At 44.9% G+C, this 72,089-nt stretch overlaps 1 protein-coding gene and 2 long non-coding RNA genes across 3 annotated transcripts; all 3 read left to right on the top strand.

Annotated features, from left to right (window-relative positions):
• Window positions 1-45: 45 nt before the first annotated feature.
• Window positions 46-1,168, top strand: LOC135374656 (uncharacterized). The gene is made up of 3 exons (XR_010417054.1): window positions 46-121; window positions 368-584; window positions 885-1,168. It is a non-coding gene; the product is annotated as an uncharacterized LOC135374656 (long non-coding RNA).
• A 24,175-nt stretch (window positions 1,169-25,343) lies between these two features.
• On the top strand, window positions 25,344-26,852 carry LOC135374657 (uncharacterized). The gene has a single exon (XM_064607601.1). It carries the CDS (start codon window positions 25,344-25,346, stop codon window positions 26,850-26,852), a length of 1,509 nt encoding a protein of 502 aa, XP_064463671.1.
• A 19,050-nt stretch (window positions 26,853-45,902) lies between these two features.
• Window positions 45,903-71,590, top strand: LOC135374667 (uncharacterized). Its single transcript, XR_010417059.1, has 3 exons — window positions 45,903-46,073; window positions 47,474-47,699; window positions 71,570-71,590. It is a non-coding gene; the product is annotated as an uncharacterized LOC135374667 (long non-coding RNA).
• The last annotated feature ends 499 nt before the right edge of the window (window positions 71,591-72,089 follow it).

Raw genomic sequence — 72,089 nt, 5'->3', positions numbered from 1 at the left:
TGCCTTACTTCCTTTATCTTTTGTCTCAGACACGAGAGAGGAACTGCAGGGATGGATGGAGAATGGGAAGAGGAAACCTCTGTCAACATTGGGATCAAGTAGTCAAAGTAGACCGCACAAGGTGAGTCTTGCGCCAGTGAATGTGCATGATATTAAGCTTCGATTACGTAGTAAGTCAGCTAGTGCAAATATAAGCTTGGAAATGGTACAAGCGCAGCAGCTGGCATGGCGAAGGCTTCGCTAGCATGACAGTGGCTGACTCTTGGGTGCGTGTCAATTACTTGTTTTAGATTTTTTGCTTCATTTTCCGTACGGTGTCCTTTGTGCAGTATCGATTCCATGTTGATGGCGTTCCACCTATTTTCAGAAGGCTCACGCCACAACGAAAAAGAAGAGGCGCACTGTTCAAGCAGCTGAAGAGTCCGCACTGGTGCATGAAATCCAACATCAGTCGTCACAGTCGCTCGCTGCAGAGCTAAAGGCATTGCGAAAAAAGTACAACCGTGTTGTACAAGAGAGGGACACGTTGAAGGAGCGAAACTTTTACCTTCAAACTGCCCTCTGCTCACGCATTTTTGAAACAGGTTGGTGCTGTATATCATGACTTGTGGTAATGATATGCACATGATTACTGCTATCCCGGAGTGGTTTGTGTACTTACAGTGAACTCCCTTTAAGTCAAAATCGGACAAGTTGAAATGTATGCTTAAAATGCAGATCATGTAAAATGCATTCAGTAAGTCATATTACTGCTTAGCTCAAACAAACGGTTGTGGATATAGGGGGGGGGGGGTTGAGCTATTGAGGGTTTACTGTGTTTGGCCCATCTGCGTAGCGACCAGCGACAGAAAACTGTTTTACGCTTGGCATTGTTGTCTTTTCAGAGAAAGAAATGCAAAACAACCACCGTGCAAGAGCCGGCAACACAGTGCAAGAAGCCCAGCCATTAGTGCCACCACCGCCACCAGCCTTTGATGTGATGCGCGAGGCTGAGACACATATGGCTACGTCGACAGCTGCTGCACACTTAGATACTCAAAGCCTAGATTCAGTACATGATGCAGAAGGTAGGCCAACTCCCCAACTTTGTCATAAAGCTCAGAGCTGGGTGATTCCACGTGAGATCATGCAGGTTGAACCGGTCGACTTCTTCGATTTTTTTTTTTTTTTTACATATATGAAGGACCGAACTTGGGAAGCATTTTGGGGGTAAAATGAGTGGAAAATTATTTCTGGTCATCTTGTGAAAAAATATTTCCCGATCACAGCGTGTCTGTGCGGTGTGGCTTGCCGCAGCTTTGTCACCTTGTGTCTTCACAGCCATGAGTCACAAGTCATTGATATTCATTGGCAGTAGGGCATGGCGAGAGCGGTTATGATGGTGGAGGAACGATCCTGAGTTAGCGGATAGATGTAAGCCAGTGAAGATGTGTGTTCAGCTCACCTTGTTCAATGCTTGTCCACCTACCTTATGCCCTGATCTCACAACACCACAGATGTGTGGCCTTTGAGACACCTATGGGTTCCTCGGTTATTGTATGACGTCAAAATTTGTTTTCCTCCCCAGATCCCTGCTCTCAGGATTGGTCTCCAACGCAGCTTCAGGCCCGGACTCAAGTTCAGGCTTCATCACGGCTGCAGGCTCAACAGCAGCCACTTCAGGCTCCGTCGCAGCCTGAGGCTCTACAGCAAGTGCAGGTCATGCCGCAACCACGGGCTAAAGCTGAACTGTTGGCAGACGACAGCTCTCCACTTGGTTTCACTCGACCAGATGGGGAGGCAAGTATTACAATAAAAGCTTGTTTGTTGAGCCCCAGTTAATTTGGATAATTTGCCTCCTCTAGTAGGTCCCATCACATGCACATGTTCCATATTTACTCGTGGAATGCTCACACTTTTTTCGAAATTCCGAGGTGGTGTGGCCTTTGCGATCGGCATGCTTGTTGCTGCATGCCAGGAACACGGACTCTGCTTCGACTGCTACTGGGAGCAAAGCAGCAACTGATAGATAGCGCTTGCCTTTTTCGGGTCATATTCTTTGCCAAATTCGGGGGTAAATATCGGGGGATATTTTCAGTTCGAAATTCGGATGTATTTCGGGATATAATTCTTTAATTTAGCACCGTGTGAGTGAAAATCGGGTAATTTCAGGCATATTTGCATTGTATTCATCGAGCTATTGGAGTACAATGGTATATTGCATGTCCGACGAAAATCTCCGCAGCCCATTGTACGAATAGATCAATAAACGGAAAACTGAGGCGATCATTGTGGTACTTGAGTTAGAAACAGGTTCTGCTCGTGGTGTAGAACCTGTTTCTAACTCAGATACTGCTAACAGCGCCTCAGTTTTCCGTTTATCGATCTATTCATACAATGGGCTGCGGAGATTTTCGTCGGACACGTGGTATACAAATCTGCCGGCAAACTTGGGATTTTTAGCTGTTGTTACCTTATCCATCACAATGAACCTCAAGTTTTTACAGCAAGTGGTTTTCAGTGGCACTATGTCCCACTCACGGAGTAAGAATAAGACAGGAGGTGAATCTCGCCCCTTTCCCATGCCCCGATAAAAATAGCCGAGCACGCGCTGGGTGACCGGCGATAACGCCATCTGTCGTACTGAGTTAGAGGTGCATCGGACCACGTGGTTAGAGCAGTTCGCCTTGCACGTGCCGCTCGACGTTGTCTGCTGTTGTGGGTCCATCATGGACAGTGTGAAATGTGATTTGTTACTAAGCCAGTTGTTACCATCCGTTTGGGTTAGAGGCATATATTACGGCAGAGCACGAAGAAAGACGGGACGACACGCTGAACGCTGTGGTTGTGTCGTTCCCTGTCTCTCTTCGTATCTTGCCGAAATGTGAGTACCTAGCTCTCCTGACCATTTCCTCTGGAAAATGCCCCACTTATACAATTTGCAGGCAACATTGAGTCAAGTCAAATGATATCAGCACCATAACTGTGAAAGATTAACTTCACGTTCAGTGTAGTAGTAGGTTGACTTGTGTCCACCTTTCCATGCAGTTCCTTTCTCTATTTTTTACCAACGAATCCACCGAAAACCATACGAACGTTCATCACACTTGAACAGAAAGTCATGCTTAATACAAACGTAGTTTGTCTCCACTATTCCGCAGTGTTTTGGATTGTTACTGATTTGACAAATTCTTATCACTCAAGGTCCATGCTGGCCGTGGTGTTTGGCTGCCAAAATCTACGTGGGACGTAATCTTCAGAGAAGGCAATGAGAGCATGTTTGTAAAGAAGATGGCGGTAGCGATTTGGGGGAGAGATGCTCTCAGTGCTAGGAGTGTGCACGGTATTCTCCCCAATCGTGCAAAGGCTGAAGGCAAAGTCTCGGCGCAGCTCCCTATGACACCCCAGAAGGTTGCTGCAATCCACGGTAAGCTCTACGGCAACTGTGCCCACCTCAGATTGGGTATAATTGAAGCGTTATCGACAATAGTGGTTGGAGTCAAAAAGCGGTTACTGTTATTATTTGTGAGATATTTATTTTCACAAGTCGACAGTTCTGCAGTTTTCAAAAATATTTGCAGGGGCATAACTTTGAGATTCGGGAACGGCTTGCATGGCAAAGGATGGTGTACAGTACAGTTTCTTATCTAGTCTACACTTATGCCATCTTGTCACTGTTATACGCTCACAGTATTCAACATCGCTGTTACCCCACATCTTGAAGGCGTTGAAAACATTTCTTGTACTTGACCTTGTTACTCTTATGTTTGAAAAGTAACCGTAGGTTAATATTGACATATTTCAAGTGACTTTAGTATTAAGGAGGTTTCACTGCACCACTATTGCCGGTAAGGCTTAATTTGTTTTCTTCCATGAGAGACAAATGTCACCAATCACCTGATTCAAGTATTGCCTATACATGCACTGGCAAGCCTATGGCATCAGAGAGGCAACAGGATGTGTCCGTCGATCTCAATCCTTGCATCTCTGATGAAAGTCTGTCTGGAGTGTGAGTTCCCCAGCGAACCTAAGTGCTTCACTTTCGAGATCCCAGAGGGGTGTGTGCCGAACGGTGTTGCGGATTTGTCCACTCAAATCGGATTTAAATCAAATCCAAATCAAGTCAATCTTTACTCGTCAGATCAAATCGGTTTTTAATCGTGATTTGAATTTCCACGCTAAATCAAATCCGCACTTAGATCCGAACTTGCCAAATCCGTTATAAAATCCTGGAGTGCCGTCGTGTTGCCCAGTGGAGGCTCAGCACATCGAGGTCCCTGCGTGCTATGCTTTCAGGTGGAGGGAAGCAGACTGCGACAATCTTGTGTGGGTGTGATTCGCCCCAAGTCCATATACGCCCTGAAACAGTTACTCAAATCCAAATCCAAATTCAAGTCCCCCGAAGAAACTTCGATTTCAACCGTATCCCTGGAAAAAATGTGGATGCAATCCAAATTCTGCTGAGAACGTTGGTCCAAATCAAGTCCATCCATCCATCCAGTTTCTGGGGAGCCTAAATCCAGATTTAAATCACACCTGTGGTTCCAAATCTGCAACACTGGTGCCGAACTAGCTTCCTGCCACTTATCGTATTTACACGATTACATGACGACCACGATTGCAAGGTGGTCCCTGAACTTTAGCCGTAAGAATGAGGGGGAAAAGTTTACTCATGTGCCAGCTGAAATTAGCAGCATTACCAGCCAAATTGACAAGCAACAGTCAGTGGCACGAAGGGTTTGACTTTTATGCAGTAATTGAACCTATGAAGCGCACATTGCTGTGACGTTACGATACGTGGTGCATCACTGTGTATCTGAGTAACACAAATTATCTTGCTTGCCAGACGTTTGAATGTAAGAGCTCATTGTTATTTTCTTTTCTTCAGACTCCTTCACTCACTACAAGAGAATGAGAGGAGAGGAGCAGGGAGAGCTGCCAAAGGACGAAGAAAAAAAAACAAACAGATTTGTCATAAAATGCCTGAACGAAAAGGCCAGCCAGTTGCGTAGAAAAAATTAAAACTTTTTCTTGAACAAACAGGTGTTCCTTGCATAAATTGCCACTTAGCACACCCAGCCAATCAGGGAGGCTGTCATAACGACATCAGGTAGACGTCATGTCATCATCAGCATCAGAACGCCTTTGATGTCGGCATCAGCATCAAGGCACCTCTGATGTCGACATCAGCATCAAGGCACCTCTGATGTCGACATCAGCATCGAGGCACCTCTGGTGTCGACATCAGCTAGTTTTGATGTTAACATCAGCATCAGGAATGCGTCCCATATAACATCAGGCCTGATGTCGCTTTTTTCAATAGGGTGTTTCTTTGGGTATCCTTGCAGAAACAATTTCTTTTGCCTTATACAAGTCTCAGAATTATTATAGCCCAAAAATTTCAATGAAACACTGTATTTATACTTCGAAAGCTATTCCATTGTATCAAGTGACGCTTTTGTGTGAGAAGTTACTTCTTCTTACTTCTTACTATTTTTTGCCACCCTGGCCCACAAGTTGACCACAGCTTTTCTACAGAAAGGTTTGTACCAATTTCCTATAGAAAGGACACAGGGAGTGATAGAAAGTCTGCGCATAGGCTACACATAGGCTGCTCTGCAGGGGAACAGGAGGTGCATAGGTTTTCTGTAGAATGACTACTTTTTTTTTTCTTTTTGTAAGGGCAATCACTCGATGTGAACCAGAAAACCTTCCCAACGGAAGCAGCAGAAGTGTAGCATATTGGTAGCCAGTGAACCAAAGAGCGGTGACAATGCTTAATTCAGTTGCAAGAGCTGAGTTCCAAACCTAACGCTCTGTTGGATTCCCTAACTAATCCCACGGGGCTTAACACATGCAAAAAGGTTGGAGAGGGGTGCAAGCGAACACACTGTCGGCAGTTGAGAAATGCTGCTTACTACGTAAAAAACACCGTGCAAGACGTGCTTGCAGAATATGGACTTGACATAGGGGCGTTACACGTCCGCGACATCAAGGAAGTCCTCCATAAAATTTCGTGTCTCGGATATAACGTGTTCGTGAATCATAACGCGAGCACGCTGAAGGACGGTAACGGAACACTTGCCGGCCTTGTACCGCGTGATAGGGAACTGGTTAATGACCTAATGGTGACATTATATTCGAATGGAGTGAGTGATGTCGTTTGGCAACAGCTTCGTCAGATGTTGACGGAACTGCCTTCTGACAGGCAGATTAACGAGTGCCCGAACTCGATTGATTGTACAACTGCGATAACTAGAACGCCGGGCGTCAACACGGGAGCTCAAGTTTTCTTTTACAGAGAACTGTGCACAGTAATACAAAATTTGTGTAGGGCACAAGATAGTGACGTAAGTGCTTTGAGTGGAGGACCTCCGCTCGTCATAAAAATCGAAGGCGATGGATGTCGCGTCTGCAGAAGGGCTAGTTAGATCACCCTTTCGTTTGTTTTACTAAACAACACATCTAAAGTCCAAAGTCCGAAACTGCACCGCTTGCTTGTAGCGGTAAAGTCTAGCGAAGACTATTTTGTACTGTAGACCGCTTTTTCTAGGCTTTTGCGTGAGATAAATGACGTGACCAGGAAAAACGGTGTAACTGTAGGCACTGGCGTCACTCGGGGGGCGCGGGGGTGCGGGCCGCACCGGGTGCAGCGCGGAGAGGGGTGCAGTCCCTGCGCTGAAGGCGAACCGACGACGAGCATTCGCGCTCCAGCCTTCAGGTTACCGCCGACAATGCCGCATTTACCACTGGCGCTCACGGATGCTGTCCGCAAGCGGAAAGCCGCTCGGGCCATCGAAAGCGGTGTAGAAGGTACGAGGTAATCGTAACTGGCAAAGACTCGATAAAAGGGTGAAGACTGGGAAGGCGCGACGTCCGTATCAAGGAGTAGAGCGTCAAGTAGGAAAAAGTCCTACATGTTAAAGAGGCTCAGGAGAAAACGACATCGGGCACCGCGGAGCGAACAAGACGGGCACGCAGAAACAAGCGTTTACGCACATAAGCAAGAGCGCGCCTTGAGAGCACCAGCATTTTTGCCTGGTGCACAACTTCCCCGCTAGTCAGCCAATTGCAGGTTGGTCGAAACTGCTTGGCGTCTGCGTTCTCCTTTCCTCCCCCCCCCCCTCCTCCCAGGCAACACACGCTGAACGCTTCCAGTCTGAATGAAGCAGTCCCACACGGACTTGCGGTCGTGTGATGTCAGATATACGTAGACTGTGTGATGTCCGTGGCGGAGGGACGGAGGGTCCTGGTGAAGAGGGGGATGAATCTGCCACGTCATCTACCTTTGCCACTGCTACCACAAGGCGCCAGCCCAACAAGCGTCAGGGTAAGGCATAATGAGAAGACTGAATTGCGGCGCGCGAACCGTGGAGGGTCAAAGAAAAATATAATACGTTTATATACAGGGTGGACAAAATTAAGCGTTCACGAGCGTTTGACAATGAGAGCGATAAAATAAAATCAAAGGCTATCTTTGTGATACAGGTTGGGACGAAAGTTTACGGAACACGTTAGCGGCGTACTTTATCTTCGGTGCGACACCCTAGCGGCCGCCGGAAGCGCGTGAGGTCACCATTTCGGAGGGGTGGAAGGGAGCGCTGTTAGCGACACGCAGCGGTAGCTTCCCTCCCAGGCACACCCAAGCGACACCGGAACTACCACTGTGCGTCGCTAACATCCTTCCACCCCCCCCCCCCCCCCCCCCCCGAAACAGTGAACTCACCCGCTTCCGGCAGCCGCTAGGATGTCGCACCGAAGAAACAGTACGTCGCTCGCGTGTTCCGTAAACTTTTGTCCCAACCTGTACTTGTGTTAGAAACAGGTTCTAGTTTTAATGTAACAGCCTCTTACAGCCGCCTCAACATACTCAAGAAATGGGTGCAGGCCCTGCTGAGTGCACACAAATTTTCATTACCACAGCACCTCCAAAAAGTAAAAGCATATGTGTCACATGAGATTTTTCAAGGTATATTCATAGTGTGAGGCAGAATCATCGCCATGGTCATCACTGCACCTTAGCGCGAGTTGCAACCACCCGCATTCATTCTTCCTGCCCTCATTAAACGGCTCTTGTCGCCTTTTCGCTATCCCACATTTGGTGGAGGTGCGACTTGGAGATCCCGCCTCTCCTGACTACGCATTCCCCAATTCCCGTTGCCTTTTTCTACCTGTACGCTGGAGCTGCGCTCCGGACGTTCCCTTTTGTCTATGGCTTCCCCCAATGTGGCAACCGGCGACGCCGAAACGGCCCCTGCGAGACTGCCTCAACCTCCAGCAGCACGCCAACGAGACCCGCCCATATTTTCCGGCACCGGTACGTCCGATATTGACGACTGGTTGGCTGGCTACGAAAGGGTAAGCAAATTTAAAGGGACCGAAAAGTGAATATAAACCTATCGAAACTTTATGTTCAGCGAAAAGCTTGAACCTTCAAAAGTTCAAATATCAAAATACTCCTCTCAAATCGCTGTAGTTTTTCTGTAATCAAATTTTCCATATTTGCATGTCCAGGTCCATAGTAGGAAATCGGGCAGTCTGTCAACAATTGCATGACCCTGCGCCATCTGTCGAGGACGCATGTAATACGCGCACTTCCGGGCGCTAATCCGGCGAAAACGAAAATGGCAGTGGGCATTTTTGACCAATTTCTCGAGAATGTCTATCCTCTTGAACATCAGTGCGCTGGAATTCCACATTCGAGAACTGTCGCCCACACACAACTGTGGTTCGTGCGTTAGCGTGGTGGAAAGTGTGTTCTTCGCAGAAGCTTCCTCGTCCAGAGATTAATCGGAGCCACATTCGTCCTCAGCAGTAGCTCACCGTGCCGTGAACATGGACTGCTCTGTGAAATTTCTATGTATCAGGGAGAAGCACTTGTGTAAGCCGAAACAAGCATTGTTTTTTCGTCGTGCAGGTGTTCATGTGTGAAATGCAAACCGAGGGGTACTACGGATGGATACTACGGTTTTTGCTGCCGAGAGGTAGAGAATGCGTGTGGAAAGCAGACAGACAAGTGCATCAGAGCTAACGAATATTTCGAAATACTGTGCCTTGACACCGAAGTACTGCAAGTGTCTCTTACATACATCCGAGAAACCGAAGAGCATGGCAACATACACGGCAGCGCCTTGTGGTCTTTACCCGCTACTTGAACGACAAACTGGACGGAAAACCCTTATTTCTGCAGGAACTTCCGTTATACCACCTGTCGGCCATTCACAAGATGGATATGGGGTGCTCCTAGGAAAATACAATAGAAAGTACTCCACTGGATCTCGATCTGCGTCATGCATGCTATTAGGGATGCTTTCAAATCAGTGCGCTGACAGAAATGTTGATGTCAGCATACTTTCATTTCTTGTTTGCTGCAAGTTTTTCTCATTGCTTTTTCTTTGCTGTCACAGCATATTATAATTACTAGTTTGTTCCTGGAGGGTTAAGTAACCTGTGGGCATAGATGTATTTGTAGGTTATACTCGTGTCTCAATTGTATATGTGAGGAGTAGGAAAGATAATTTTCATCAGTGTCGTTCAGCTGAACTGTGTTCATAACCTTTTAGCATACTTAGTGACTAGGTTTCCAAATGTCAATTAATATTTGAACGAAGATTGGGATTTAACACTTAATTAACTCTGTTTTGCTAAACGGAGTACTTGTAAATGATTCATTATCATGTCGCCAACTAACATTTGTAAAGGAGGACTTGAGGGCTGACTTCAAGTATTATTAACCCTTGATCTCGGTTCAAAGTTAACCATGCACCATTGGTGTGCATAGTACTCCAAAATGGCTAAATAATTTATAGCATAAGTTATCCGTTACTGTAATTGAGATGTACTTTTGTAAAGTACTTTGGACAGCCCTGCAAATTGAAACTGGCTTCAGCGTACACTACAAATGCATCGTAACATTTAATTGAAATATAATATAAGAGCAGAAGCAACATTTTGTCACAACTCAAACTATATCTCTCTTTTTTATTGTCCAGGGATTTAGGAAACAGAGTAGGACTTCCTGCCCTCTGATGTTTTGACGTACTTGATAGAGTTGTAAAACCTGCAACAAAATAAACAGGATAAGTATAAACAGTTTCGTCTTTCCCTTTTGAATTTAACAAGCTAGTTATATTTTACCATTTGTGCACTTTTGTATTCTCTGTTGGTTAAAAGATTACAGGGACAATAATGCTGCAGATCCAACAGTGACCTGTCATCTTGATGAAGATAAAAACTTTTCTTCATGCATGCTAAGTGAGACAAAAGAAAAGTACAATGAAGGTTGTACAAAAACAGCCAATCTCTGTCGACTAAAATTATATATATGTGTTACCACATCGTGTAGTTTCCATCCAAAAGTAGGACTAGGCAACGTTGTTTGGTTGTTGTTGGTAGGTTATTGGCATGTTGATGTGCTATACCGTTATGGCACATCAAGATAGATAGAGGCAAACACAGTAGACAGCGTGATGGCTGCAAACTCTCAAGTGAAGATTTATTCAACAGAACAAGAACCTGAAAGCATGAGTAGAAAAGGCATTGCCCGTGCAATGCATTTAGAACCACATTAATCTCTGAGTAGATAGGATCGGGAGAGCAATAAAGAAAAATGATGGTTGCGTCTGAGATAGGGGAACTCTACAAATTTAGGACCAATGTGATGTGGTAACCTTCCACCATGGCTCACTGCAGCAGTGACACACACTGAACAATTCCAGTAGTCGGGCTTAAAAGACAATGCACTTTCACTGTTTCAATGGTCATTCAAGTGTAGAGGATGCATCTCTAGAAAATTAATTAGCGTTCCTTAGTCATAACTACACCTCTTCACATAGGAAGTATTCTTCTACCATTCAAACAAGGTAGCAGTTCTCATCGGTTTCTTCTCCTACTGTTGACGTCGTACTAATGTTCTGCACCTGTCCAAAGACTCCATAAATGTCACAAAGTCTGCAACACCTAACAAATCTACTGCTTCCATATCTGGACTTTGCGTGCCTGGATCACACAACACGTAGTAGTCGTCACTAGTAGTAGTAGGCGTCACTAGTAGTAGGCGTCACTTCAACACTAGAAGGCTCCTAAAATTAAATTTGTTGATGTTGACAATATTGAGTGCGGGACAAGTAGGATAACAGAAGTTAAATGGAATACGTCATCGTTATATTATAATTTATACATGTGTGGTGCCTGTACATACCTAAGAGATGTGTTGAACTCGTCACCTCGGTGAAGCAAAATCACTGGTTATTGAACGGCAGTTTGCTTCGGACGCCTTCGCAATTCGCCGTCTACAGCATCTTCTTCGTAGTCATCGGCAACAAAATAAGCTCAGCACACACGCCACGACTGCTGCATCTAATAGCCGAGTGTTTCGAACCACATTCGTTCTCGCGCTCTCTCCTCTTGTGGCAGAAAACGAAGATGAACGAACATGATTTTTGCATCCCCGAACACCAAAATTACACCAGGCATATGTAGGTATCCTGAACACGTGACACAGCAGGCACGAACATCCACTTCCACTTACTATTTCGCGCGACCAACATGACCGCCCACGACGTAAACAATAAACGCGATAACACAGACGGCCTTGCAGATGGCGCGGTGGATCGTAGCCTGTAGCGGCGAAGTAGCTGAATGCTTTATTAACGTAGAAACTATGGAAGTGAGCGTCATTTTTAAAATGTCGTTTAGCTGTAAGATCCTGTGCGTCAACTTTGTTCTCTATAAAATTAGCTCTCACGTGGTAAGGATTGACCAATCCCTGGGAGCCCTGGACCGGAAACCGCCGAAACCCAAGTTTATCTTTTTCGCCGTTTGCTGGCAGCACCGTCCATGATCCGGCAATGTTCAAAATATTTATACGTAAAAAATATGCCGAATTGAGAAGTAATGCTTTCTTTGTCTTATCAAACAATTGTGTTGTGCACGACAGTGGGCAAAAATATGGGGGTTATTTTTCACTTTTCGGTCCCTTTAATGCCTGGGACGACAGCTGCAAGCTCAACAATGTGGCGTTTTACCTGACGGACCTTGCGAAAACTTGGTTTATCAATCATGAAACGGAAATCAACTCCTGGTCAGTATTTCGCTCGCGTGCTGTTGATTTGTTTGGACGACCTGCACTCCGGAAAGCCGACGCCGAGCACAGGCTGACCCAGAGAACACAATTGGCCGACGAGACCTTTACTTTTTACATTGAAGACATCCTGTCCCAGTGCAACCGTGCAGATCCGACGATGTCAGAAGAGGCCAAGATCAAGCACATCCTGAAAGGGATCGCGCCGAATGCATTTCATCTGCTTGTACTAAGGTCACCCTCAAGTGTTCAGGATGTTGTTGCTGCATGCCAGCAACTTCACGATGCAAAAAATTTGAGAATTCCTTCCCAGTCGCTGCCGATTGCTTCAGCCATTACTTTAGACACATCGGATAGTGAAGCTGTACGGGCACTTGTTAGACAGATTGTAAGGGAAGAACTAGCCCGGCTGAGCTCAACGTGCCAAGTGTCTTCACCGTCTCCTGATAGTCTGCATGCGCTTGTGCAACAGGAAGTGTCCGCCGCGCTCTGCGCGGTCTCAGTAACGCCCAGGCAGGACTTTGTAACAGCGCCAACCAGTCCGGACGTGACTCACACACGCCCGTTGCACCCCGTCCAGCCGATGCATCGCACCTATGCCGACGTGGTTCGCACAGTTCCTGCATATAACGTTCCAGCGCCTCCAGCATCGGACTACGAAGCCGTCGCCCCTGTAACTGCTCTGTATCCTCAGAGGAGCCCTTACGTACTTCATCAAGAGCAGCCGTACTTGCCCCCGCGCAGAGAATCACGTACGTGTTTTTACTGCGGCATCCGAGGTCATATTGCCCGTGACTGTCGCCGCCGACGCAGGGACTTCGAGTATGATTCAAGGGGATCCAGTTCATACAGCGCCTCAGGACCCCGGACCCGCCCTACGTTTTACGACCGGCCTGAAGTGTCCCTTCGCACTGGCTACGGAGACCGTCCAATGTCACACAACGGTCGTCGATCACGATCCCCGTCACCACGGTTTCGAGACCCATGGCCGCCGCCTCGCAACCGCAGTCGGTCACCGATGCAAGAGGGAAACCAATAGCCGCGGTCCGAGGAGGGCGAACTGCGAAACGGGTCATGACTCAAAATCCTCCCCGAAACCTCATCCTCATTGTCATTGATGGCCTCAGGCTCCATGCTCTCGTCGACACTGGTGCCACCACATCTGTAATAAGTAATGCGATTTGTAAGAAACTGCGCAAAGTGACAACTCCATATGATGGACCTGCACTTCGGAGTGCTGCAGCCACAACTCTCTCGCCTACCGGCATATGCACCGCACGTGTCGTCATCGAAGGAGCCTGGTATCCAGTTCAGTTCGTCGTTCTTCCTTGCTGCCCGCATGATGTCATATTTGGTTGGGACTTTCTCGGAGACCATGGGGCACTGATCGACTGTTCTGCCGAATAATTATCTCTTTCTGGTATGCCCTGCTATGACGATCAGCACGTCAGCGTCCTGCCCCACAAACTACACGCCCTTTATGACATATGCATCCCGTCCCGCTCCACCGTCTTCGTTTCCCTCAACGCCGGCCCCGACGCGCCCGGCTCGACAGATATCATTGTTCATCCGCAAAATGGCTTACTCACTGCCAAAGGCCTGATTGTTCCTTCATGTGTGTGCACCATAACAAACAAGGAAGTGGTTATCCCGATCACCAATATCTCGGAGGGTCCCGTTTTGCTCCCCACAGGATCTTTCATTGCAACATGTGACTTCCGCGACGCTCCTCATCTTATTGCTGTCCTGAATTCGACCGACAACTCCTCAACCCCTTCGACGATCCCGGCTTTTCAGCAATACGATGCTATCTTTCATTCAATGATGTCGCCACATTTACAGCCATCTGAAAGGCAACAGCTTCTTGCGGTGGTAAGACGCTACTCCTACCTTTTTGACATTGGCACATCACCACTCGGGGTCGCACGACATACCACTCATCGCATTGACACTGGAGATGCTGCCCCTTTGAGGCAGAGGCCGTACCGAGTTTCTGCTTCCGAAAGGGCAGTGATTGAAAAAGAAGTGGATCAAATGCTCTCGAAGCAAATCATTCGACCCTCGTCAAGTCCGTGGGCATCTCCAGTCGTGTTAGTCACGAAGAAAGACGGGAGTATCCGCTTTTGCATCGACTATCGCCGCATCAACCGCATTACCAGAAAAGACGTCTATCCCATGCCACGGATCGATGATGCACTCGATACCCTTCGTGGTGCGAGCCACTTCTCGTCTCTAGACTTGCGGTCCGGCTACTGGCAGATCCCCATGGCCGAGGCCGACAAGGAAAAGACTGCCTTCACTACTCCGGACGGCCTGTTCGAATTCAACGTCATGCCGTTTGGACTGTGCAATGCCCCAGCCACTTTTGAACACATGATGGACTCTGTGCTCCGCGGCCTTCGCAGGAAAATTTGCCTCTGCTACCTTGACGACATTGTCGTCTTTGCGTCCACTTTTTCCGAACACATCAAGCGACTCGGTGACATCTTTCAATGCCTCGCAAAGGCTGGCCTACAACTTAACAGCAAAAAATGCAAGCTTGGGTACGACCAAATTAAGGTGCTGGGCCACGTCGTCTCTCGGGCAGGCATCGCACCGGATCCAGAAAAAATCAGGGCTGTGTCATCATTCCCTCAGCCAACCACACTCTAGGATTTGCGCAGCTTCATAGGTCTCTGCTCTAACTTTCGTCGTTTCGTCAGAGGTTTCGCGGATATTGCCGCTCCGCTCACGTGCCTCTCAAGCAGAATTGCAAGTTCTCCTGGTCTCCTGAGCACACGGCTGCCTTTTCCCGTTTTAAAACAGCTTTGACGTCGACGCCCATCCTTTCTCACTTCGACCCAGCTGCGCTCACTGAACTACATACAGATACAAGTGGCGTGGGCATCGGGGCTGTTCTTGCTCAACGCGCACCCGATGCTCCTATGGAATCCGCTGCCGCCTTCGCCAGTCGGACACTTTCACAGCCAGAGAGAAACTATTCGACAACGGAGAAGGAGTGCCTTGCCGTCGTATAGGCTGTCAAGAAATTTCGCCCCTACCTTTATGGACGTCCTTTCCTCATCCTTACGGACCACCACGCATAATGTTGGTTGACTACACTCAAGGACCCGTCGGGACGCTTAGGCCGCTGGGTGCTGAGTGTCCAACAGTTCGACTATACTGTGAGGTATAAATCCGGGCGTAAGCACCGTGATGCTGACGCACTATCTCGCTGCCCTTTGCCAGCCTTGACTCCTTCCGCAAAAGAAAGTGAGGCAACAATCAATGCTCTCTCTCTCTGCAACCTGTCGACCTTCCCCTCCTCCGGGAATACCAACTTCACGATCCCGACTTCACAGAGATCATTCGCCACCTCGACGGCACAGTCCCTTCCTCCGACCGCAAATTGCAGCGTAAATGTAAGAACTTCACGCTGCTGGATGCCACTTTGTACAAGCATAACTACGATCCTGAAGGCCAACGACTCTTACTAGCTGTGCCATGGCAGCTCCGTCAGCAAATCCTGAACAGCTTGCACGACGACCTTACCGCTGGTCACTTGGGATTCTATAAAACCTACGACCGTGTACGAAAGCGCTATTTCTGGCCCAGAATGTACTCCAGCGTCTACAAATACGTTTCTTCCTGTCTTCCCTGCCAACGCCGGAAGCCACCTGCATCCCCCTCAGCCGGTCTCCTGCAGCCTCTCCAATCCCCCCCCCCCCCCATGCGCCCTTCGATCGCGTCGGCATCGACTTGTTCGGCCCTCTTCCTACCACGCCATCTGGCTACAAGTGGGCTGTCGTAGCCATCGACCACCTCACACGCTACGTCGAGACCGCTCCGCTTCGAACAGGTTCCTCCGACGAGATTGCCAACTTCTTCATACACTGCCTCCTGCTCCACCACGGCGCTCCCAGAGTCCTCCTCAGTGATCGTGGGCGTCCATTTCTTGCTCACCTCCTTCAAGATATGCTCAAGGCATGTTCCGTCGTCCATCATCTAACCTCCGCATACCATCCGCAAACCAACGGTCTTACTGAACAGTTCAACCATACACTCGGTGACATGCTGTCCCTTTATGTGTCGTCCGACCAAACAAATTGGGACACCCTGCTGCCCTACCTCACGTTCGCCTATAATAGCGCCATCCAGTCCACAACTCAGTTCTCCCCTTCTCGTCTGGTCTACGGTCGAGATCCTATCTGCAACGTGGACACCATCTTCCCGTATCATCCTTCCACCGACCACAATCTCACCTTGGCCGATGCGACATCCCGAACCGAGGAATGCCGCCAACTTGCCCGGTGTCGCACATTCGGGCAGCAGGCCACGGCAAAGCACCGTTATGACGAACACCACAAGCAAGTACATTACGAAGTGGGCGACCTCATTTGGCTGTGGGTCCCAATTCGCAAACCTGGCCTCTGCGAAAAGCTGATTTGCCGATACGTCGGGCCCTACTGTGTCCTAGCTGGGAACTCCGGCCCAGGACGCACATTTCCCCAGGGCGTCAGTCGTGACGTTGCCCACATACGTGAGGCCAACAACGGCAAGCCCTTTCACCACCACCACCACCACCTAGCTGGGAACTCTGCCGCCAACTATGCCATCGAGCCTCTTCAACCACCTTCCGACCGCCGCTGTCGTTCCCGCGAGAACGCACACGTTTGCCGCCTAAAACCCTACAAGGAACGTCATCGTTTTCGTAGCTCACAGGGTATAGCTTCTTTTCATTAGATAGTTTAAGGATAACGTACGCCATCGCCTTTGCGTACCGAATAATAACATATTTACACATAATCGTGTCCCAGCGTAAATTGCAGAGGCTGATCATAAAATGCTATATTTGGAATTATCACCCGAAATAGGTTTAACCGTTTTTTTACGGTTCTTCTTTCCCCTGCATGTGAACATCATCGGGCAGGAACAGAAAGAGAAACAGAAAGCTCACCGAGTCACCATGGGTGGCGGTGGTGGTGGTGGTGATGGTGATGGTGACGGTGAAAGGGCTCGCCGTTTTCGGCCTCACATAGGCGGGCAACATCACGACTGACGCCCTGGGGAAATGTGCTTCCTCTCTCACGTATATCATACAAATCGAACGACTCTTCGCTGCGCTATGCGGCGTGAAAAGTGTGCGGGAACTCTCATGCGGGCATGATGAGTGTTGCGCCTCATTAGCGCACGCTTTTTATCTGTCAATTTCTTTGTATAAGCATAGCCTCCTATATACTATCACTGCAAACTGAAAAACACCCTTATGGGTGTAAATGGCTTGTCCTATAACTCACACCACTTTTTACACCGTATAGTCTGGAACACCCTTTTTAAAGGGTGTATTCTGTGTAAAACACACTTTGAAAGGGTGCTTTTCCTTGAAAATGTCTTTTTTTTTACCCTTTAAACACCCCTTTAGAAGGGTGTTTAACAATCTTACACCCTTTCCAAAGGGTGTAATAAAATGCCAGGAAGCATTCCCGCACCCAGCAATCCCTGGGTTGTTTGCCAGCTGCCAGCTCTGTAAACGGGAAACGAGCCTAGCTACTGTTCTCACAGCACTTTCACCACAACAAGATGTCACTTTGAGGCTTCAGACTGACAAAGGAACATGACAAGCTACAACAAGACATTTATTTTATACAGTGCAGGGCTAACTACTCTTTTATGGTTGCGCTTTTCTGACCCTTGCATTGCAAGTCTAAACACGGCATTACTCCGTGGAAGCCAGCTCGTTTTTGTATTGGTTAAAAAACTTGATCACTGGAAGTCTTGCACGCGGGTCTGAGAGCTTGAGGCGAAGCCTCTCCAAGGTGCATAACAAGTTGTACGTCTTTGTACTGTAAATGATCTGGAATAACCAGTACGCGCAGAGTATTGCTGTCAGCCCCTCCTCGAAGTCGATGATGCCAAAGAGCGGAATTTTGTCAACATGGAGAACCATATCCTGCGCATCTTCAATCGTGTTTCCAGCGAATACAACACACGGACGCACCTGAAGAGGCTGGTCCTAGGGAAAGGATATTTAAACAAGACGTCAGTGACGATGGCAGGGAATGGGTTGTAAAATTAAACTGACGCGAAATTGAGTTTCACAGCTGACTGTCTTAGTGAACCACACTTTACTTACCTCTCTGACAAACATGTGCTCCAGTGAGTCTGGCTCCTTCACGCACGTGCTCAGAATCTGTATGGTCCGAAAGGATCTGAAAGGACAATCTGAAGGACATCTGAAAGTACAAAAGTAGTCGGTGCAAGACCTACTAGCAGTGTTACCTAGAGAAATACTAAGCAGAAAATTGTGCGACACATGGAACCCAAGTGGGGTTTTCACAGCACACATGCAGTGTGCTTTTTTAGGCGACACAGAGAGCGTCACAAAGGGAGCGATAAAAAAAAAACGAGCTCTACTTTTTGCCATTTTAGGACAAACAGGTTATATTTATGCTGTAGCACCTGTTTGTGTCACCCCAGTCCCCCACTCCTTCCTGCTGTCCTCTCTTCATCTGTCCACGTCTATACGCCGCTCATAGCCACAGTTGCTTCGCGGCGCTAACACGGAATTAAAAAAAACTGTTTGTGTCTCAAGTTGGAAAAAAGCAACGCTCATTTTTTCTTTTATCGCTTTCTTTGTGACCTGCTCTGTGGCGTCTAAACAAAAGACACCCTGTATAGTACTTGGCAGCAAGACATTGTTTATTCTCGGCCAATGTCAATGGTATGTTGCAGTAACAAAGCTTACCAAATATAAAAATAACCTATGTTTACGACGTCTTTCGTACATGCCCTCCTCTTCCCTGGCAAGCAGGTGGTCCAGAAGCCCTCGTTTGCATTTTATCCTGTGTCTCATCAGAAGTGCCCGGATCTTCTGTAAAGCTGCAGCAGTCCCTTGGAGCGGATGCAGGCCATAACGCCGTTCAAATTCCTTGAAGAACTGGATACAAAAGAAAAGGTCACAAATGTGATGGCGACCATGTTTACCACAGCAGACATACCCTGTTTGCAACCATTAGGTATGGGTATGTGCACTTGGTCTCTGATACAGGAAGCCTAACGATGGCAGCAGTTCTCTGCTTCATAGTCACACTCATCCTGATGTCAATTAGCTCCTCGTTCGGGAAGTCGCTCTTGCTTTCCTTAATGAGCCAGCTCTCGTGATGCTGGGTACTGGTACTATCTTCTCCTTCGAGCACAAGGGCACCCTTTTCCTGCAGGTGATCATAATACATTTGGTAGCCTCACACTCTATCGACAATGTAACCAATCTTGTTGAAGACAATACCCCCATTGAAGTTTCACTGCCCAAGCACACAAGGCACAAAGGCTCACAAAGCTCCAAAAATGTTCTGGGTTACTTTCTGGTAGGGCGAAGAAATTTACATAATTAATACCAGGGCAATTCAAAATGTCCAGAGGAGCTGCTCCCAAAAAATACCAACTGACAACAAACTCCATAGTTTGTGCTCAGAAACACCTTCCTTTGTGTCAGCAGTGTTCGTTTTTCGCCGTCTGCACCCAACATACAAGCACGCATGCCGCTTGTGATGCCTCCGAAACCTCCTGCAGGGTAGCCTGCTCTCATGATCACATAGTAGTTACTCTGACACGATGGAAGGTTCTGAGGCTGGGGGACGCATAGCGGGAGAACCACAAACATAGCCGAGAGGTTGCAAGATCGCGCCCCACTCCTGAGAACTCTTTCCAACCACCGCCATCTCTGTTACTTCCAGGAATAAAAATAGTCAAAGTAAGCATTTTTGTTGAAATTTCACATATTCAAGCCCAAAATTGACCATGAGGAAGTTAGCTGGAACAATAAGCCCAGCAGCAAATCGCCGAGGAGATCCTCCCCTAGATCGTATTAAAAAATCTTGAAGGTGTTTTTGATAAAATTTGATAAAAACATCCCTCGCGGAAGACGGCGTGTGTAAGCAACTTGTACCCTGCAACCAAGTTGCTGGCGTCCTCGGCCAGGTTCGAACCCACGATCTCGAGATCAGGAGACGAACACGCTACCGACTGAGCCACCGAGGCTGGTTATGGGTTCTCAGATGACATCATAATGTGGCATTCTGCACAGTCATTGCATTCATCAAGGCCCTCAACGAAATGATGAGACACTGAAGCGTCTGTGGTAGCTGTCCCAATTTTTGTGCATGTGTGTGTGTGTGCCAGTGTCCGCATATTTTCTTTTTTTTCCCAACCCCAGGCCATGTGTTCTCGATTTGTGAATTGTAACTATTTTGAATCTTACCAAGAAGGATTACAGCCAGCGTGCAAATATGTGGACGTCACAGAAGGCAATAAGGTCACTAGTTCTTCCCTTTTTCCTTTGTTCCCTTGGACTAGGTTAAAGCCCTACAGCTGATTCACTCGCTCATGTTATGTGTGTAAAAACATCATTGCAAGCTTCATAACACAACCACAGCAATCGGGATCACAAAGATTGGGGAACCCCATACACTGTAGTTTAAAATGAATACTGTGGTGCCATTAGTGTACAGACCATTTCAGAACTCACTACAAATACAAATAAATTAAGGCAGGAAATATGGTTCTGAAGTTCTAAAGAAACCACAGTGGCAAGGTTGACTGACCATCCTCCGGGGAAAACAACAAAAAACGTCTCAATTGCATCAAAAAGCACTTTCAAGAACTATTAATGTGATTTAGAGTAGGAACTGCCCTACGCTTTGGTATGGTGTTTATTGTTCCAGCCAACTTCCCTGTGGCGAATTTTGGGCTTCAACATGTGAAATCTCCACATAAATGCGTACTTTGCCTATTTCTATTCCAGTACATAGCAGAGATCCGGGATTCTGGATTCTTCCATTTCAAGTAGTTTACTGGTACCCTGCACAGACAAATATTAAACAAATTCCACTTTTGTGGAACATTACAGTTGCCACATACAAAGAGTGAAAATACGGCAGATAAGGAGGCTTGAAGATGTGGGAAGACACAGGTGACAATGCCTTCAGATACTGCTCACCAGATGGCAGCCACAAAAAAAAAAAGGACAAAACCTTTCTCTGCTACTCGACTGTCTTCCATAGCAAAGAACCCTGGAACATTTTTCTCTGCCTGTGCTACTGCTGCATGACAAAATATATAAGAACAAACAGAGACCAATAGAGAACTGACATGTAGGCAGATAGTTCAACAAGACATTTCCAAACACAGCAGAAATGTACCGCATGTTGCATGTGCGTGCTATTCATTGGCCATACCCCCGTAATGTGACCCTCTGACTATAGCCAATAGCAATATTTGTGTAAGTGTACTTACATGCCCAGCTCCTACCACATCAGCTAAAAATTTGTATCTCTCCAGGAACGCGGACACTACTTTCAAATAGAATCCCCTACTTGGTGTTCTAGAACAAAACGCATTCACCACGTTTCACCATAAGAAAAGTCAACCAAGAAAACATGCAAACACTGCCAGTTCTAAACAGCATGCTGTGCTTCACAAAAAGTGCAAGGAAGTGAAAAGTAAAGAGAAAGAAACACACTGGCTGTTCCTGTGCAAAGGGGTTTCAACATTGTTACATTGCTAGGCAGTAACAGGGAAGACAGCACAGTGTTTGTATCTGACAGCAATAAAAAGGGTGCCGTAGATTTCCCGTAGCTTAGCATAAGTTAACTTCAATGGGGCAACACAAGTAAGTGAAATAAATCACAGGTCACTATTTGCGCACTCGTACCCTTTGGTGCAAAGTGTCACCCAAGGGTGGCTTCTGGCAAGGTCAAACCTTAATTTTCTCCTCAAAATTCGCCTGCTGATAGCGGTTGGAGATATTGCCCTGCAACAACTGCCTGAGCAAACAAGGAGAACCCCTCCCATCAGAAGATCACTGTGTGACAGACGAGGCTATGGACAGGAATCCATGAAGAAAGGAAAAGGTGTTGTGCTTGCTTAACTCACACGCTGCACTTCATCATGGATTGGTATAGCACGTTGATTATTTTTTTGTGTAATGAGCAAGATGGTATGATTCTAGGTCAGAGATACAGCACACTAGAAAGGAGGCTGGGGAAGAGCAGAAGCAAAATATTTTAAACATTCAGCTGCAGTGTACAATCTGTCATAATTCTCAAATGCCAATGGCAATCTGTTAAAGGTATAAAGTAAAAGAAGGCCTCAGTGGGGAGCTGCTGCTATTTCGAACAGAGGCTGTTCTTCAGGGCACTGTTTTCATCACGGGCATCATATTGCCTGAATTATGATGCCTGTGACGAGGACGGCGCCCTGAAGAAGAACAGCCTCTGTTCGAAATATCGGCAGCTCCCCACTGAGGATTTCTTTTACTTTGTGCTTGACTGGATCGCTGGATACCTCCTCAACCTGATAATTGCTAATCAAATTGAGAGTGCGCCATACTTTTGCCAAAATATAAGACATTATTGCCCGTAACAGCCATGTACCAAGATACATGCGCGAAATCCCGCCCTTCATATTTGCAATTTATTCTCGAAAAAGGCAATGAACAGGTGGGAGCAATGCCTGGTGCAAACTGTCATTCCATCTGGCAACCCTAGCAATATTGTGTACTGGATTCTTATCGTTGTAATTTGTTTCTCGTCATGGGTACTTGGCCACTTAGCTGCATTCTTTTTAAAGATTGCACGTAACATAGCTACTTGTGACATCTTAAAGTGATATGAATTACTTTCAAAAGCACGGGAACAAAAAAATAACTGTCTGTTGAGGTTGTTTACGCTCTTCTTGTGCTGCTTTACCACCAGCCTCTACTGGTCTGTACGGGATACGACTTCCATGTTTGCTGAATTCTAGCTATGACTAATAACATGTTTTAAAGCATTTTTGTGCAGTTTCCTTCAAGTATTCCATTTTGAGCACACCCGTTATGACGCACTGCTGCTGCGGCGTCTACCAGCACGGAAACACAATGTACTAACCAGCACGATGTACCGGTGTCCGTTGAGACGGTAAGAGGGGGGCACGCCAGTAGATGTGGTAGTAGTGTCTCCGGTATACTAAAACAATTACTTGCACACAACATTATATGGCGCAAAAAAAGCAACTTGAATTTTCGCTAAATCGAGGCGAACAGCATACTGCCTGTTCTATTCCGCAGCATTTCATGATACAAATAAGGAGGACTTTTTGAGCTTTTTTTGCTCGAACGAGTAGGAGAGACGAACTGTACTTAGGGGAGATTGTGCATGGCAACTGTGCAGGGAGTCTCCTGCGGTTTCAGCAATTAATGTTTTTGTCGAAGGCAGCAGACTTGGAATTTGGCATAACTGCATATTTAATTTAGGTTTGTTTTTTCACATTCCTTCGCTTTCTTGTTTGTACGAAGTTTAAGTTACGTCCAGCGTGCAGGCGTGCACCCTTTCCGTTCGCCTTCCCATATTCCTGCGTACAATTTTCCCGGCTCTGCTCGATCTGGTAAAGGGCATCAGCAATGGCACACTGTAGTACAAATGGCGAAGCATTTCCATCACTGCTGCTAACGTGTTTTACCGTCATGTTGAGGGAAGGGGCGGAACTCTCACTTTCATCAAATTACATGCAACTTCTGCCAAAACACTTACGTGACGATTTCAATTGACCAAGCCCCACTGGTACTTGCTTCAGGTTCCAAGGCAGGAACGACAGTAGCTGGTGCAGATGTAGAACATAGCATGCTTCCAAGTTGGTCCTAGGTCGCAAAAGAACTTGTCAGACGTATAAAATACCCTTAGTTTAATTTGTTCAGTAATGCACTAAATCCTTGCACCGGTAAACTTTTCATCGTCGTCTACATTAGCATACGTAGCGTCTACATTTGCAACCAATATTTCCATCAGCGTACGATCCACTAAAACCAAACTAAGGTTTCATGCTCTTCAAGTCGGAAATGGGTAGAAATTCTTATTATCAACAACAATGTACATTTTGCACGACCTTCCTGGTCATGTGGCGAACAAAGGACAAGAAATGGAACTGCGCGGCAGCGGGTGTCATAATACTGCAGCGCTCGCTTCCATTAGAATAAACTGTCTACTGGCACGGCTATCGTTTTACATTCGTTGGGGCAATAGGAAACAATAGAAATGTACATTATTTGGCGTGCACATTGCAAAAGGTCGGAAGACTCGTACAGTAGACATATCTGGGATTTCGTCGCATTCATCAAGTTCCACATACTGGTTAAAATCTGCGTCAAAGATCTGAAAAGAAAAATACCGTAAGAGAACAAGCTACAGCTCAGCTCACTTGTAAAAACTGTACGAGGAAAACGAGCGATCAACATACCGGAAACCTGTCACTGTCCTCCACGTAGGGCGCCAAAATGCTCGACCCAGCAATCGCAGCCCTCAGTGCTGATAGCGCGCCATCTTCTAACCGGCATTTGCGCCTGACGTCGACGTGTGGTATTGTTACCAAGCACGTCACAGTCGACATTCTTTAAAATTAGATCTAAAATAGATTTCCGCAACAACTGTACACTGCGCAACATGGACAACATACAGTACAACCGGCATAACCACCCGCGTTCCTTCCTGTCTCTGGCGTCAATACTCTTGGCTAGGATACTTGGCTAACAGACTGACATTCAAAACGTGACTATTTTCATTTGGATGCACGTAGTATCTGAACGAATCAAAATTAATTGTTCTAATTATCGCCTGTATTTTGGTCAATAAGAGAACAGACGCTTCTAACATTGTTTAGTATGAAACATATCCCAGCGACATACACCAGATTGTTTTGGTTTCGATTTCGAACCTAGCGTTGCGGGTTTTGAGTTATGGGTGTGAGCATTTTACTATACCTCATACACCTCAAACGTTCTCGAACCCAATAACGACTGCTCGTTTGTGAATGACCTTAGTGACGTTGTTGACGAGTGAACTGTGCGATGCTGCCGTCCGAACATCCGACATGACGTGATCGCTTCGCGACATTGAACACTGTTCTTTCTGCCAAACGTTTCAACAACATGTTAATCCGTTGTGGTTGTTCTGCATAGGTCACTTCATAGGACAACGTTATTTATGGTAAGCACTGTTGTATCCTATTGAAATAGTTGCCGTGCCCTTCCTTCACAGCCTCCAGTATAGCCATCCCAACCCAGGTGAAAAATGTCTGCAATCCCAAGTGGTTTATGAAAGGATTTCCACCTGAAACCACTTACGTACAAAGTGGTTCAAGGTGGTTTCAAGCGGAAATCTTTTCATAAACCACTTGGGATTGCAGACAATTTTCACCTGGGAAGCTTGTCACCAGTAAATATTGTTGCTTTTCTGCTTTTCTTTTTAATCCGTTGGTAATTTTGCTCTTCTAGATGCCAGCCGTCTATCAGTTCACCTCTCCAAAATGTCACTGGAGAGTGCTTTCGTTGAAGGATTTGTTTCGCCACCTCCATGGCTCCCATGGCCATGAAAAGAATTGGATTTGCGGATTATCTGGATGCGTGCAGTCCTTCACCCACTTCCCTTCATATAGGAAGCATGTTTATCGCAAGCACCTTGACCTCCTCCATAAAGAAACAAGAGACCTGTCAACAGAGCTTGAAACCTGCCATGGCACACCTGCAGTTGACACACACACGGATGCATCAGCTGATGCCGACATATCAGATGACACGACAACAGGGGCCAATGACGGTGAACAGCAGCAACACAGCCTTCAAAGTGACCATGATAGCAGCTCCGCTGCTGGAGAGCCTGATCGTGTGAAGCAGTTTGCACTACTCTTTCTAAAGTGGAAGGAGAGCAAGCGCTTGCCAGAAGCAACCGGTGATGAGATCGCCAATGATGTCATCTCTTACGTCCAGGGTCTCACAGAGGACTTATCAAGAAAACCAACACAACAATGGGCACACATTTTGTCTTCTGTTGGTGATGGCATGGAGATGCTGTCTACAAAAGGAGACAGAACTGACTACTGGAGCACCTGCCTGCCATTTGTGGAACCTCGAACCATAGTGATTGGAACTGATGAACGTGGAAAACGAAATGTTTTCCACTACGTTCCGATACTTGAAATCCTGAAAAACCTGCTTGAAGTCCCGGATATATACAGCAATTTTTGCTGTCCAGACAAGGAAGATGGCTACCTCAAAACAGCTTTTGACGGGACAGCATTCATCGATCACGCATACTTCAACGGCGATGAAGAAATGATTTGCATACAGCTGTACGCAGATGAATTCGAGGTGTGCGATCCCTTAGGAAGCAAGAGGGGGAAGCATAAGCTCCTTGGTGTTTACTTTTCCATTCTGAACCTTCCCCAAAGGATAAGGTCCTCACTTTCGCAGATCCACCTTGTGCTACTTGTAAATCACACGCATATCTCAGCCTATGGCCTGGACAAAGTTTTTGCCCACTTGATGGAGGATGTTGCGTCACTGGAAAATGAGGGGCTGACAGTGAAGGGACAAACACTGAAGGGAACGGTCTTCATAGTGACAGGTGACAATCTCTCATGCCACAGGCTCGGAGGCTTCAAGTGTAACTTCAGCGGAGGAAGAATATGCCGCTTTTGTTTGGCACTACGGTATGAGGTCAGTAATAAGCACCTTGAAGCCGACTTTGTATCTATGACTCCAGAAGGCCACCTGCATCATCTCGATATGCTCAAGAGTGGCATACCTACTTTGTCATTGTATGGTGTTCGGGAGCCCTGCACTTTCAACTTCACTGGGTTTCATCCAACGGAACACTTTCCAACTGACATCATGCATGACATTTTGGAAGGCGTGATCTCATTTGTGATGATGCACATAATTGATTACCTGATGTCCAATGGCTTTTTTTCCCTCTGTCACCTCAGCAAGTGTATCGAAAGCTAAAACTATGAAGTGAGTGACAGGAAAAATAAACCAGAGAAGGTATCCCAAGATGCCCTCAAAAGGAAAAAGGGAGTGAAGGGCAGTGCCTCACAAATATTTTGTTTTTTCCGACACTTTTCACTGTACGTGGGTGACTTCGTGCCGTCTGCAAATAGGGTGTGGGAACTGTACCTACTACTGCGTGAGATAGTGGAGCTCCTCGTTATCCGCAAGCTACCCAGTGGTTACGTGCCCTACCTGCAACGGCTCATTCATTTCTTTTGTCTTGACTTTCAAGCACTGTTTCCACAGGTGAAAGTGCCATGTAAAGTACATTACTTGATTCACTATCCGGCAAACATTTATAAGTACGGGCCGTTAATTCACGTCTGGGCGATGCGCTTTGAGTCAAAACATCAATATTTCAAAGACCTTGCACGAAAACTACACAACTTCAAGAACATCACATATACTTTGGCAGTAAGGCATCAATACCATCATGCCTACATCCTGTCTGAAGCCTCAAAGGAGAACAATGTTTTCACTACAGGAAGTCGGCCGGTTTTGATGGAACATCTGCCAGAAGTGGTCAGATCTTTTGTGACACAGAAGGGTACGGAAGTTGCAAATGTTTCCACGCTAACTTCCATGAGAAGCGGCAACTTACAAGCCTGGAATGACATTGCCGTCCTGCATCAGTGACGATGACCTACCCAAGTTCGTGGAGGTCTAAACATCTACTCTATCGACAGAGAGATCATCTTCGAAGTACGTGAAATGCTGAGTGTTGAGTTTGACAGGCATTTCCATGTTTATGTTGTTTCACCTACAGACAGTTTCTTTGTTGTGAGTGACAACCTGGCTCTTGCATCAGAGCCCTTGTATATTACACGACAGGGAAACAGGCACATCATAATTAATACTCGTGCTCTTGTGTAGACCAGGGGTAAGATGTAGCCCAAAATGCAACAGAAGTACATAGCGGAGCAGTGGGACCTCAACATTCATGTTCTAAGCATCTCTTTCCTTAACGTCATTACCTGGATGCCATATTTCAAATACCACAATAGAACAAAACAGCTGGGTTGCACTTGCTAAGTAGAAATTACAACTGGACCCTCTGTGCCATACTGCCACTTGTGGTATGTCAAAATATGTGTGTACTTGTAGGTGTATAAATTTTTTCTCTCTCACCAACAGTAACAATACTCACAACTAGGTGTACCCATATATGTTTGAAAGAGTTGTGGAGTGATTCCACCAAATCGATGAGGAAATGCTACATGCTTAACAAGTAAGTGAGACGGAAACAAGCATCCATGGAAATTTTTGATGATCTTTTGGGGAGGGACCGCCCTTGTTCAGGTGATGGGGTGGGAGGCACACACCTGAAGAAGAGCAGCCCCTTCTCGGAAGCTCTTAAATTTCTGTGGATGTTCCTTGCCACCTAATTCATGTACGTTCAACTCAAACGCTCAGTCTCCAGGGCGGTTTGTTTGACTTACGCAGTAATTTGGCCCATGGCAGTTTATGATTGAGTTACAGTATATGATGCAGCATAGTTTGTTTGAACTAAGCATAAATATCTACTCCCCGTTTCTGACTAAAGAGGCTTCACAGCATATACAGGGTGTTTCAAAAAACGTGTCATTCGGACTTTATAAAAAAAACGGAGCGACGGAAAAATACGGGGTAACGGGCACTTGTGTGGCAACTGAATTTGCCATCTTACAAAAATATTTTCATTTGATTTTAATTAAAATAAATTGAATTTCTTTAATTGAACTCCAAAATTTCCCAAGTCAACCTAACGTTTTTTTACAGAATTTGAGAGCCAGTAGCGAACTTAGTCAGATCCACCAAGAAATCCGCTCGATATTGCAAATTGAACTGCCCAAAAAAAGTCCCGAAGTTGAGGCTTCAGAGTTTCGGGTATTCAACAGCGCACCAAATCAGTCGGAAAAATCCGCGGAGGGCAGGACATGATCCTGCCCCCATGAAGCTAGAACTGTTTATCGCCGGACCGGCGTGCAGCACAGACGCGCAGATAACAAGGCAGGTGACATTCCACCATACGTTGATAAGCGGCAAACAAAAATGATTCCGCCTCTTTTGTCCCGCCCTGTGTTTTTTCGACCTTCTATCTTTCATGGGGGCAGGATCATGTCCTCCTGTCCACGAATTTTTGCGTCGGATTTGGTGCGCCGTTGAATACCCGAAACTTTGAAGCCTCAATTTCCTGACTTTTTTTGGGCAGCTCCATTTGCAATATCGAGCGGATTTCTTAGTGGATCTGACTAAGTTCGCTACGGGCTCTCCAATTCTGTAAAAAAAAAACGTTAGGTTGACTTGGGAAATTTTGGAGTTCAATGAAAGAAATTCAATTTATTTTAATTAAAATCAAATGAAAATATTTTTTCAAGGTGGCAAATTCAGTTGCCACACAAATGCCGTTTACCCCGTACTTTTCCGTCGCCCCGTTTTTTTTATAAAGTCCGTATGACACGTTTTTTGAAACACCCTGTATATGTATGCACAATGATCATACATAGTTTTTGTTTCTCTAAGCGTCAACAGCAATAGGATGACACTATTATAATGCAGTTTTGTAGCAGATGTTTCTGAGAGCAGATGTTTATGTTTGTGTAGAATGACTCTTACACTGAAGGTTTTGAACGTATCGTACAGTTGTTCAGAGTCCCAGATAGTGATATTTCTCTATATACCTGTGGGGTCCATCCTCATCATCTCAGTGTGACTGCTCCACCATACAAGGAAAGAGGCAATACAGTCATACTGTGCGTACCGGTCTTATGTGCAGAAATTTTGTTCACACCAGCCTTTTTCTTCCTTGCCTTTACTTTTTCGGTTTTGTCATCCTATTGATCTCTGTGCTTAGAACTAGCTTTGTCGGCTTGGTTCCTTGCAAACCACATTGTTGTCAGCTTGCTGCTACGGGCTCGTGTTTCAAAAGTGTAAAATAAACTTGTTGGACACCACGTGATAAATTTCACAGTCAGTGGCTATTTGCGTTTTCCTGTACATGACCACCTGCACACATCATGTTAGACCAGAGAGCGGTCAGCCTTATTGCTACATAAAAACACCATTTGCTACACCAGTGTTACTTGAAGGGTGTAAAAAGGGAAGAGACAGGTGTAAACGCATAAAAACACCCTTTTTGATACAGCACTTGGTGTAATAAAGAGTGTATTTTCTCATGCACCTTTTTTTACCCAGAAAGGGTGTTTTTGAATTTACTGCGTATATACACAGGGTGCCCCAGCTAAATGCGAACATATTTTATAATATATACAGGGTGTTTCAAAAAACGTGTCATTCGGACTTTATAAAAAAAACGGGGCGACGGAAAAGTACGGGGTAAACGGCATTTGTGTGGCAACTGAATTTGCCACCTTGAAAAAATATTTTCATTTGATTTTAATTAAAATAAATTGAATTTCTTTAATTGAACTCCAAAATTTCCCAAGTCAACCTTACGTTTTTTTTTACAGAATTAGAGAGCCCGTGGCGAACTTAGTCAGATCCACCAAGAAATCCGCTCGATATTGCAAATGGAACTGCCCAAAAAAAGTCCCGAAATTGAGGCTTCAAAGTTTCGGGTATTCAACGGCGCACGAAACCAGACGCAAAGATTCGTGTAGAGGAGGACTTGCTCCTGCCCCATGAAATATAGAAGGTCGAAAAAACACAGGGCGGGAAAAAAGAGGCGGAATCATTTTTGTTTGCCGCTTATCAACGTATGGTGGAATGTCACCTGCCTTGTTATCTGCGCGTCTTGTGCTGCACGCCGGTCCGGCGATAAACTGTTCTAGCTTCATGGGGGCAGGAGCATGTCCTGCCCTCCGCGCATTTTTCCGACTGATTTGGTGCGCTGTTGAATACCCGAAACTCTGAAGCCTCAACTTCGGGACTTTTTTTGGGCAGTTCCATTTGCAATATCGAGTGGATTTCTTGGTGGATCTGACTAAGTTCGCTACGGACTCTCAAATTCTGTAAAAAAACGTTAGGTTGACTTGGGAAATTTTGGAGTTCAATTAAAGAAACTCAATTTATTTTAATTAAAATTAAATGAAAATATTTTTGCAAGATGCAAATTCAGTTGCTGCATAAGTGCCCTTTACCCCGTATTTTTCCGTCGCCCCGTTTGCTTATAAAGTCCGAATGACACGTTTTTTGATACACCCTGTATATATATATATATATATATATAGCTGAAATGAAAATTGAAAATTGAAATTGAAATTTCAGCTACATACATTCGCGGTCGTCCGAACCCCATTCACCAAGTATATATATATATATATATATATATACAGGGAACATCGGATATATATATACATCTCGAAAAAAGTCATATATATATATATATACTGGAAGAAAGTGGTTCGGGCGACCGCGAAATTAAATAGGTACTAACAAAATATGAGGCAGACAACGAAGATGTAGGAAGTAGAAAAAGGGGGAGTTATTGATTTACTAGTGGAAAGTTAAGGGGGAAGTCAACGTTGCGGCGGAAGCTCCGCCTTCGTCAGGACTGAAGAATGACAAATGAGACTTGGAGTTTTATACAGTCCTACAATGACGTCACAATCGGGGGTCCCGCCACCTGGCGGCCGTCAGCAGGTCAAGTACAAGGAAGTGGTTGAGTCATGTCCGGTGAAGAGGTCATAGTCCGGGAGGTGGGAGGACGCTATCAACCTGATCGTAACATTTGCTGGAAATATCCCAAACATTAAGGGTATACTGAATCGACACTACAGGATACTTCAGCAATCCGAGCGCACAAAGGAAATTTTTCCGCAGGCACCTCGTGTCACCTACAGGCGCGCACGCAATCTGCTAGATAGCTTAGTTCATTCTAAAATCAACGAACCAAATGATTCACCAATGGGTTGTCACCCATGTGAAGGCCGCAGATGCCAAATATGCAAATCAATGCAAAACACCACCATAGCCGAAAGTACTAGTTCTCACTTCAGAGTGACAATTAGAGCAAATCTAGACTGTAATTCGTCCAACGTTATCTATCTCCTTCAATGTAACGCATGCCAAGCACAGTACGTGGGCCAGACAAAAACCGCATTCAGAATCAGATTTAACAATCACCGATCGGACGTGACGAAAACAACGAATCTTCCAGTTTCACGCCATTTTAGCCAGCCAGGGCATTCAATTAACGATGTTTCAATTTTCCTTCTTCAAACAAACTTCAGTTCCGACCGGTGCCGAGAACAGCCCGAATCTTACCTTATCTACAAATTCCAATCCATCATAAACGAGGACCCCAGTGTACTGTCAACAATAAGAAACTTATCTGCTTAGATAGTGTACTGCTGCTTGTTCCCCTTTTCTTTGCAGAACAACAGTCCACAGCCCTTGGATCCATCCCACCTCCCGGACTATGACCTCTTCACCGGACATGACTCAACCACTTCCTTGTACTTGACCTGCTGACGGCCGCCAGGTGGCGGGACCCCCCGATTGTGACGTCACTGTAGCACTGTATAAAACTCCAAGTGTCATTTGTCATTCTTCAGGCCTGACGAAGGCGGAGCTTCCGCCGCAACGTTGACTTCCCGCTTAACTTTCCACTAATAAATCAATAACTCCCCCTTTTTCTACTTCCTACATCTTCGTTGTCTGCCTCATATTTTGTTAGTACCTATATATATATATATATATATGACTTTTTCCGAGATGAAACCAATTGCATTAGAGCATAGGCTGAACGGCATTCCTTAGGAGGGCATTAGCAAAAGCCTAAAGCAGTATCTTACTTAACCTTCAATAATACACTTTTGAATTATAAAAGCCACGAAGTCGTCCCAATGAGAACACCTGGTCCCTTTGGTCACCTGATACTGGAGCCGTTTTCAGAACAAAAAGCCGTTCGATAGATCGTCTGCAAAAAAATTCGTGAAAGAACACCTTTTTTTCTGTTTATTCATTGCACATATTCAGAGACGCGTATTTCCTTCACCCCCAATGTGAGAAGATGAAGGAGCACAGTGCCGCCTCATGCGTCGAAGATGAGCTTTAACTTGCGGAAACAAAACAAAAATAAATGTATCGGGTGCCTCTATCGGAACGGCTCTTATCTTGGGTAGCATTGTGTGTTTTCTTTTAATCTTTTTCCAGGACGCAAGAGGCGATAGTGTGCTCTTTCACCCTCTCACGTTGCGGGTGAAGGAAATACGCGTCTCCGAAGATGCGCAATAAACAAAATAAAGAAAATCATATCATGTTCCTTCACAATTTTTTTGCGTTGACTAAGACATTGCCTTAGGTGTTTGCTAATGCCCTCCTAAGGAGTGCCCTTCAGCCAACGCTATAATGCAATTGCTTCCATCTCGGAAAGAGTGATATATATATATATATATATATATAAAGAAGGGGGAAAAGCCATTAAAAAATAGGTAAATGATGCTAGACGTGTTTGAAATTCAAACTAACAGTTAAGATGGCTTATATGGCTGCACGTAGAGAAACAGATACTCATTGAACGATGCGACAGCACCAGAGGACACGTGTTTCGCCGTGTTTGCGGCTCGTCGGCCCTGGGTAGCTGCGCATCGTTCGGGATTGGCAAACCAGGGGTCACTCAGCGAGCGATATACACCTGGGAAGGTGACCGAGCACTCCTCAATGCCACAGTGCAAGCCAGTGAATTATAAAGAAGGGGGAAAAGCCATTAAAGAAATGGGTAAATGATGCTAGACGTGTTTGAAATTCAAACTAACAGTTAAGATGGCTTCTATGGCTGCACGTAGAGAAACAGATACTCATTGAACGATGTGACAGCACCAGAGGACACGTGTCTCGCCGTGTTTGCGGCTCGTCGGCCCTGGGTAGCTGCGCATCGTTCGGGATTGGCAAACCAGGGGTCACTCAGCGAGCGATATACACCTGGGAAGGTGACCGAGCACTCCTCAATGCCACAGTGCAAGCCAGTGAATTATAAAGAAGGGGGAAAAGCCATTAAAAAAATAGGTAAATGATGCTAGACGTGTTTGAAATTCAAACTAACAGTTAAGATGGCTTCTATGGCTGCACGTAGAGAAACAGATACTCATTGAACGATGCGACAGCACCAGAGGACACGTGTTTCGCCGTGTCTGCGGCTCGTCGGCCCTGGGTAGCTGCGCATCGTTCGGGATTGGCAAACCAGGGGTCACTCAGCGAGCGATATACACCTGGGAAGGTGACCGAGCACTCCTCAATGCCACAGTGCAAGCCACTGAATTATAAAGAAGGGGGAAAAGCCATTAAAAAAATAGGTAAATGATGCTAGACGTGTTTGAAATTCAAACTAACAGTTAAGATGGCTTCTATGGCTGGACGTAGAGAAACAGATACTCATTGAACGATGCGACAGCACCAGAGGACACGTGTTTCGCCGTGTTTGCGGCTCGTCGGCCCTGGGTAGCTGCGCATCGTTCGGGATTGGCAAACCAGGGGTCACTCAGCGAGCGATATACATCTGGGAAGGTGACCGAGCACTCCTCAATGCCACAGTGCAAGCCAGTGAATTATAAAGAAGGGGGAAAAGCCATTAAAAAAATAGGTAAATGATGCTAGACGTGTTTGAAATTCAAACTAACAGTTAAGATGGCTTCTATGGCTGCACGTAGAGAAACAGATACTCATTGAACGATGCGACAGCACCAGAGGACACGTGTTTCGCCGTGTTTGCGGCTCGTCGGCCCTGGGTAGCTGCGCATCGTTCGGGATTGGCAAACCAGGGGTCACTCAGCGAGCGATATACACCTGGGAAGGTGACCGAGCACTACTCAATGCCACAGTGCAAGCCAGTGAATTATAAAGAAGGGGGAAAAGCCATTAAAAAATAGGTAAATGATGCTAGACGTGTTTGAAATTCAAACTAACAGTTAAGATGGCTTCTATGGCTGCACGTAGAGAAACAGATACTCATTGAACGATGCGACAGCACCAGAGGACACGTGTTTCGCCGTGTTTGCGGCTCGTCGGCCCTGGGTAGCTGCGCATCGTTCGGGATTGGCAAACCAGGGGTCACTCAGCGTGCGATATACACCTGGGAAGGTGACCGAGCACTCCTCAATGCCACAGTGCAAGCCAGTGAATTATAAAGAAGGGGGAAAAGCCATTAAAAAAATAGCATGATTTACCTATTTTTTAATGGCTTTTCCCCCTTCTTTATAATTCACTGGCTTGCACTGTGGCATTGAGGAGTGCTCGGTCACCTTCCCAGGTGTATATCGCTCGCTGAGTGACCCCTGGTTTGCCAATCCCGAACGATGCGCAGCTACCCAGGGCCGACGAGCCGCAAACACGGCGAAACACGTGTCCTCTGGTGCTGTCACATCGTTCAATGAGTATCTGTTTCTCTACGTGCAGCCATAGAAGCCATCTTAACTGTTAGTTTGAATTTCAAACACGTCTAGCATCATTTACCTATTTTTTAATGGCTTTTCCCCCTTCTTTATAATTCACTGGCTTGCACTGTGGCATTGAGGAGTGCTCGGTCACCTTCCCAGGTGTATATCGCTCGCTGAGTGACCCCTGGTTTGCCAATCCCGAACGATGCGCAGCTACCCAGGGCCGACGAGCCGCAAACACGGCGAAACACGTGTCCTCTGGGCCTGTCGCATCGTTCAATGAGTATCTGTTTCTCTACGTGCAGCCATAGAAGCCATCTTAACTGTTAGTTTGAATTTCAAACACGTCTAGCATCATTTACCTATTTTTTAATGGCTTTTCCCCCTTCTTTATAATTCACTGGCTTGCACTGTGGCATTGAGGAGTGCTCGGTCACCTTCCCAGGTGTATATCGCTCGCTGAGTGACCCCTGGTTTGCCAATCCCGAACGATGCGCAGCTACCCAGGGCCGACGAGCCGCAAACACGGCGAAACACGTGTCCTCTGGTGCTGTCGCATCGTTCAATGAGTATCTGTTTCTCTACGTGCAGCCATAGAAGCCATCTTAACTGTTAGTTTGAATTTCAAACACGTCTAGCATCATTTACCTATTTTTTTAATGGCTTTTCCCCTTTCTTTATAATTCACTGGCTTGCACTGTGGCATTGAGGAGCGCTCGGTCACCTTCCCAGGTGTATATCGCTCGTTGAGTGACCCCTGGTTTGCCAATCCCGAACGATGCGCAGCTACCCAGGGCCGACGAGCCGCAAACACGGCGAAACACGTGTCCTCTGGTGCTGTCGCATCGTTCAATGAGTATCTGTTTCTCTACGTGCAGCCATAGAAGCCATCTTAACTGTTAGTTTGAATTTCAAACACGTCTAGCATCATTTACCTATTTTTTTAATGGCTTTTCCCCCTTCTTTATAATTCACTGGCTTGCACTGTGGCATTGAGGAGTGCTCGGTCACCTTCCCAGGTGTATATCGCTCGCTGAGTGACCCCTGGTTTGCCAATCCCGAACGATGCGCAGCTACCCAGGGCCGACGAGCCGCAAACACGGCGAAACACGTGTCCTCTGGTGCTGTCGCATCGTTCAATGAGTATCTATATATATATATATATATATATATATATATATAGAAGTTCAAAAAAAGACGCGGAAACAGATTTTAGGGAAGTTAAAAACACTAGTTTATTACATGGGGAGACGTTAAAAAGTAAAATGGGCAAGGGGTCGACGTTTCGACAGTGGCACTGTCTTCGTCAGGACAAAAGATGCGTAGCTGATTACACATTTCTTAAATAGGTTTGCTACATGACGTCATAATCGGTACTGGCACGCCACAGGCGTTTGTCAGTGAGTCAGATTCGGGAATATTCCAGAAGGTCAAGTCCGGGTGGTGATGTCATTCGCCGTAGGTCACTGTCCGCTTTGGGGAAAATTCCGGGAAGGGTGAGCGCTGCTTCAAACTTTACTGAAAAAAAGAAAAGAAAGAAAGAAAGAGAAACAGAAGGGAAACGAAAAGGAGGAAAGTGTAGCTCATCTAGGCGGCCAAATTTCTTACCGTTGAAAGTGCTCCCAGATCTTCGTTAATGGTTGATTGGAATTTGTAAATGAGATAAGATTCGCGTTGTTCCCTGCATCGATCTGAGCTAAAATTTGACTGGAGAATAAAAAGTGACACGCTATTTAGTGAATGACCTGGTTGTTTGAAATGGCGAGAGACCGGGAGGTTTGGCTTTTTGGTAACGTCAGATCGGTGGTTGTTGAACCTGATCCGAAATGATGTTTTAGTCTGACCTACGTATTGTGCTTGGCACATGTCGCACTGAATGACATAAATGACGTTAGATGAATTACAGTCGAAGTCACCGTTAATTTTGACGGAAAAATTGGAATTAGTACTTTTAAGTACTTGGGTGCTTTGCATTAATTTGCATATTTGACACCTTCGACCATCGCACGGGTGACAGCCGTTTCCTGGATGCGCTGCTTTGCTAACTTTAGAGCTAACTAGATTATCGTGCAGGTTGCGCGCGCGCCTGTAGGTTACCCGCGGTGGCTGAGGGAAAATTTGTCCCATGCGCTCTGATTGGAGAAGGATACTATGATGACGGTTTAGTATATTGTTAACGCTTGGAATATTGCTGCTAAATGTTAAGATGAGGTTTACGGAACCATTATCTAACACGCGTTTTTGGTTTTCGAACAGGGATTTGCGATCTGCTTTGCGGGCTTTGTTTAGAGCGTCGTCAACTAAGCTAGGTGGAAATTGACGACCGATGAATGTTTCCCTAAGTTGAGCTAGATTTCTGTCCAAGTCATCGTCACTGGAACAGATGCGCCTGTATCGAAGTGCTTGGCTGTAAGGGATGGCAAGTTTAGTATGACGCGGGTGACAACTGTTAAATGCTAGATACTGTTGAGAGTCCGTAGGTTTACGGAACAGGTTTGTGGACAAGGCCCCGTTGGTTAACTTTACTTGGACATCGAGAAAGTTAACAGTTAAAGGGGAATAAGAATGGGTGAACTTGATGACCGGATGTGCTTTGTTAAAGTCGCTGATAAATGTGATTAGGTCATCTTCTGAGTGTGGCCACACCATGAAGATGTCGTCGAGGAACCGCTTGTAAAGCGTGGGCTTCTTCATGCGCTTAGACAGAAATTCTTCCTCTAGAGCTCCCATAAATATATTTGCATAGTTAGGTGCCATTTTTGTACCCATAGCCGTGCCCTGAACTTGCAAGTAGTGCTTACCGTCAAATTCGAAGTGGTTATTTTTCAGAATAAGATTGAGAAATGTGCATAGGACACAAGGATCGTATGAGGTATCAGAATATTTTGAAAATGCCCTTTCAGCTGCAGCAATGCCATCCTCGTGGGGGATGTTTGGATGGAACTTTCTCGATGTCCAAGTAAAGTTAACCAACGGGGCCTTGTCCACAAACCTGTTCCGTAAACCTACGGACTCTCAACAGTATCTAGCATTTAACAGTTGTCACCCGCGTCATACTAAACTTGCCATCCCTTACAGCCAAGCACTTCGATACAGGCGCATCTGTTCCAGTGACGATGACTTGGACAGAAATCTAGCTCAACTTAGGGAAACATTCATCGGTCGTCAATTTCCACCTAGCTTAGTTGACGACGCTCTAAACAAAGCCCGCAAAGCAGATCGCAAATCCCTGTTCGAAAACCAAAAACGCGTGTTAGATAATGGTTCCGTAAACCTCATCTTAACATTTAGCAGCAATATTCCAAGCGTTAACAATATACTAAACCGTCATCATAGTATCCTTCTCCAATCAGAGCGCATGGGACAAATTTTCCCTCAGCCACCGCGGGTAACCTACAGGCGCGCGCGCAACCTGCACGATAATCTAGTTAGCTCTAAAGTTAGCAAAGCAGCGCATCCAGGAAACGGCTGTCACCCGTGCGATGGTCGAAGGTGTCAAATATGCAAATTAATGCAAAGCACCCAAGTACTTAAAAGTACTAATTCCAATTTTTCCGTCAAAATTAACGGTGACTTCGACTGTAATTCATCTAACGTCATTTATGTCATTCAGTGCGACATGTGCCAAGCACAATACGTAGGTCAGACTAAAACATCATTTCGGATCAGGTTCAACAACCACCGATCTGACGTTACCAAAAAGCCAAACCTCCCGGTCTCTCGCCATTTCAAACAACCAGGTCATTCACTAAATAGCGTGTCACTTTTTATTCTCCAGTCAAATTTTAGCTCAGATCGATGCAGGGAACAACGCGAATCTTATCTCATTTACAAATTCCAATCAACCATTAACGAAGATCTGGGAGCACTTTCAACGGTAAGAAATTTGGCCGCCTAGATGAGCTACACTTTCCTCCTTTTCGTTTCCCTTCTGTTTCTCTTTCTTTCTTTCTTTTCTTTTTTTCAGTAAAGTTTGAAGCAGCGCTCACCCTTCCCGGAATTTTCCCCAAAGCGGACAGTGACCTACGGCGAATGACATCACCACCCGGACTTGACCTTCTGGAATATTCCCGAATCTGACTCACTGACAAACGCCTGTGGCGTGCCAGTACCGATTATGACGTCATGTAGCAAACCTATTTAAGAAATGTGTAATCAGCTACGCATCTTTTGTCCTGACGAAGACAGTGCCACTGTCGAAACGTCGACCCCTTGCCCATTTTACTTTTTAACGTCTCCCCATGTAATAAACTAGTGTTTTTAACTTCCCTAAAATCTGTTTCCGCGTCTTTTTTTGAACTTCTGTAAAACTTCGTGGCCGTTTGATAATCCTTTTACCTCACCCTACGTTTCCACAATGGCCGCCGCAAGACAAGGACGGATTGTCAGGAAGTACCCCTCTTTTGCCCCTCTTATTGCTGTTCTTGGAGACTCTCAGACTAAGTACTTACATCATCATTTTAATCCCAGGTCTCGACTGATGCCAACGATGTTTGTATCCCGCAGCGGAGGAAAGATCATGGATTTCCTGGAGGAAGTAGACTTGCTGCCACCAAGTGTGCGTGTCGTGGTTCTACACTGTGGAACCAACGATATGCCACTTTTGGACCCCCAGCAGGCAGTCTCCCACTACCAGCGACTCCTCAACAAGATCCGGGCCCGTGGTGGAATTGAAATGACGGTTTGTACGTTAGTGCTCCCTCGCTCTCATAACAGGCGCCGCCATTTCATTGACAGGCGTAGGGAGTTCCAGTGCAACCCGCGGGCCTTCGACTTCAACCGCCGACTGGTCCAGCTTTGCCGGAACTCAACCGACCTCTGCTACCTGGACCACGGATTCCACCGACGACGACCAACCCAGGTCCTTGCAGCTGACGGCCTCCATCCAAACTTCGAGGGAGTTCGGATGATCAGCCGACACCTGCTGGACCTGCTTCCACGACTTCGACGGACCCTACCATCACGCCGACCCAACGTGACTGCTGTTCCGGATCCAGTGTGGCCTACCCCTCAGGAGGCAGCCGCCCTGGAACGACGACGGCAGAATACAAGACCATCGACGCTGGACTGACTAACCGCCGGTAAGCGTGCCTCTTCTCCTTCTGAAAGTGAACCTCCCCCAAGTACGCAAGCTTTCTTTAAACTTCGTAAGCTAGCCGATAAATCAGCACGCTATAATTCCCATCGCACCACTTTACAACTCTACAAAGATCAGGACAAAATTCCCAAGGGTCTCGCCATTAACCTTAAACCCACCTTTCCCCTAAAATCTGTACATCAGAATAAGTGGAATGAGATCCTCAACAATGCTTCGGCTGCGTTAATCGAAGTGCTTATATCCCATTGTGAGGACGCCATAGACCAATCATCCCAGCAGGCGAAAACTATCGACTGTAAATCTGTTTTAACAGACAACCACCAGTTAGAATTAGCACAATACGCAAAAGAAAGGGAAGAGGCAATTCGCAATGCTAAGCGGAGGAAGCTAGTCAGGGACAACGTTAATACTCCAGCTACGCTTGAACCCAGTGTGTCAGCTCAGGACTGTGATCATATAAGTAATGCAGGTACAACCAATACGCCGTCGCAAAATCGTCAACCTCTTGCTAGAAAAACAGGTCCCACCCCAGCAACCTCATCTGCAGAGATGCTACCTCAGAAGTCCCATAACGTCGTTAATTTATCGTCCCACGAACTTACCGATTCGGAAATATCACTACTCAGCCGTGGCCTCTCATTCTGCCCCAGTAACAACAAGCTAGATGAATACCAACTTTATCTGGACTTAGATAATTTCGCCCGCCGTCTACGCCTGAAGGAATACTTTCATGACAAACCTAAGTCAGATTCCAACCCATTTAAACCGCTATCCAACTTTACGCCAGAGGCTAACCGTGAAAAGGCTCTGCACATGTACATCCGTGCAGTTCAACAAGATATCATTAACGCTTACAATAAATCATACAACAGCAAACCGAAGCCAAATCTAACGCCGGCTGAGCAGCGCAGCCTTTCTGAACTTCGGGACCGCAGTGACATAGTCATTAAAAAAGCTGATAAAGGTGGTGCAATCGTAGTAATGGACAAAGAAAACTACATTAACGAAGGTATCCGGCAATTATCGTGCACATCGTTCTACAAACTCCTCGAGGCTGACCCTACAGAGGAAATTACGGCTTATATTATCCGCAGTCTAAAAGATCTAAAAGCAAGTAAAAAGATAGATTCCACCCTATACGATTATCTACTCCCCAAAGACCCCGCAGCGGGCAGGTTTTATATGCTCCCTAAAATCCATAAACCTGGAAATCCAGGGCGCCCAATAGTTTCATGCAACGGTACAGCTACCGAGAACAGTTCAAGCTTTGTTGACCACCTTCTTAAAGATATACCTCCTAAACTACCATCCTACATTAAGGACACCAATCACTTTCTTCAAGTTCTAAGCGAATGTCAGCCTCCTTCTTCCAGTTTGCTAGTCACGCTAGACGTTTCCTCTTTATATACTAACATCCCCCACGAGGATGGCATTGCTGCAGCTGAAAGGGCATTTTCAAAATATTCTGATACCTCATACGATCCTTGTGTCCTATGCACATTTCTCAATCTTATTCTGAAAAATAACCACTTCGAATTTGACGGTAAGCACTACTTGCAAGTTCAGGGCACGGCTATGGGTACAAAAATGGCACCTAACTATGCAAATATATTTATGGGAGCTCTAGAGGAAGAATTTCTGTCTAAGCGCATGAAGAAGCCCACGCTTTACAAGCGGTTCCTCGACGACATCTTCATGGTGTGGCCACACTCAGAAGATGACCTAATCACATTTATCAGCGACTTTAACAAAGCACATCCGGTCATCAAGTTCACCCATTCTTATTCCCCTTTAACTGTTAACTTTCTCGATGTCCAAGTAAAGTTAACCAACGGGGCCTTGTCCACAAACCTGTTCCGTAAACCTACGGACTCTCAACAGTATCTAGCATTTAACAGTTGTCACCCGCGTCATACTAAACTTGCCATCCCTTACAGCCAAGCACTTCGATACAGGCGCATCTGTTCCAGTGACGATGACTTGGACAGAAATCTAGCTCAACTTAGGGAAACATTCATCGGTCGTCAATTTCCACCTAGCTTAGTTGACGACGCTCTAAACAAAGCCCGCAAAGCAGATCGCAAATCCCTGTTCGAAAACCAAAAACGCGTGTTAGATAATGGTTCCGTAAACCTCATCTTAACATTTAGCAGCAATATTCCAAGCGTTAACAATATACTAAACCGTCATCATAGTATCCTTCTCCAATCAGAGCGCATGGGACAAATTTTCCCTCAGCCACCGCGGGTAACCTACAGGCGCGCGCGCAACCTGCACGATAATCTAGTTAGCTCTAAAGTTAGCAAAGCAGCGCATCCAGGAAACGGCTGTCACCCGTGCGATGGTCGAAGGTGTCAAATATGCAAATTAATGCAAAGCACCCAAGTACTTAAAAGTACTAATTCCAATTTTTCCGTCAAAATTAACGGTGACTTCGACTGTAATTCATCTAACGTCATTTATGTCATTCAGTGCGACATGTGCCAAGCACAATACGTAGGTCAGACTAAAACATCATTTCGGATCAGGTTCAACAACCACCGATCTGACGTTACCAAAAAGCCAAACCTCCCGGTCTCTCGCCATTTCAAACAACCAGGTCATTCACTAAATAGCGTGTCACTTTTTATTCTCCAGTCAAATTTTAGCTCAGATCGATGCAGGGAACAACGCGAATCTTATCTCATTTACAAATTCCAATCAACCATTAACGAAGATCTGGGAGCACTTTCAACGGTAAGAAATTTGGCCGCCTAGATGAGCTACACTTTCCTCCTTTTCGTTTCCCTTCTGTTTCTCTTTCTTTCTTTCTTTTCTTTTTTTCAGTAAAGTTGAAGCAGCGCTCACCCTTCCCGGAATTTTCCCCAAAGCGGACAGTGACCTACGGCGAATGACATCACCACCCGGACTTGACCTTCTGGAATATTCCCGAATCTGACTCACTGACAAACGCCTGTGGCGTGCCAGTACCGATTGTGACGTCATGTAGCAAACCTATTTAAGAAATGTGTAATCAGCTACGCATCTTTTGTCCTGACGAAGACAGTGCCACTGTCGAAACGTCGACCCCTTGCCCATTTTACTTTTTAACGTCTCCCCATGTAATAAACTAGTGTTTTTAACTTCCCTAAAATCTGTTTCCGCGTCTTTTTTTGAACTTCTGTAAAACTTCGTGGCCGTTTGATAATCCTTTTACCTCACCCTATATATATATATATATATATATATATATATAGTTGAAATAAATGGGAGACAGAAGACAAAAGTAGGGGAAGTAACAAAAAAAGGGTTTATTAAAACTTAAAAATCATGAAAGTTAGGGAGAATGTCTACGTTACGGCGGAAGCTCCGCCTTCTTCGGGACAAAAGAGCTAAATGTGGCCACGAGGCTGATAAGGGGCTTGAGAATGACGTGATCGGTTGGGGGAAATTCCCGCCACCTGGCGGTTGTCAGTTGGGGAAATTCCAGAGCGTTTCTGTGTCAGGTCCAGGAGTGGGGTCATCGTCCTTGTGGGTCAGTGGGGACCTTGATCTGGCTGAAACGAGAAAAAGGCAACAGGGTCTTATCTAGGTTGTTAGACTTCTTATTGTTGACAGCATGCCAGGGTCCTCGTTAATGGCCGATCGGAATTTGTAAATTAGGTAAGATTCCCGTTGTTCCCGGGAGCGGTCGGAGGTAAAGTTCGACTGGAGAATAAAAACTGAGGCTTCGTTGATTGAATGTTCTGGTTGTTTGAAATGGCGTGAGACTGGGAGATTAGGTTTCTTGGTAACATCCGATCGGTGATTGTTGAATCTAATTCGGAAAGAAGTTTTTGTCTGACCCACGTATTGGGCCCGGCATGTGTTGCATTGGATTAGATAGATAACGTTGCATGAGTTACAGTCTACGTCTGCGTTGATCTTGACGGTAAAGTTGGAATTTGTACTTCTGACCGTTTGTGCGGTCTGCATTAACTTGCAAATCTGGCATCTCCTGCCATTACATGGATGACAGTCCGCCGGAGGGCTAGTGGGTTCGCCCACTTTAGAGCGGACCAAGCTATCTTGTAAGTTACGTGTACGTCTGTAAGCGACACGTGGTGGATTAGGAAATATGTTTTTCGTGCGTTCTGACTGGAGAAGGATACTGTGGTGGCGGCTAAGTATGTTGTTAATGTTTGGGATATTTCCGGCGAATGTTACAGTTAAGTTCACGGCATTACTTTCTGATTTGTTTTGTCTTGTCTCCAGTAAGCTTAGACGGTTTGCCTTGCGAGCTCTGTTGAGAGCATCTTGAACTAGATCGGGTGGATACTGACGACAGTATCCACGTCAGTATCCACCCGATCTAGTTCAAGATGCTCTCAACAGAGCTCGCAAGGCAAACCGTCTAAGCTTACTGGAGACAAGACAAAACAAATCAGAAAGTAATGCCGTGAACTTAACTGTAACATTCGCCGGAAATATCCCAAACATTAACAACATACTTAGCCGCCACCACAGTATCCTTCTCCAGTCAGAACGCACGAAAAACATATTTCCTAATCCACCACGTGTCGCTTACAGACGTACACGTAACTTACAAGATAGCTTGGTCCGCTCTAAAGTGGGCGAACCCACTAGCCCTCCGGCGGGCTGTCATCCATGTAATGGCAGGAGATGCCAGATTTGCAAGTTAATGCAGACCGCACAAACGGTCAGAAGTACAAATTCCAACTTTACCGTCAAGATCAACGCAGACGTAGACTGTAACTCATGCAACGTTATCTATCTAATCCAATGCAACACATGCCGGGCCCAATACGTGGGTCAGACAAAAACTTCTTTCCGAATTAGATTCAACAATCACCGATCGGATGTTACCAAGAAACCTAATCTCCCAGTCTCACGCCATTTCAAACAACCAGAACATTCAATCAACGAAGCCTCAGTTGTTATTCTCCAGTCGAACTTTACCTCCGACCGCTCCCGGGAACAACGGGAATCTTACCTAATTTACAAATTCCGATCGGCCATTAACGAGGACCCTGGCATGCTGTCAACAATAAGAAGTCTAACAACCTAGATAAGACCCTGTTGCCTTTTCTCGTTTCAGCCAGATCAAGGTCCCCACTGACCCACAAGGACGATGACCCCACTCCTGGACCTGACACAGAAACGCTCTGGAATTTCCCCAACTGACAACCGCCAGGTGGCGGGAATTTCCCCCAACCGATCACGTCATTCTCAAGCCCCTTATCAGCCTCGTGGCCACATTTAGCTCTTTTGTCCCGAAGAAGGCGGAGCTTCCGCCGTAACGTAGACATTCTCCCTAACTTTCATGATTTTTAAGTTTTAATAAACCCTTTTTTTTGTTACTTCCCCTACTTTTGTCTTCTGTCTCCCATTTATTTCAACTATAATTACGTAGCCGTCCGATCCAACTCCAACTTTTCAAGATATATATATATATATATATATTTAAAAAATATGTTCGCATTTAGCTGGGACACCCTCTATGACCATGGTATAAAGAACCAGTGTCGAAAATCGATCGTGTAACATTCACCCGTCCATGCTCCTAGAAATGTGACTGGACAACGACGAAGTGTCACCATTGTCAACGTGACAGTGCGCAATCACAACGAACGGGCCAGAACAGATTCGTCTCCAATATCATCCTTCGCAGAATGAAACTAGGGACTGTAGCTGCCATATTTGTCATGGCAGCCCTGGGCAACGATTGGAACAGGGGTACATCGGCATTTGGACCCGTTTCGAAGAGAGTTGACCCGATACAAGGTACTGTGCACCCGCGACTACCGCCATATTAGGAGCTGTATGAGATCGATGTTGCCCATTATACTTTCTAATATTGCGGCTGCAGCGTGGCAAGGAAGTGGTCCCGGCTCTCATATTCAGTTGTGTTTTGGTTTGTTGGGGTTTAGAAAGAAGGCTAGGAAATTCAAGCTTGCCGGTAGGATAAGTCCTGGTTAGACGGCCTCATTGCGTACTCATTGGGCATTGGCTCATTGGACGGATGGAACGGGCTCATTGGCTATGCGTACTCATTGGACATATCAATCTAACCTCTCAGTGTACAGGTAGAGTCTACTAAATGAACTTCATCTAGCTCGGCTTAGTGCTCATAAATAGAGTGACAGCGCCACAGAAGATGTTCTTGATCGTTGTATGCAACGTTTCCTTATATATCTACGTGCAATGTTTTCGCCGCGAGCAAATAACATGAGACTGTCTGATCCGTACGCTCTTCACGGCGTGCTCTGACCAATAGACCTCACCCTGTTTGTAAACAAATGACGTCATAGTGTTCAACAGCGCCACCAGTTTGGTAAGTTGAACTGCGCTGGAAGCTAGTCACGCAGCTGAAAGTCACGGTCTTGAGGGGATTACGAATGTCGCTGAAGGGGACGCGACCTTCGGTCCTATTTTTCTTTCAGTAGGAGGCAGCGAACAAGTACCCATTCGTGGAACCCAGCCCTCCCATTCTGATTTGTTTCGGTTTCAGTCTGTCTACCAACGTGATGATGACGTTTCTCGGGTAGAGTTCTATTGCAGATCAAGCTAACCGTTTTGGATAGAATCCACAGCAGGTACACTGCCCTTGTAACTTGAAGTGCATGGGACCCGCATCTCACTATAACAGTAGCAGCATTCGAGCAGCAGAAGTTATGGAGCATACCTAAAAGTGTGGTGTTATACCTGCATTTACGTTGTAACACGACGAAAGACAAAACTCAGTTCGCACGCAGTGTTTGACTTCCGTAGGATTGCGTTCACGTGGGCCGGCCATTTCGAGTACTCAAGTCAATTCTTGCGTTTTCACGACAACCGCGACTATATCCAGTTGGCGGGAAACACTAGAACGGAAACAAGACCATTTTCATTCTTCTGAAATATATTGTGCGACCTTGGTTAATTTGTTTTTATCCCACAATTTTGCTCCCGAAATCGGCGGTCACTTTGAGCTGTATATTGACATGCTGTATTGATGAGACGGAAAAAGCTACAAGGACAACTGTGAAACGGAGTCTTGGAACGCCAGTCCACATGACTGTACAGCGTTTTTGATGGCTCTTCCTTTCCTTTTGGGCACCGCAAATTATTTAGGGCGTTGTAGGAGTTGTCGTACCACTCCCGGTGTACGCGGGACTGACCGACTTTACTTGAAATATTTGCAGAAAATAAGAAGATCTTGTTGAGGAACCATCTACGATTATCCACCCGCAACATACTTACCCTGAACAGTGCTCCTTATGAAGAACGCCTACCACTGAGTCATCAGAACAGGTTTTTTATTGAATTTGATTTCAACAACTTCAATGGAGATTGTGCGGCCAGCGCTCACTACGGTCCCACGGTTAAACGGGGTTCACTGCTACAGCTATGCGACAATCTTCCTAATCCGTAAGTACTCCTTTAGTGCATATGTAATCAACGGTCTTGTAGACGGTTGTCAGAGTGTCAGTGTTTTTGCCGTACTGCTTGGGACACGGTACTCTAAAATCTCCAGCCGGTGGCGGAGCGACATCCTATCTACCATCCTAACCTATCCTATCTACATCCTATCGATGATGCCGTGCACGACTAAACTATACCAATACGCCTCCTGAGGGGAGGTCCTCCTCAACTGCTCTCCCTACAGACGACGCTAAATATCAAGGGGTTCTCTCCATCCGACAGGTGGCGGTGTGTTGCCTTACCTCGCAGACCCGTATATTAAAAGGGAGTCTGGCCATTGATGGGTCATGCCTATACCTGAAACTCCACCCACTTTTTCAGCTTTCCGACCAATGAAGTCTTGAAATATGGGGCGCTATCAATCAGCCTATCCTCACTATTTGCCCTCTTATCCAACATGGGCAAGTAGTAGACGTAGGAGCATTAAATCGACGTGGATACTTTCGACCATCGCTATCGTCTGATATCGGAGGATATTTGGAGCAGGATACTTTCCGCCCAAGGAGGAGCGCGAGCCAAGACCGCCCCGCGCGTTTCGCAGCCGGGCGCCGCGTACAGAGGGCTTTCCTTCTCACATTCGAGCATGCATGAACATGCAAAGTACATAACCACCAACCGAAATGTTATTGCCCCCCCCCACCTTATTCCCTCTCCGGCCCAGTTCCACATACAATACATCCTGAGTGAGGAAGTCCACTCCATGGAAGAGTGTTTCATCTCCCCATGCTTCCCCTTAACATAGCGTACTTTCCTTCTCGCGCCCAGACATGCAAGCAACAGACATACACATTTGTACAAGTGAAAATATTTTATTAATCTAAAGGACTAGCAATCAGCATAGAGAGGTGTAAAGTTGAAACGAACAATTTCTGCAGGCAACATTCACATTCTACACACACACACCACAAATTTTATGATATTGTAATATCTGCAGTTAAACCAATTTAATATCAAATGGATAGATTCGATAACTCGACCGGGCAGACAATCACTTCCCCAGAGCAGATATTTATTAAAGAACCTACAGGAACACAACTTTTAATTAAGGAAGGGATTCTTAGTTCATACAATAATAATTAAAATTAAAATTTCTACCATAACAAGTCTGAGCTTCTTCTATGTGACCTCCATCTTCTTGTTGTAAATCAACATAAAAAAAATCATACATGTAAATAATTAATTATTCCATGCTCAAATCATTTCAGTGCTATTAAATACGAGTCTTTTCGATTGAAGAGCACTACAGGGGGGACACACCGCACCATCCAGGAAAGCACTAATTAAACAAACAATAGTTAACACTGTCAGAGGGACATCATTAGCACAACTTTTAATTAAAGAATCTTGAACTTCGAAGCTTGCTATCAATACGACCTGAGCTAGGACGAATGCCGAGGAACGCGAACTATATAGGGAGGACAATTTTCTTTGATATGAAAGATGATACAGCCCTCACTTTCTTGTGCATTCAGAATCATTACATGTACACACATTAAATACAATTCCGACTCACATTTACGCATGTTGCCGAACATTTCCATGAGAAGAACACAGTGACACACACACGCACACACACAAGCTCAGATAAACTTATTTCCTGACCCCAGTCCGCTAGAACAGGTTTCACCTCTCCTTTCACACGTCCCTCTTTCACTCTTTCCCCGAAACGCGCGGGAAATCTCCCTAAACCCCAATCGACGATTCCCTCCCAAAGTCAAAATACATATTGGGTGCCATCATCATTAGAGTGAAGGATGATATCAATCCACTAGTAACACCATAAATGCAACGACTGATCTTGCTGTTATATGAAGGCGATATTTTTTTATTATCCTAATTGAACAATATACAATGATCACAAATAGTCTATATGTAAGCATCTTCAGGGTGACCAATTCGAATTTTGTTGTAACTCACCCCCCCCGTTTTGTTTGTTTGTATGTTTATCAGATCACCATCACAAATAGGTGTAAGTAAATAATAATTAACTGATTATATTAATCGAAAGCTACCAAATACGAATCTACCAAGTGAAGAGCAAAACGCAGGAACATGTGGATAGTTGGAGAAGTAGAATCAGACACACGATCACAGCAACAATTATCATTAGTCAACACTACAAATATTATGCTAAAAAGAGGAGCACAAGTTAAGAACATGTATATAGATGGAGAAAGTATAGAGCAGTAAAATCAGACACACAGAATCGTAGCAAGAATTAGCAATAGTCAATGCTTAAAGAATTAATAATAATGATCTACTTATACTCATCGAAGGCTACCAAATACGAATCTATCAAGTGAAGAGAAAACAACAGGAACATATAGACAGATGGAGGATTTATATCAAGCACTCAGAATCGTAGCAACCATTATCGTTTGTCATTGCTTGGAGGAATAATTATTCTCAACTTATATTAATCGAAAGCTACCAAATACGAATCTGTCAAAAGAGGAGCAAAACACAGGAACATGTAGATATATGGAGAAAGTCTGGAGGAGTAGAATCAAACCCACAGAATCGTAGCACCAATTATCGATAGTCAATGTTAGAAATAACATGCTAACAGGGGAACATCGAATAATCATTAAATGGATATAATCACGGCGAGCAGTCATAGAGGTAAACAATCAATAGTCAATGCTAAAAAGTGTCAGAGGGATATTATTAACACAACTTTTAATTAAAGAATAGTTAACTTTTATGCATGCTGTCATTGCGACCTTACCTAGGGCAAACACCAAGCAACACGAATTTCTATAGCAGGACAGTGTTCATCAATCTGAAAGAGCCTACAAAGCCTACATTCTTTTGCATTCGGGATCATTACATGTGCACAGATTAAACGCAATTTTGACTCACATTCTCGGATTTTGTTGAATATTTCCATGAGAAAGACAAAATAGCATACACACAGAGACAAGTTCACTGTCCCCCAGTCCCTACAGAACCGGTTTTCCCCGTCTTTTCATTTGTTCCTCTCCATTCTTTTCTGGAAACCTACGAGAGAGGTCCCCCACCGGAACCTACGGTTTCCCCATGGCCGAAATTCCTGTTGTATGGTAAATCAGTGGACTGAAGGATGACATCAACGCACAAGTAACGTCATAGATTTTTCAACAATACAATGGTTAAAAGGAAACGGCATGCTTTAATTGAACGTAGAATCCCCAAGTGAAGAAGTTGTAACACAAAGTAAACATCATCGCTTTTCTTTGCTTTTTCTCTCTGTAGCATTCATTATCACTACAAATTTTAAATATACTCATACCGTTTTTTTTAACATTATGGATAAACAACCGCTTCACATGTATCGAATCATTATTCTCTCCCTTAATCAGGAGCATAAATTTGAAAATGAAAGAACATATGGTAATACATCTATAAGCTTACTTTTATTTTATTTTTTTGAGAAGTTTCGTGGCTTCGAAGACTATTTCAAGACAACTGCCAAAATAGTCCAATGCATAATTGAAAGAACGAGCATGACCTCATTTATCAACATATAATGTAAGGATCACTGTCCCAAATTTACATCACGTGACACAAATGCAATGAAAGCAGATAAAATGAGAACAACGAACATGACCATTTAGTGATGGGAAGCTCTTTTTTTGTATGCTTAGACAGTCATAAACAGCCTATGTCAGGAACTGATTTTCTGGCGGTGAAATGACAAACAACAAACAAACAAACATATATTTTTCATTGACCTACAAGAACGAGCTGGGCTGGAAATATTCCTTCAAAGCCCACGAGTTCTCTCAGGTATTCCTCGCTGCATGCAAGCAACCTTTTCTCAGGTGTGAGAAGGCACAGACAAAACCTTTCTAGCTGGCTACAACACAATTGACCATAAGCTCCCAATCCCGTCAACAATAGAACGTGGAGATGTAGGGTCTTTTTACGACTTCAAACGCCCCAAGGATGGAAGTAATTGATGTTGGGGGAGAATCGGTACACAGGATGACGATAAAATTCTCTCCACACACACCTCAAACCACCGCTTTTCTTCTTTACACATTACTATCATGTTTCAAACTTAACAAAATAACTCAATCGAAAATATTTTTGAGTGTCAAAACAGACCAACCAATGCTATATGAGGACGAATTGTTTACATCAGCATATGGACTCAACAAGACAAACAGGACGAGCGAAAGCTTTGTGAAGCTTCTAAAACAACCGTGAAAATAAACAATTCCACAGATGAAAAAAAAAAAAAAAAGAACGAGTATAGATTATTTTCTCTACACCTAGCAAGTCAATGAATGTTCAACTGGAATCTTGTAAACTACTCCACTTCTTTGCCAATCAACCAAACGAATTTGATTACATTAGAAGGAGAAAACATAATTATTAATCATCTTTTCCAAATCGTACGGAGATTCATAGAGATGCTCCCCAAATGCCACAGCCGAGGCCTCTGTTGGAATTAGCGCGCAGACGAAATAGTGTTCTCACATATATTTCGTGTAAACTGCTCTAACTTTGCCCATCATCCAAATGAATTTGATTTCATTAGAAGGAGACAATGTAGTAACTTTAGACAAACACGCAGAATGGCTTAATTTAGAACTCGTGAAAATAGATGATTATCATCTATAACGGTCTTTCAAATTCAAAATAGTATGCAGATACACATAAATACCCTAAATACTGCAATTGAATCCGTTTTTCCTTTTTTTTTACTTTTAGAGAATCAGCATTCAGAGGGAATAGTGTTCCTACACAAAACTATTGTCACATGTTAACATTGTCGTTAAGGCATTTTTCATCCTAGTAATCTAGTGTTGACATTAGAACATTCTCACTTTTTTGTGTGCGAAAACTTGCAACAATATGTAATCTGGATGTCTGAAAGCAACAACAATATAGCGGACGGAAAAAGTGATTTCATGGTCGACATCCAATCTCATTCATGACAATCATTTCAATATAGTGAGCATGTCAAAGGATGTGTAATCACAAAAGGCCTTTGCATCTCAATTGTCTCGCGACGTAAATCCACAGTTATTATTATTAAAAGGCCTCTGGCCAAGTGTTCCAGGTTACGAATACATTTACGAAGAGTGCGATTTTAGCAATATACAAGCTTTAGTCATGTGACTGATACGTCGACGACAAGAGGACACGAAGGTTGCGAAGGTCACACTGACATAGAATTTTGTCGATAACCGACAAAATGATTAAGAAGAAGCTTGATTAAGAGGGTATGATTAAACAGAAGCAAACTTGAAGAGGCAACTGCATTGGAATGATGTGCGTTCGTGAAGACGTTATACCTCCGACGATGAAGAAAGCGATTTCAAAGCAACACTCACGGTTTCAGCGATGCGCCCGAATCCCCGATGCGCAATGACGTGCACCCATGTGGCAACATGTGCAAGTCACGCACGACGCATCCAAGCCCCCCCCCAAACGCGCAATCGCAACGCGCAACGCAAGCCCAACGCGGTATCCCGACTGTGTTGCTTGTCTCCTGAAACGTCTTCGTCATCGTCGGAGGTATAACGTCTTCACGAACGCACATCATTCCAATGCAGTTGCCTCTTCAAGTTTGCTTCTGTTTAATCATACCCTCTTAATCAAGCTTCTTCTTAATCATATCGTCGGTTATCGACAAAATTCTATGTCAGTGTGACCTTCGCAACCTTCGTGTCCTCTTGTCGTCGACGTATCAGTCACATGACTAAAGCTTGTATATTGCTAAAATCGCACTCTTCGTAAATGTATTCGTAACATGGAACACTTGGCCAGAGGCCTTTTAATAATAATAACTGTGGATTTACGTCGCGAGACAATTGAGATGCAAAGGCCTTTTGTGATTACACATCCTTTGACATGCTCACTATATTGAAATGATTGTCATGAATGAGATTGGATGTCGACCATGAAATCACTTTTTCCGTCCGCTATATTGTTGTTGCTTTCAGACATCCAGATTACATATTGTTGCAAGTTTTCGCACACAAAAAAGTGAGAATGTTCTAATGTCAACACTAGATTACTAGGATGAAAAATGCCTTAACGACAATGTTAACATGTGACAATAGTTTTGTGTAGGAACACTATTCCCTCTGAATGCTGATTCTCTAAAAGTAAAAAAAGGAAAAACGGATTCAATTGCAGTATTTAGGGTATTTATGTGTATCTGCATACTATTTTGAATTTGAAAGACCGTTATAGATGGTAATCATCTATTTTCACGAGTTCTAAATTAAGCCATTCTGCGTGTTTGTCTAAAGTTACTACATTGTCTCCTTCTAATGAAATCAAATTCATTTGGATGATGGGCAAAGTTAGAGCAGTTTACACGAAATATATGTGAGAACACTATTTCGTCTGCGCGCTAATTCCAACAGAGGCCTCGGCTGTGGCATTTGGGGAGCATCTCTATGAATCTCCGTACGATTTGGAAAAGATGATTAATAATTATGTTTTCTCCTTCTAATGTAATCAAATTCGTTTGGTTGATTGGCAAAGAAGTGGAGTAGTTTACAAGATTCCAGTTGAACATTCATTGACTTGCTATGTGTAGAGAAAATAATCTATACTCGTTCTTTTTTTTTTTTTTCATCTGTGGAATTGTTTATTTTCACGGCTGTTTTAGAAGCTTCACAAAGCTTTCGCTCGTCCTGTTTGTCTTGTTGAGTCCATATGCTGATGTAAACAGTTCGTCCTCATATAGCATTGGTTGGTCTGTTTTGACACTCAAAAATATTTTCGATTGAGTTATTTTGTTAAGTTTGAAACATGACAGTAATGTGTAAAGAAGAAAAGCGTTGGTTTGAGGTGTGTGTGGAGAGAATTTTATCGTCATCCTGTGTACCGATTCTCCCCCAACATCAATTACTTCCATCCTTGGGGCGTTTGAAGTCGTAAAAAGACCCTACATCTCCACGTTCTTTTGTTGACGGGATTGGGAGCTTATGGTCAATTGTGTTGTAGCCAGCTAGAAAGGTTTTGTCTGTGCCTTCTCACACCTGAGAAAAGGTTGCTTGCATGCAGAGAGGAATACCTGAGAGAACTCGTGGGCTTTGCAGGAATATTTCCAGCCCAGCTCGTTCTTGTAGGTCAATGAAAAATATATGTTTGTTTGTTTGTTGTTTGTCATTTCACCGCCAGAAAATCAGTTCCTGACATAGGCTGTTTATGACTGTCTAAGTATACAAAAAAAGAGCTTCCCATCACTAAATGGTCATGTTCGTTGTTCTCATTTTATCTGCTTTCGTTGCATTTGTGTCACGTGATGTAAATTTGGGACAGTGATCCTTAAATTATATGTTGATAAATGAGGTCATGCTCGTTCTTTCAATTATGCATTGGACTATTTTGGCAGTTGTCTTGAAATAGTCTTCGAAGCCATGAAACTTCTCAAAAAAATAAAAAATAAAAGTAAGCTTATAGATGTATTACCATATGTTCTTTCATTTTCAAATTTATGCTCCTGATTAAAGGTGTTGTGACAGTTGGTTTCGAGCTTTCCCAGATAAATAAGAAAAACTATTCTATCACCCGACATCATCCCATATTCAAGTTTTCAGGTCCATGACGTAAACAGGTACGGAGAAAAACGGCCCCGAAGAAGCGACATCATTGACGTCACACAGGAGCAGCGAGGGAAGACGCGCGTCTCCCAAGCCAAATGGGGGAGAGGGGTCCATGAGGTCACACCGTGGGTCGTCGTTTTGTGGCTGCGCCTATTTTCCGAACCAATTTAGCGAGAAGAAAAATTATTTTTCCCACTGTGTTCTCATAATGAGTACGATGCATATATATTATGCTTCAACACATCAGAGAAAGTGTCGCAACACCTTTAAGGGAGAGAATAATGATTCGATACATGTGAAGCGGTTGTTTATCCATAATGTTAAAAAAAACGGTATGAGTATATTTAAAATTTGCAGTGATAATGAATGCTACAGAGAGAAAAAGCAAAGAAAAGCGATGATGTTTACTTTGTGTTACAACTTCTTCACTTGGGGATTCTACGTTCAATTAAAGCATGCCGTTTGCTTTTACCCATTGTATTGTTGAAAAATCTATGACGTTACTTGTGCGTTGATGTCATCCTTCAGTCCACTGATTTACCATACAACAGGAATTTCGGCCATGGGGAAACCGTAGGTTGCGGTGGGGGACCTCTCCCGTAGGTTTCCAGAAAAGAATGGAGAGGGACAAATGAAAAGACGGGGAAAACCGGTTCTGTAGGGACTGGGGGACAGTGAACTTGTCTCTGTGTGTATGCTATTTTGTCTTTCTCATGGAAATATTCAACAAAATCCGAGAATGTGAGTCAAAATTGCGTTTAATCTGTGCACATGTAATGATCCCGAATGCAAAAGAATGTAGGCTTTGTAGCCTCTTTCAGATTGATTAACACTGTCCTGCTATAGAAATTCGTGTTGCTTGGTGTTTGCCCTAGGTAAGGTCGCAATGACAGCATGCATAATAGTTAACTCTTCTTTAATTAAAAGTTGTGTTAATAATATCCCTCTGACACTTTTTAGCATGGACTATTGATTGTTTATCTCTATGACTGCTCGCCGTGATTATATCCATTTAATGATTATTCGATGTTCCCCTGTTAGCATGTTATTTCTAACATTGACTATTGATAATTGCTGCTACGATTCTGTGTGTTTGATTCTACTCCTCCAGACTTTCTCCATATATCTACATGTTCCTGTGTTTTGCTCCTCTTTTGACAGATTCGTATTTGGTAGCTTTGGATTAATATAAGTTGAGAATTATTATTCCTCCAAGCAATGACACACGATAATGGTTGCTACGATTCTGCGTGCTTGATATAAATCCTCCATCTGTCTATATGTTCCTGTTGTTTTCTCTTCACTTGATAGATTCGTATTTGGTAGCCTTCGATGAGTATAAGTAGATCATTATTATTAATTCTTTAAGCATTGACTATTGCTAATTCTTGCTAAGATTCTGTGTGTCTGATTTTACTGCTCTATACTTTCTCCATCTATATACATGTTCTTAACTTGTGCTCCTCTTTTAAGCATAATATTTGTAGTGTTGACTAATGATAATTGTTGCTGTGATCGTGTGTCGGATTCTACTTCTCCAACTATCCACATGTTCCTGCGTTTTGCTCTTCACTTGGTAGATTCGTATTTGGTAGCTTTCGATTAATATAATCAGTTAATTATTATTTACTTACACCTATTTGTGATGGTGATCTGATAAACATACAAACAAACAAAACGGGGGTGTGAGTTACAACAAAAGTCGAATTGGTCACCCTGAAGATGCTTACATATAGACTATTTGTGATCATTGTATATTGTTCAATTAGGATAATAAAAAAATATCGCCTTCATATAACAGCAAGATCAGTCGTTGCATTTATGGTGTTACTTGTGGATTGATATCATCCTTCACTCTAATGATGATGGCACAAAATATGTATTTTGACTTTGGGAGGGAATCGTCGATTGGGGTTGAGGGAGATCTCCCGCGCGTTTCGGGGAAAGAGTGAAAGAGGGACGTGTGAAAGGAGAGGTGAAACCGGTTCTAGCGGACTGGGGTCAGGAAATAAGTTTATCTGAGCTTGTGTGTGTGCGTGTGTGTGTCACTGTGTTCTTCTCATGGAAATGTTCGGCAACATGCGTAAATGTGAGTCGGAATTGTATTTAATGTGTGTACATGTAATGATTCTGAATGCACAAGAAAGTGAGGGCTGTATCATCTTTCATATCAAAGAAAATTGTCCTCCCTATATAGTTCGCGTTCCTCGGCATTCGTCCTAGCTCAGGTCGTATTGATAGCAAGCTTCGAAGTTCAAGATTCTTTAATTAAAAGTTGTTCTAATGATGTCCCTCTGACAGTGTTAACTATTGTTTGTTTAATTAGTGCTTTCCTGGATGGTGCGGTGTGTCCCCCCTGTTGTGCTCTTCAATCGAAAAGACTCGTATTTAATAGCACTGAAATGATTTGAGCATGGAATAATTAATTATTTACATGTATGATTTTTTTATGTTGATTTACAACAAGAAGATGGAGGTCACATAGAAGAAGCTCAGACTTGTTATGGTAGAAATTTTAATTTTAATTTATATTGTATGAACTAAGAATCCCTTCCTTAATTAAAAGTTGTGTTCCTGAAGGTTCTTTAATAAATATCTGCTCTGGGGAAGTGATTCTCTGCCCGGTCGAGTTATCGAATCTATCCATTTGATATTAAATTGGTTTAATTGCAGATATTACAATATCATAAAATTTGTAGTGTGTGTGTGTAGAATGTGAATGTTGCCTGCAGAAATTGTTCGTTTCAACTTTTCACCTCTCTATGCTGATTGCTAGTCCTTTAGATTAATAAAATATTTTCACTTGTACAAATGTGTATGTCTGTTGCTTGCATGTCTGGGCGCGAGAAGGAAAGTACGCTATGTTAAGGGGAAGCATGGGGAGATGAAACACTCTTCCATGGAGTGGACTTCCTCACTCAGGATGTATTGTATGTGGAACTGGGCCGGAGAGGGAATAAGATGGGCGGGCAATAACATTTTGGTTGGTGGTTATGTACTTTGCATGTTCATGCATGCTCGAATGTGAGAAGGAAAGCCCTCTGTACGCGGCGCCCGGCTGCGAAACGCGCGGGGCGGTCTTGGCTCGCGCTCCTCCTTGGGCGGAAAGTATCCTGCTCCAAATATCCTCCGATATCAGACGATAGCGATGGTCGAAAGTACCCACGTCGATTTAATCCTCCTACGTCTACTACTTGGGCAGCGCCATTTTGTGTGGCAAGTGGATTGGAGGGGATTGAAATGGATACCTCACGCAATCTGCAAAGTAGTGGATTGTTGGTGCAAATTTGATGTACGCCACCTAGGCTGCGCATGTCGGGAATTGTTGTCGGCTTCCGTCGTTGTACCGCTGCCGGCAGAACCACCTGCTGGGACGCATTCCGTTGTCGGTATGATTCGTAAACAAATCTACATGAATAGTTGGATTATAAGAGGCAAGAATGTTTATATCCATGAAATCCAGATTTAAACATACGATTGTACAGCACAGCGCCGTTTTTGTTATGATTTCGTTGTGATCGCCGTGTTCACTAGGCCTAACACCGGCGACAAAACGTATTATTTTCGAGAAGATAGGACGACAGAAAATCAGGCGATGTCAAGTTGCCGGTGATGAGTAGATCAAAGAGTGATATTAAACGGTAGGAGCAACTTATTTATTTACACATGGTAACAAGACTTTCGTGCACGAGACTGCACTACTTCAGGTTACAAAAATATGAACATGGTACAGGAACATATATACAGTTGACGGGGGAGTTTTGGTATGAGAGGGTAACAAGCTGATGAAAAGGATGTAAATACAGGTAAAAATGAAAAGAACATAAATACAAACGAAGGGGGATCAGAAGCGCAACATAACGCGAGTCCAAAGGCTTTTACACGGGAAACGAGAACGCATGTAGGTGACGTTCCAGGAATTAAGGATAAAAAGGGGGGTTATGGCGACGGAATGAGGACACAGGTGCGGAGTACAAAGGTAACCAGTGGACCATGAGGACGTGAAGACAGGGGTGGTCTCAGGAGAGAGTCAAACGAAGAGAATATGGAAAGAAAAAATGTTGAGTTGTTTTACAGTGTGTTGAGAGTCTTTCGTCGCTGTGAAGTGTGAAGTATGTTGAGATGGAGGGTGAAGATGGATCCTGCGCCACTGAGTGCTTTGTTATAGGTGGTAACGAATGATAAGAGATTTTCTGGTTGCCGCGGTTCATGTGAAAGTAATTTATCCCGATCTAGAGATTTGCACTTGGAGAGAGCATTGTTTAAAAGGTTGGGGGAGGGGGTAATTTCGTTTTGTAAAATCGTTCGACATTTCTTCAGCGCATGCCTCAAAATGGGTTGGAGCATATCCGTTTTAGACGTGTGAATTGGCCAAATGGGGTGCTCCTTTTCTGAGTACTAGGATGGTAGCTGACAAAATGAAGGTACTGGCGTATGTCAGTGGGTTTCTTGTATAGGCTCGTGACCAGCTTACCAGACTGTATAGAGACAGTCACGTCTAGAAAATGCACTGATGCTTGAGAAAGGTTACACGTGAACTTGATGGCCTGATGTACGGAGTTAAAATGCTCGAAAAACGCAATTAAGGATGGTTCATCACTCGACCATACGATGAAAATGTCGTCAATGTTCCTTAACAAGACTAAAGGTTTGATCGGGAAGGATGCTAATGTTTTTTCTTCAAAGTTGAATTTTGACAGAATGTTTCTCGTTAAATATAAAGTTGTTATACATGAGCACAAGCTCAAGAAGCGAGAGGACAGCTGACGTCTGGAGAATTTACAGAATGGCGTGCCTATCATGTCTGGATAACTTCAGACGGGAAAGATTCAAGAAAAACTTTCACCGCATCGAGACCCTCATCGTGTGGTACGTTTGTATAAAGGGATGTAACATCCATAGAAGCCGAGATGACATTGCTCAAATCTCTGTTCTGCTTATTAATCCAATTGACCTTAAGGAGAAAGTCATTGGTGTCTTAGTTAGATATCGATAGATGAGCATACGTTGAAACTGATTTCCGAGAAACGTATATTAGGATGTATATTTGCAGCGTAAAATCAGGAAAGTCCGTGAAAAATTTTTGTCACGAAAGCCCCGCTTCACTGCATTTGTCTTCGTCGCCATTTTGGGTGGCAGTATGGTGTCATGGCGACCCCTTGGTAAAAAGCAAACCAATCAGAGGAGCGAAACTGTGATTGACAGGTCGAGCCTCTTTTTGTGACTCATCCCAATGGCCAGACACCCTTTTAATATACGCCTCTGTTGCCTCGTAGACTGCATTGGTCTAGTTCCTTCGTGCGCGACATCGCCGATAGGGGATCGCTCCGCCACAGACTGGAGATTTTAGACAAACGTGTCCAAAACAGCACATTGCGCTAGTGTTGCGATCCCGGATATCCCGAATCCCAAAATCCCAGGAAACCGGCTGTTTTTCACTTCCCAAAATTTCGAAATTTTTGGAGAAAAAAAATTGTGGAAATTCGGAATTTGCGGTGAATACCATACACCTAATGTTAGCGCCGTCGCGACGCAGAACAGTGTAAGAATTCCGAGTTCATTAATTTCTAGCAGGCGTTTCGAATGATAATTGATTATCCCTAGCTGCATCTCAAACACTCTGGAGGCGTACGCGTCTCATGTCATTCCTTGCGGGACGCCGGCATGCAGGCCACCCTGGTTGACGTATGAAATACATGCGCCTGAACTCAGTGCGTTACTTTTGTCGTTTGAGGGCATCGGCGCCGCCGAACTGCTTTTATAGGGGGCGCGCACATGGACAACAGCACATATAAAGGTATAAAGAAACAAGGAATTTCGAAGACGCGCCTTTTTCTCAACATGAAGCATCCAGGGGCACCTACCCTCTGTTGATGCATCAGTGATTCACCTTGGGAAGTCGAATCTTTGTTTCGTATTCCGTGACAGTATATGAAATAAATCTGTGGGCACTATGCACGATAACTGGGAATAAAGACGATCCTTTTGTCATGGAGACCAATAAACGGGCCTTATCAATTGAACCTCTGTATGCAGTGAGGGGATAACTCGAATCATCCCCTTTTTAGTGTTTTTGTTGCAATGACATCTACATTCCAGTATGTACTTGTGAATGAAAATTTAGGACCGTATTGGAATTTATTGACTCGCTATAGGAGGATAAGAAACGGGAAATGCATGCGTGTCAATGGGATGGATAGCCAGATCAGGCTCCTTTTCTACACACGCATATAAATGGTGTAGCCTAAATTTTGCTACGATGTGGAAATCAATTTGGACTTCCACTCTGAAAACATGTTCTTCCTACATCACGTGACCATGTGAACAGTGCTACTGAGCGTTGTAATCGGAAAAACGTGTGCACTATGCTAACAAGTCATATTTTCCTGGCTATATAGAACATTATTTTTCAAGATTATGCTCGTTTAGCAGCACGATAATCAATATCTAGGCTGCTTCACTGCACAAAGGTAACTTCGGCCGTCCTGGCCTCACCATGAAAGTCAGACTCGTGAAAACTGTTTTGCCCTGCACGAAAACCCTGTGCGTGCGGTGTTATATAGAAAAAGGAAATATGTCACGCTCCTGGGTTTTGTTCAATTTCTGCTAAATCCCACATCCAGAAACGATGCCAACGGGACGTGCATGTAGAGTAGACACAGGCATACATGTTACACATTTTGCATTTGCGTTATTCGAGGAGACTCATCTACAATTATTTTACCAAATATTCACTGGCAGTTTTCCAGGTCTGGGATTTTTCGACTTCTCCCCTTATTGCATACAGAGGCTCAATTTTTGGATAAAATGAACGTTTCGATTAACACGCACACAGGAATCGTCAGAGTTACCACACAAAGGATGTGCATGCCTGCTGTTTCGGTGTTACATAATTCCCGGTAGTATCCCGGTATTAGTAAAAAAAATCGCCCAATCTGCGGTCTGCAAAATTTACCCGGGGCTTCCAATACTACATAAAAACATATGAGAATCTGGCGTTGCTTCTGCAGTGTCTCTGAGTGTGTGACAGATGTAGAATTCGCGTTTTCTGCCAAATTGGAATCTCGTGCTCAGCGAGCCAACTGGTTACGTACCGGCTGAGATACCAACGCCGGAGGTGATTACTTATCTTTTTGATGAAAACTGATTATCGGCGCGTAGTGGCGGCGCTTCACAATCTCCACCACCCTTTCTTCTGTCCTTGGAAAGCACAGCTGCAGTGGACCAATGAGTTGCTCTTCTCCCAATGCAAAAGTAAAAAAAAAGGAGAAAAGCCATGCAAGGACTTATACCTGTTTCCTATGCAAAAATTGTGCAGTTCGAAATGCAAACCAACGATGATTCTATAGAAAGGAAAAGAAAACACCACGTAACTTCCTGATGGGTCATCAGAACCTGTAATCTGAGAAAAATCAAACCATCAGTGGTGATGGCTTGATGGACTATAAGGATGTCTTGTGTCTGACGGCTTCACCATATTATGTTATTGTTTGATGGCCTTCGAAAACCATTGATGTGTCGATGGGACCAACAACAATAGCAACTTTATTCGAGGATGACCAGTATCTACAGTCTAGTAATTGCAAATGTAGAAACCTTGCTTGAGAGACGTAGTCCGTAGTCCTTCAGCATAGTCCGTTCAGACAATACGTGCTGAGAACTCTGTAGTTGTGTCCAGCAGTGCTGTAGTCTGCTTTACCTGTAGCGTTAAGAAAGGGCTGCCTCGTTGTTAAGTTTACTGAGCACCACGTCCATGTAGCATATTTTATATATATATATATATAATATAATAGTATTTATTTCCACAAACGTGGCGGAGCCAGAGACAAAAAGCTCTATCAGACCTTGGCAAAGGCCTCTGGCACCTACAGCCGGAGCACATCATACAGTATACTCAACATACACAAATTAAGCATTCAAGCATTTCTTGAGCTCTATGGCTTTCCCGGGCTAGCTTTGTCCGGCTTCTGGTTGTCCATAGGACAGGTTGTTCTTTGCCAGTAGTGAACCACGTAATACAGGCATTTAGAATGGAATGATCGGATCAGGGTTGTGCCTCGTGAGCCACCTAGTCGTATGGCCAACGTTCAAGAGACAGAGCGCAACGGACGATGCTGTATGAGCTCACACTCTTAAATTTTATGCACCTTCTTGGGTATAATTGGATGATACCATAACTGATTACTTTTTGTGTGTAAATCTACCCCTTAAAATGGAAGTACGCCCTCCAGGAGAGGTGCTAATTGGACACCATCTCGGGTTTAACTGAATAGTACCATAACTGAATTCATTTTCGGTGTAAATCAAGACACTTAAACAATGGCGTAACGTGTGCAGCTTTGTTTCCATAGTGAGTGTATCATGCATACCAACCAAAGTAACGTTACAGTGTAACAGGTATGGGCCCAGAACATTACGACGACTAGCATTGGACCAGCAAGGCCAGTACCCGTGGTTACGCTGTCAGTCAGTAAGACGTTTGTCGCATGACGATCTTTAATGGCGTCCGCAGATGAATTTAAGATTGAGAAGGTGACGTCGGAGAATTATCATGCCTGGCCAATCAAGACCAAAGCTGCAATCGTGCAGAAGGGCTGCTGGGAGGCTGTCGACCCAGGATGCTCAGGCACTGAAATGACGAACGACGGATGAAATCCGATAACAGGGCACTCACCTTTCTTTCTTGGTGGTGGAAGATAGTTGTTTAGATAACATTGGTGCCTGTGCCAAAGAAGGATGGGGCATCTTGCGTGAGATGGACACGAAATACGGACTCCTACACATTTTGCAGTTGTTACGTGATTTCGTGAACGTTCGAATGAAGAAAGTGAAGACCCATGAAGGCGTATTTGAGTAGGCTCATGGATTAGCACAGGATGCTCTTCAATGCAGGATACGGGTTTTACGGACAAAGGAAGTGCCACAAGTAATGTTCTTGGGTCTACCCGAAAGCTATGAACTCCTCATCTTCAAGCTCGAGCAGGACGAAGCCACCCTTACCACGAAGGAAGTGAAAGCCAGACTACTTGTCCGAGAGAAGAGAAGATCCGGCGTACGAGGAACAGTCGACAGATCGCACGGCGAGGCAACAGCTCTTTTGACCAAGAACAAGTCAGTTCCGAAACCTGCGCGGACACGACAGGACGACAGAAAGGACGCAACGTGGGCAGGAGGAATCGCGGGTCTCACCCCACGACGAAGCGACCTGTCCGATGTTTCGCGTGCGGCAAGTGCGGGCATATCGCCAGGCATTGCGAGAAGACTCTGACGATCAAGCCAGTGACCATGCAGAGAGAGGTCCCGTCTTATCCGACAGGAAAGTAACTCACGAAGCACTGTGTGCGACCAGCCGTGTCGTGCCAGGAGTCAAGTCTGGTATCTGGATAGCGGCGCTACCGACCACATGACGTCAGACAGGACCAAGCTTCGTACTTCAGATCAGCACCATCGACGCTGGAGATGGCAAATAAAGACGTCGTGGAATCGTAGGGAAAGGGCGAGACCCAGTTCGAGCTTGTAACCGGCAATGGCGGGAAGTCAATCCTTTTGGAAGGACGTCATCTACGTACCAGCACTAGATGGAAATCTCCTGTCAGTTGGACGATTGAAGAGCTCGGGTTCAGAGTCGAAAAGGGCGACTATACAGGGTGTCCCAGAAAACGTGTCATTGAATTATAATAAAAAGCTACGCCACCTAGAATCACGCGGTCAACGGCATTGTTCTTATTAGATTTTTGCCACCTCCTAATTTGAATGTCATGTACTCAAGTTTATTTAAGTAAATATTTGCGAACTGAACTCGGAAATTTGCCAAGTAAATGTCACTTTTTACCCACCACTATGAAGAGCGTGCCGAATTCACTCAAATTCATAATAATTCACAGTGATATACACAAGCTATCCCATCGGAAAAAATAGTCGAATATCATGCTTTTCGGAGCGCCGGACCATAGCGCGCGATGACTTTTGGAGCGGAATCGCTCTCAGTGCGACGAAAGGAGCTTCCGAAGCCAGCCCACAGAGTGATGGTAGAAAAAGTATCAGTTTCCTAAAATTGGAAGAGGCAAAGCATTATCCCAGCAAAAGTCGAACGCGATAAGCCGTGCCTGTTTTTCTCTTTCTGCGATGTCGTGGAGGGCTGGGTTTCCAACCTCATTTCGTCGGACTGACGAAGATTGCGCTGAAAAATTCATCGTGCGCTATTCTGTGCGACCTCCGTAGAGGCATGATGTTCGGCTATTTTTGCGATGAGATAGCTCCTGAATATGCCTGTCAATTATCATTATTTGACCTAAATTAGACACGCTCTTCACATTGGTGGGGTAAAAAAGTGACCTTTACTAGGCAAATTTCCGACTTAAGCTCGCAAAAAATTTACATAATTGAACTTCCGTTACACGACATTTATATGAGGAGGTGGCAAAACCCAAGTAAGAACAAATGCCATTGACCGCATGACTCTAGGTTGTGTAGTTTTTTTTATTATAATTCAATGACACGTTTTCTGGAGATCCTGTATATGGTGAGCGAGAAGCGCCCAGTATCGAAACTCTCAAAGGCTGTTAACACTTCCATTCTCCATCGACGAATGGGACACCTACACCTGACGCCGTACATCATACGCGGTACAGGACGACGAGAGATGTTCAGTGTGTCTACTAGGGAAATTGACGAGGAAGAGCTTTCCAAGCACTGCCGCTATTTTGCGAGCCAAGGTCACCACTGAAACTGGTGCACTCAGACGTTGGGAGTGTCACCCCGACTTCCAAGGGATGGTCAAACTTTTTTGTAACCTTCATCGATGACTACACGCGGTATACAGTGGTATACCCAATAAAGAAAAAAACAGCCGAAGTACTAGAAAAATTTATTCTGTACAAGCGCATGGCAGAGAACTTCCATGGGTCACCATTAAACAACTCCGTAGCGACAATGGTGGGGAGTATGTCGGGAAGGATTTCGTCCGGTACCCTGCAAAAGTACGTCATACGAAGAGGGCTAATGGTACCGGGTACTCCGCAACACGAACGGAGTAGCCGAAAGGATGAATAGGGACCCTACTGGACAGACGAGATGTTTACTGATAGAGTCTGGACTCACCAAAAACGCTTTGGGCCGACGCTTTGGCAACAGCCTGCTACATAAGAAACAAATGTCCTTCCAGCTTAATTGGCCAACAAGTGCCGGAAGCGCTATGAACCGGGAGAGAAGCCACCATCGACCATATGAGGGTATATGGTTGCAAGGTCTGGGCCGCTCGAAGCAACATCGAAAGACGAAGCTGGACCCTAAGGCTGTGGAGTGCGTTTTCGTCGGGTACCCAGATGGTGTAAAAGGTTATAAGCCCTGGGACAAGAAAACGACAGTTTCTTCGTCGTCGCGACGTAGTTTTTGACGAGAACAGCTTTCCGTGCCGAAACGCCAACCCAGTCGACAAGCTGGAAACTTCGCACGGAATGGTTCGGCCGAGCGTGACCAAGTTTCGCATGAGCTTTGACGACCTGGTCGAAGACAACGAAACGCGTCACAACAAGAGGACACGCCAAAAGGGGGCGACATGGATCCCTCGGATGACTACCCGAAGCAGTAAGTTTCGGACGTGAAACAGCCACTGCAGGATGCCACACCCCTACTCAGACGTTCCGATAGGTTAGCCTCCAAGCCAAGGCCGAACTACTCGTGTTGTGTCGTTAAAAGGACAGATTTTCCCCCCGACCCTCAAGACTGTAGAAGAGGCGCTCTGAGCGCCAGACGGACGCAAATGGCGAGAGACATACAGGAGGAGCTGACCAACTTGAATGGGTACTCCGCAAGAAGTATAAGCAAAACGGCGTACTAGAGAGGTACAAGGCCGTTTGGTTGCTTGCGCGGGTAATCCCAGGTGAAAGGGGATTGACTTCAAGGAGACTTTCTCGCCGGTGATAAAGCTGAAGTCACTTCGCATACTACTGGCACTGGCCGTCGAAGAAGCTGGCCTGTTCATCAAGTCGACATCACAGCTGCTTATCTAAATGGGTCACTAGAGGAAACTATCTTCATGGAACGACCAGCTCTCTTCCATGAGGGAAGCAGGGATGACGTCTGCCTATTAAGGAAGAGCCTCTACGGTCTGCGCCAGTCCGGAAGACAATAGAACATGAGGCTTGCCGAATTGCTAAGGAGAGGTGGTTTGACGAGGTCGAAGGCAGAGCCCATGCGTCTATTTCGACAACGAAAGAGGCGTCATCGTTAGTGTCTACGTGGACGATATCCTTATTGGTGCGAAAAGTGAGGATGACATAACACGTTCAAGAGAAGCATAGGGCTGAATTCGAGGTCAAGGATCTCGGAGAAGCGCACCATACTCTCTCTATGGGGGATCCGACGTCATGGTGATGGGAGGTTGACTCTGGATCAGGTATCCCGAAGAGATTGTGGACCTCTTTGGAATGAGAGACTTAAGGGCGTCCACACCACAGGATCCAGGGATGAAGTTCAGAGCATCTCAAGAGGCCCACCCTTCAGAAGACATGTCTCGCAGATTCCGCCAAGGAGTAGGTGGCTTACTTTACCTTGCGGGGAGCACGAGACCCGATCTTGCTTTCCTCTGCCTCCTACTTAAGTCAAATCAACGAACAGCCTACAACAGAACACTGGAATGGAGTAAAGCACGTCCTACGGTACGTCAAGCAGACAAAGAAGTATGCCTTAACGTACACGAAGACCGGGAAAGTCGTGCAGGCCCTCTGTGATGCAGTTTGGCCGAGCGACAAGGTTGATAGGCGCTCTTTTAGCGGCTACACATTCATTTTGGCAGGCGCGGCGATCTCCTGGAGCAGCAGGAAGCAAAAATCAACTGCACTTATCCACTATGGAGGTCGAGTATCTGGCGATGTGCGAAGAGGCTAAAGAGATGTTGTGGCTGCAACATTTTGCTCAGGAACTCGGTCCACTTCGATCGTCCAGGAACCGCACCTGCTATACGTTGACAATGAAGGCGCCATCGCAGTAGCGACCAATCAGATAACATCTGAGCGGAAAAAACACATTGAACTGCGGCATTTATTTTTTCGGAAAGGTCGAAGAAGGCAAAATACAGCTGCAGTACGTCAGGACTTCGGAGAATACAGGAGATATTCTGACGAAAGCTTTAAACGGGGAGGGGACTCGTGGACTATGCGACTCCCTGGGCCTTCGAAAAGGCGTGTAGACGACATCTCGAGGGGGAGTGTTAAAGATGGACAATATGTCGTCTACTTTCAGTTTCGTTTTCTATGTTCACGTGCTTCTAGTGCATACCACCGCATGTCTCGTGTTCACATTCTCTCATCGTTAAACCTCGGCGGCCGTTACCGTCAGCTTCGACTTGCCTGCTCCCTTTCTTGCTGAACCCTGGCGTTACAGTGTAACAAGTAAATGCATAACATGAACATGTAATGCAGGGTTCTCCCAATACATCAATTCCGAACTGGTCCCATATTGGACCAATATACGGTCTGGTATGCAGATAAGGATGTACGCGCTTAGAGTTAATGATAAATTTGGAACATCGCATAAATGGCATAACGAACCAAAAGCTCGCTTAGAAAGGAGTTTCCCTTCTAAGAGAAAACAGATACCATATACACTGCTGGTCTTGCGCGCGTCTGCAAATTTAATAGCCCTGCTCGCTTCCCAGTCAAAACGAAGGGTGAGATGTCTAAGTGAAATTTGATTATATACACAAAAAAACACTGAAGTGAGGCATTCCTTGGAATATCAACTCACCATCAGATAAATGTTTATACTGGTTTTAGTATGAGTGAAAATTAAGACTCAGCGCAGCGTACACGGCATTCATATTCTAGGACAATGTTAAACTTTTTCCTTACTTAGACCCTCTTCACAGCAGTAGCAGTAGCCACAGATACACCCCTCCAGATCAGGACTCTGTAACTATTACACCCATAGAACGCCCCCCATGCAAACTTTTTTTGCCCAAAAGAGTGTAACAGGGGTGTGCAAAACGCTTTACAACCAATTTACACCCCATATGCACCCAGAAGGGTGCTGAGAATTTTACAGTGCAGACTGTGGAATCTCTCAGCCTGATCATCCAGCAAAATATCATACAACCATCCATCAACGCCCTACCTAATCAGCTGTAGCGGTCACCTGTCCAAGAGCGTAACGACGAGTTCGGAGGCCTGTGCATTCACTAAAGCATAACTGCGAGTAGTAAACTTCACGCCAACCAGAGGGACCTACTCTTCTACCTATTCAACGTTCCCACTAAGGTGTTACAGGTGACGTGTTTACAAATTGCGTGACTGATTGTGTGTCAGCATACAGGTACTATATCTTTCCACGGCGAACTGGACTTTAAAATATCCCGAGAAAACATGACGTGAGGTGTGACACCGTGAGGTCGTTATTTTTATCGTTTTAATGCGCATCGGCACAGGCGTGTCGACACCGTCCCTAATTATTGCCGGAGGTTTTTGCATCCTGATTTATTCTGAGCTGAACGAAATTGAGATAAAATTTAGTTATCGTCATTCGTTCCATTTACTCACACCAGGGAAGTTATGGATGACAGGTTCGAATGTACATACTTACACAGTGGTTGCGCCGCGGGGACGACCAATGATTCTCCACGACATCACTACATCCACTAGCATTCATCAGGCACAATCGCAAAAAGAAAAAAAAGCACAAGTACAGCGTTGATAGCACCAGCTCACTTGCGCACTTTCTGACGCACACAACAGGCACCACTCTAACTAGAATGGGAATGCCGAAACACATGCCATTTTTGTTGCAGTCTCCACTCTAAGAAAAAAGTAGTAAAATCAGGAGCAATTGTAGCTTCAAGTCCCCTAGGATTGCAATTACTCCCTATTTAGCCCTCTAACCCGGACTTTACTCCCAGGACTGCAAATTGTGACTAAACTCGCGAATGGTCTTCCGAATGCAACAGTATACGTAAATTTGTGCTCTTGGTCAATTTGATGGCATAAGGCTGTATAACTCAGCCAACCTATGTATGTCGCAAGGTTTTATTCACTCGATGCATCACGGTTTGATTTAATGTATTTTCATGCATGCACACGAACTCTAGAACTGATAGAACAGAGCATGAAATGCAGGCATCCACACTGCGACATTCATTACTCCCGTGCATTTACTCGCGAAAGGGACTATTTTTTGTGGCAATACATTTAGCCCCCACAAGGAGTAAAGTTACTCCTTTTTTTCTTAGAGTGTATGCACCGCGACGGTGGCTCTACTCCTATTATGTCTGTGGTGGCTGCGTTGAAGTTAACTCTACTTCTAGCCAGGTTAGAGTACTACTAGAAGATCTTTCACTATAGTAGGAGATGGCTCTTGAGAAAAATTCCTGGAGGTGATAAGAACTGGGGTTTGCCGAAACAAACCGTCCCAAATAAATCGTGCTAAAATAAATCGTTGTGAAATGAATCGTGCCAAAATAAACCGTATTAATAGTCCTTCGATTTTCAAAATCCCCCCACCGACGAGCCAATCGTCGGCAGCTATGCCGACACCAACCAGTTTCGAAATCCCCCACGAAAAGCCGCCTCTACGTCTTCCTCTCGTATTATAGGATTTATTTTGGCACCATTTATCTAAAACGATTTGTTTTAACACGATCTGTATTGGGAAGTTTTCTTTTCGACGGTTTATTCGGAACAGCCGATAGAATTACACGTTATAATGACTTACCGCGCAGCAATTAACACAATTATTCATCAGTAACTCACAAGTCGTACTCAACATACTATCATCCGTATTGTCCTTCGCATCAGCTCGGCTATTCCCCAGATCTGAACTCTTTGTGCGTCTCTTTATCAAACTGAAGACGTTCGTATTGACGTGGTTTATATTGTGATATTCTTCTCTGTTTTGGCGTACTGGAGTCATTTCTTTTTCCTTGTATATGTACACGCAATTGGGCTTTAGTGTGCACACTAACCGAAATGGTAGTTGATAGCAGTTTTTCGCCTTGTATTGTGTGTGTTTCTTTTTTATTACCCACGTGAGTCACGCTAGCAATTTCGTTGTTATTAACCATGTTCTCTTGACTGCAGCACCGCTGTACTGATGACGGGCCTCATCAAATCGTATCCGGTGACTTTTTTCTCAGATTCGTTCATACTTCTTTCGATAAATTATTATTACTAATATTGATGTTACAATTACCTAAAAACAGGGATCCCACTTGGATTTCAGAGGTTAAGGATGATCAGACCAGCGAAGTTTACAAAATACCGCCCTCCCTTTCAGGTCAATCAAAATCGACAGTGACACATTGATCTTGACAAGCAAGAGCATTGATTTAGTGATTGAATTGACCGAGCCATGATGGAACACGCTCTATGCCACGTTACATACAAGCTTTATCCATATGTCTGTGAGTACCATCGCAACGTTTCTAAATGTAGACTCTAGAAAGGGGTCGTACTGGAAATCATCTCGCACTTGAATCTCCTTTAGCTTGAGTAAAGGCTTCAAGACAGCATCCGCAGTCAAACAAGCCTCTCGTACTTCCTCTGATTCAGCCTCGCGGCGTCGTCTCGCAGCCAGGGATCGGAACTGGAACTGAACCCGAACCGAAAACCGGAAAAAAAACGAACCCGAACCGAACCGAAGCAGAACAATTTTTCCGCGTGTCCGGAACCGAACCGGAACTGAACCGAAAAAAAATTCATACGGTTACCGGTTCGGGAATCGGTTCAGAGGTGAAATAATTGTACTATTGACCGACCTTTTCTTGACTCACCCGAAACGGTTATCTCACACCTTT

The sequence above is a fragment of the Ornithodoros turicata genome, unplaced genomic scaffold (genome assembly GCF_037126465.1).
Source record: "Ornithodoros turicata isolate Travis unplaced genomic scaffold, ASM3712646v1 Chromosome93, whole genome shotgun sequence".
NCBI classification, from domain to species: Eukaryota; Metazoa; Arthropoda; class Arachnida; order Ixodida; family Argasidae; genus Ornithodoros; species Ornithodoros turicata.
The sequence above is the reverse complement of the archived record's forward strand: the minus strand, read 5'-3'. Positions and strand labels throughout refer to the sequence as shown.

Excerpts from the sequence above, each read along its gene's own strand:
- LOC135374657 (XM_064607601.1), top strand. The coding sequence starts at position 25,344 with ATGCCAGCCGTCTATCAGTTCACCTCTCCAAAATGTCACTGGAGAGTG.